At 38.5% G+C, this 72,089-nt stretch overlaps 2 protein-coding genes across 3 annotated transcripts in view; one reads left to right on the top strand and one right to left on the bottom strand.

Annotated features, from left to right (window-relative positions):
- Window positions 1-3,807, bottom strand: part of LOC115210976 (RUN domain-containing protein 3B) — a 61,201-nt gene extending 57,394 nt beyond the window's left edge. Inside the window, exon 1 of one of the 2 annotated variants that reach the window (XM_029779808.2) lies at window positions 3,475-3,807. In XM_029779808.2, the coding sequence (XP_029635668.1) occupies window positions 3,475-3,560 (86 nt within the window). In that variant the 5' untranslated portion in view covers window positions 3,561-3,807. The remainder of the gene's footprint in view (window positions 1-3,474) is intronic. The other variant, XM_029779807.2, reaches the window with a different exon arrangement.
- Window positions 3,808-38,790: 34,983 nt separating this feature from the next.
- Window positions 38,791-67,887, top strand: LOC115210804 (speckle-type POZ protein). The gene is made up of 10 exons (XM_029779545.2): window positions 38,791-38,935; window positions 43,210-43,409; window positions 49,508-49,629; window positions 50,774-50,925; window positions 51,553-51,680; window positions 52,173-52,350; window positions 52,714-52,769; window positions 58,324-58,446; window positions 64,650-64,792; window positions 66,778-67,887. The coding sequence occupies exons 2-10, from the start codon at window positions 43,332-43,334 to the stop codon at window positions 66,920-66,922; spliced, it is 1,125 nt and encodes a 374-aa protein (XP_029635405.1). The 5' UTR covers window positions 38,791-38,935; window positions 43,210-43,331; the 3' UTR covers window positions 66,923-67,887.
- The last annotated feature ends 4,202 nt before the right edge of the window (window positions 67,888-72,089 follow it).

The following is a 72,089-nucleotide window of genomic DNA, read 5'->3' as shown; positions in this document are numbered from 1 at the left end:
CTGCCTACGTTAACACAAGTGGAGGCGCAATGGCCCAGTGGTTAGGGCAGCGGACTCGCGGTCATAGGGTCGCGGTTTCGATTCCCAGACCGGGCGTTGTGAGTGTTTATTGAGCGAAAACACCTAAAAGCTCCACGAGGCTCCGGCAGGGGATGGTGGTGATCCCAGCTGTACTCTTTCACCACAACTCTCTCTCACTCGTACTTCCTGTTTCTGTTGTACCTGTATTTCAAGGGGCCGACCTTGTCACTCTCTGTGTCACGCTGAATATCCCCGAGAACTACGTTAAGGGTACACGTGTCTGTGGAGTGCTCAGCTACTTGCACGTTAATTTTGCGAGTAGACTGTTCCGTTGATTCGGATCAACCGGAACCCTCATCGTCGTAACCGACGGAGTGCAAAGAGAGACGTTAACACAAGCATTCTTGATTAAAACTAAATGCCAACATAGTTTTCGGACACTGGGCATCTAAGATTACATTATCTAATGTGCCCTTTCTTTTTTAAAGACCGTAGTTTGACTTGGAAGATATTTGGGTACTGTTGCTAGCAGGTCGACTTATCACGTAGAGGTTCTATGCGTTGGATTTTGGTTTTTTTATCAAGAATGCTCTTGTTTTAAAAGATACACAACAATCTCTCTTGTGTTGGTGTGACAATAAAATGCACCCAACACGTTTTGTAAAGTGGTGGGCATATGAAAAACATCCAGCCATAGAAACTCTGTCAAAAATGGAAAGCACGAGTATGATAGGGTCATCAACTCATCTAGGAGGGCAAAAACTCTGAATAAAAATTCTTCAGTCCACAAAAGGCATTAAAAGTGGGAGGTAAAATGATGACAATGAATGCATTAGGCATTTTATTGCATGATGAAAGGCAATAAAATGCAATTAGTGTTATCCCATTGCAGAAAGCTAAATGGAATGCCCAGGCACATATTCAGTTTAAAAGGTTACGAATATTCTTAAAACGATTTCTTATTATTTTAATTCTTAAACAAAAATGATTGGCGATCTTTCGTCTCTAGTAGACCTTTCCGTCGATTTCCGTAAAAAACATTTTTTTTTTTTACATATGGGCTTGCGGGAACTTTTGAAAGAGACTAAGAGAAAGCGATTGTATGACGAGGGAAGTTCTTTTGAAGTTACCGTGCATGGGAAGCATTGATGTACATGTGTGTGTGTGTTTGATGGGGTGTGGGAGACAGACAGTATGTTGTGTAAGTGAAGTGCTTCTGTTAGTGTGTGTGAAGAGACAGAGTAATGTGTGAAAGAAAGGGATAACTGAAATTTTTTACTCGGTGTATGTGTATATGTATGTATATTACTTCAAAAGTTCCCGCAAGCTGATATGTAAAAAAACAAAAATTTTTTACGGAAATCGACGGAAAGGTCTACTAGAGACGAAAGATCGCCCAAAAATGATATATTTTCTGCTGAATAATGACATATTTTTATTAAAAAAAGCAAGCAACGAAAAGAAAAGAAAAGACATCTCAACAGATGCGTTGAGCAGATAGGTGCGTTGAGTTACGTCCCTTTACGCCCACGGAGTGAAAATTAAAGAACTAAAAAAAGAAAAAAGAGACCCACACTGTAATCGGTCGCCCCTAAAAAAAATCCCTGCAGAGAAAAAACGTCGACCGTGGCCCAAGCAGAAGGAAAGAAAACAAGTCGCGAAACAAATACCGGCTTAGTTTTTTTTTTTCTGTTAGTCTTAGAGAAAAATTATATTTACTATTTCAAAATCTTTTATATAATATCTGCTATATATACAATAGAGACACTCATTCATTACTGCATAGAAAATATATTGCACATATGTTCGAAATTTAAAGAAAAAACAAAACTTTTCAAATGGAACTTTAAAAGAAAAAAAGAGAGAGAAAGAAAAAGAACGTACTTCGAGTATTCAAAATATTTTATTAAATAAATAAGAAGGAAACATGTGATGGCTTTCGAGAATTTTCTGCGAATAATGGTAATTCCGGAATTTGCAACGAAGTGAAATTTGCAGATATTAATGTATATATTTTTTAAATGGGAGAAATTAAAGATTATGAGAGAATATATGCCAATTTCTAGTATTTCATGAGATTTTAAAGAACAGATTTCATTTTCTTATGTGTGTGTGTGTGTGTGTGTGTGTGTATCGCTTCTCGGCTTTTTTTTTTTTTTTTGCTTAGATCAACATGTAGTGTATATAAATTAAGAACATTTATCCCCGATGACAAAATAAATACATTTTTAACAGTCGGTAACTGGGGATGTTTAAGAAAGAAACAAAATCTCAAGTCAGCTTCCTCTAAAACGTTGCGAATAACCTGATTTATTGGAGTTCGATGAGATCTTTGATGATGACTTGTAAATAACATGTCACGAGGTGTCGGGCTTACGATGTTTCAAAAGAGAAAAAAGAACTAACCTAACCTGTTTTATACACAATAATATAAAATATAGCGAATATTTAGATGTCTGTTTTTGTTGCATTTCGCTGTGAATATTGATAAAGCATTCTTATAAACACGAGTCGAATTTTGCCGGACATAAGCAACATATATACGTGTGTGTGTATGTATGTGTGCAGGTCGACTTTGCCGTTCATCCTTTCGGGGTCGATAAATTAAATACCAGTTACGCACTGGGGTCGATGTAATCGACTTAATACCTATGTCTGTCCATGTTTGTCCCCTCTGTGTTTAGTAAAGAAATAGGTATTTCGTCTGTCGCTACGTTCTGAGTTCAAAATCCGCCGAGGTCGACTTTGCCTTTTATCCTTTCGGGGTCGATAAAGTAAGTACCAGTTACGCACTGGGGTCGATGTAATCGACTTAATACCTATGTCTGTCCTTGTTTGTTCCCTCTATGTTTAGCCCCTTGTGGGTAGTAAAGAAATAGGTATTTTTTTAAACATCAAATTACAATAGTTTTCGATATTCAAATCAGATCATATTTCAGCGAAGTTATTCATATAAACAGATCTTTCGATCTTGATAACACTGAGTAATTAATATTAAACAAAAACAAAAACGTAAGAAACAGTTATTTTCAAAATAGCATCAAACAAGGAACTTATTTAAACCAATTCTAAGTGTTATTCTAATATAATATAATAAACAGTTATGCCTGTATGCAGAACATTCACAAACACGATGACACGAAACATAGGGGAGAGGTTTGTTTTTGTAAGAAAGGTGTCGTGTCTAATTAATCAATTAAACGAATTAATGATGGTTATAAGGAGGGGAAAAAAAGTCTATTCCTTATCTAAACATGCAATTTATAATTATAATGGTAAGTATGTTAGGTTACTAAGAAGAAAACAAGACCTGTCATTTGTTAATTAAATTCTAAAATTCGTTACACGGCGATCCAATTAAGAATAGATGAAACCAGGTGATTCGATTTGTATGTGTGTGATGTGTGATGTGTATCTTATGTTTCTATGTTTCTAGTTCAACGGATATCTTACCTGCAGATATTCACAAGGTTTTTCCGTTGTACAGTCCATTGCCTGATAGCCAGTGCTTTTCGGCGAGATGACGCTGCGATATCCATGTTAGCAGCTCTCAGCTTCCCTTAAAAACGTACAAGTCCTGCTTATAATTGCGCAGGTGATTTTTACAAAACCACCCCAACAACCAGCCGCCGACTAATTGTGTTCACTACACAGTTGTCGTCATGCATTGATTAAATACAAGAAACTGTAAAATATTATCTATGATAATATATTCAGACGTCCTTATCTTTGTCTTACTCTTGTATCGGTAGTGATGCGGGGGAAGAGAGAGAGACAGAGAGAGAGAGAGAGTAAGAAAGGGTGGGAGTGAGAGAATGAATGATTGCAAAGAAAGAGTGTGTCTACAGCGGAGGGGGAGGCGGGTAGAATTGAGGGGGAAGAGTAAGAGTAATAGAGAAAGTAGAAATGGTATTAAACTCAATGAAGAAATTCTTTTATTACGTAAAATGATATTTAATAAATTCTGGATTTATTTTTTAGACATAGATTTACTGTTATTCATTGGAATTTTAATGTATCATTTATATTTTCTTCCGGAAAGTGAGTGTATTGTTTTTTTTTTTTGTTTTTTTTCCGATTACTGTAACAAAAAAAATAATTTCAAATTGTCATACTAATGAACCAGCTATCTTATACATATTTATTATCATCATCATCTTCATCAGCAACATCGTCGTCGTCGTCGTCGTCATCATCATATTGTCATCACCAGCTCTACTGCCATCATCATAATCTTCGTGAGATAGCAAGGGAGTCTATTCGTGGCCGTTTGACCTACAAGAAATAGCAGCCAAATAACTTTCAAATCAATCTCAGCTGCTGTTTTAAATAAAGGACACAGTAGATAATGTAAATCTTCATAAACAAGAAAATAAGATGATCATGGACAGAATGGTTTTTTAAATTTTTATTGTAGGTTTTTCTTGATCGAGGTTAACCAGGGACTAAAACAGTAACGATACTATCATTATATCCATCCGTATATTATTCCTACTCAACATTATTACAACTGTCATCGTCGTTTTCTTTACCGCTGTCATCATCATCACCATCATCATCTTCATCATCATCATCATCATCATAATTATCATCAATTAACCTCTTTCTCACTTCTGTCATTTCGTCATCACCACTACCTCCGCCGCAGCCACCACCAACAGTAACATTAATACCGCCTACATTCTTGTCATCAATGCTGCCATCGTAATTCACAATTTAAAATGTTTTAACCAAAAATTGAATGAAATACCAACAAGTAAATATTTTGAATCATATTTTTTTTTAATTCATGAAAATGTGTGTTCTATTGTTGTTGTTGTTGCTGCTGCTGGTGGTAAGGCTGCTGCCATCACAAGATGTACTTGTGAGGAAACCATTAAAAATCAATATTCTGACGAAATATCGATTAGCATAAATCTATAAAAGGCAAAATAGATCTTTAGCAGCGTTTTCAAATTTTGGGGTTACGATCCATAAATTGTTTCGGGTGGTGAAAGGTATATTCTTGGATTCGTGGGCGAAATTTTGTATATAAAATACACATTATTGTGGTTTTATTCAATCCTTGTTGCTGGATGGCACAAGACTATACATTTGCAAGAGATGGGTATAGTGGAATGAATAACTAGTGCTCATTTTCTCACAGACACCCTCAAGGTAGAAGAGTTGAAAGGTAAAGTCTACTACAGCTAAAATTTAAGGTTAAAAGATAGGTGTGGGTGTGTAAAGTACAATGGTGTAAGAACATATCGTTCGACATTCTACTGCTTTTGTACTTCAAATAATGATGTTTTATATAAGCATTAAAGCCTTCAGATTTTGTTTAAGGAGGAGAAATTCGAAAAATATGAATTACGCTTTATTAAAATTTTCGGTGTTATTTTTTTTTAAGCAATAACGGTGTACGCGAAAATTTTCAAATAGAATGGAAACCAGGTCAAAGACTCGGTTTATGAAAACTGATTGTCGCACCAAAGCAGCTGCCACAAACTTTATATATTGATTTTTTTTTGTATGTGTTAGGGTGGGCGGTGTAGGCATGAAGCCAATTTTTATTTAGGATACACTTGATGAAATCGTACTCAGTATATATTTTTGTACTTATTTTCATCGACCTGAAGGAAATAAAAGTCAAAATCGTTTCTAGTGGGAGGTTTAAACCACTCGTGGGCAACCCGCGGCCCACGGGCATCAAGCGGCTCGTGGGACTTTCTGAATGGCACACCTAACGAAACATTACCTTCATTTTTCTTTTAATAGTGCGGCCCTCCTGATCATGAGCCATGTTTCATGCGGCCCACTTCTTGTAAAAGGTTTGCCCACACTCGATTTAAACTTAGAATTTATAGGCACAAAACTATAATAATTTAAACTGGTATATTGCCTTTTCATCGTCTTTGAAGATTTGGTCAATGTCATTGCTTAGAGAACTGCGCCGATGGGTTTGTATCGCGTTACCATTGCTACTTATAGAACGGCAATCACAATAGGCAGCAAGAGAACCTGTGGCAGCCCGTGTATAGGCACTGCGGAACTGCACCCCTCCATTTCCACTCGATATTATCGATAACTTTCAATATAATGAGTCCTTTTATTTCTAATTCTTTCTTTATACTTGTACATTATATGATACTTAAGCTTAATATCAGTAGCCATCCCTTAGTTTATGAAAAAATACAAAAATCCTTGAATAGAACTGTGCGCTTCACAGTTCCAGCGACGCAGTATTTGGCTGTTATGCGCTTCACGCTAGGGAAAGAGAGCACTGCGTGAACGACAGTGCCGGTGAAAGGTAGTGTTTCTTTTTGACCCCGCGTGTGTTGTGCTTAAAAACATGTTTATATTCTTGAATGTGATAAGGGGTAGAATTAGATTATTATCTTGCTTCCAGCTTCTGTGTTGCTGCCAGGATTTGAAAAATAAGGCTGGTTTCCGCCCCGCTTATTTTGTGATTTAGAGGTGGTTGGGGTGAAAAATAAGGGGAAATTCGCAGCGAAGTTCCGTGAACAAATTAAACACACCACTAGGCAGTGGCTAAAACGCTTACCGATCAAGTTTATGTATAAATATTCTTTTGATATGTTTTTTTTTTTTCCTTTTACACAATATTAAAACAACGGCTAAACATTTTCAGAAGCAACACTCCCACTAATTTTATTTATGAGAACTGCATAATTGACGAGTATTTCAATAATTTACTAAACTGAGTGAAAACTCTTCTCGTGGGTTAAGTTTAATAAGGGATAGGCTTTCATCATCATCATTGTTCGACCGTGGTCGAGACTTTCATAGTCTTTTCAAATGGCTAATAATGTGTGCGCGCACCACTACTACACACATTGGAAAGCATTGTACAACCAAGTACTAAAGAAGATCTTTCCTCCTCCATGAAACAAAGCTGTTCCCGCTGGACGTCAACCCAGTATTTCTAAGCTACGGACCGAGTGATTTATTGTAAGGTTATCTCCCTAGATAGATTGCCTTCACTACGGCTAAGGAGCCCTTTCTACCCCACATAGGCTTTGTCATGTACACTTACTAGATTAGATACACCGCAAAAAGGCAATGTTTTCAAATACCTCTGTAACGTGAAAGGATCTATCATCGAAGCACTGGCAGGGTGTCGAGATCCTTTCTAGTCACATACAAAAATTCTTGTAGAAAACAAACAGACGAAACTCAGGTTAAGGTGAACAGACAACTTGGTTATTGATTCATGGTTGTACGTTGTCTGATGGGGGAATAGACAGCCTCTGATGTATTGCTGGTGTTGGTCGTTGAGGTTGGTTGAAGTTGGTTGAAGCTGGTGTGTGGCTGTCAGAGCCAGGAAAACCGTGACCGATCGCAGTGCTGTCTTGGCCGAAGAGAGAGATTTGAGGTTCGCGGGCTCGAGAGATGTTCCCGCACATGCGCATGGGGAAGACTTCCGGTGGCCACCCGGAAGTAGTCCCATTCTGCGCATGCGCGCCGAACCCTACACTGTAGCATCACTACACCTCCTTACAGCTTCATGGGTACAGAATGTTTAGACTTAAAAGGGAATATTGGCCTGAAATTTTCATCGTTGAGAAAAACGAAAAAAATGTGGTGATCGTTATTTTCCCAGGGGATTTAACGATCTAAGTATTAACATAAACAAGGGAGTGAACGATATAGGTATTAGCATGAGAAGGATCAGATTAAGGTCAAATGATGCCTTAAGCGCAGCCCAACAATGGTACCATCTCGATCCTTCTATTGTCTAACTGGCAAGGCATTAAGATATAATAAATACAGAATGTAAAATAGATTTAAAATTGTTCTCTTCCTGGCCACTGTCCATGTCAGATCCCAATCATTACCTGTTCTTAATTTTTTTTTTGTTTGCAGTCGACAATTTAAGTAAATGATCTACTTAAACTAAAGAAAAATACAAATTGTCAATAACAATAATAATGATGATGATGATCATAATAATAGGTGTAAGCGTAGGCGTGGCTGTGTGGTAAGTAGCTTGCTTACAAACCACATGGTTGCGGGTTCAGTCCCACTGCGTTTCACCTTGGGCAAGTGTCTTCTACTATAGCCTCGAGCTGACCAAAGCCTTGTGAGTGGATTTGGTAGACGGAAACTGAAAGAAGCCCGTCGTATATATGTATATATATGTATGTAAATATTTGTGTGTCTGTGTTTGTCCCCCAACGTCGGTTGACAACCGATGCTGGTGTGTTTACGTCCCCGTCAATTAGCGATTCGGCAAAAGAGACCGATAGAATAAGTACTAGGCTTACAAAGAATGAGTCCTGGGGGTCGATTTGCTCGACTAAAGGCGGTGCTCCAGTATGGCTACAGCCACATGACTGAATCAAGTAAAATAATAATAATAATAATAATAATAATAATAATAATGATGATGATTTGTTTACCTTTGGAGCATAAAATAAGGGTGACATTACAAAGACAGTTTACAATCTGTGTGGGGTTTATATATAATATGGGGGGAAAGAAGAGAGATGAGATAAAAGTATACATAGTATACGAAACATGAGAACACATCTATTATGTAGTCCTCCTCTTAAAGAAGAACTTCCAACTAGAGCCAATCAAAGAACTCCACAGATCCAAGATCACCTTGACTACCAAGGACACAAGCCGTCACCGAACTGTAGTTCTCCAATCTATAGGTACATGCTTAGAGTAGGTCCATTGATTCTAACCACTTTTGCCATAGCTACCCACCATCTGACAAATTCACTGGAAGCACTTCCTAAAGGGGTAATAAGAACTTGACCGAAGAGGAAAGTATCTGTTCTCATTCCTTTCAGCTTCGTTTACCACACAACTTCTTTCACCAAAGCTATTAGACAGTAAAACCGGATGCTCTGCCTTGTTAAAGGTGGGTCGTAGGGCGAATCTCGTGACGAATTCGGACAGTAGTTATATTTATCCTATATGCAACAACAGCTGTTCTCCATAACTCTGTAGCGTACGCTTGAGGGAAATTCCCCTCTCTCTCTCTGTTAAATATACATAAATACGGACGTAGTAGATAACAGCTAGCCTTCGGCTGCCCTTTTGGACCCTGTTGTATCCACAACTCTGTTTGGTTGGTATTGGCGCAACTTGTCTCTTGCTCTATTGCGCGCCAATATGCAACCCGACCAATCGCAGCCTTCTGAATAGGTCACGTGAGACAGTCTCTTCTAAACCTCCGGTGAACCGACTGCACCCAATGAAGCTCTAGCTTCACATCAAGTCGAGGTCTTTCGGTTTCAGACCTTTTATGGTCTAGCCACTGACCACACAGGACACAGCCAGTTCCAGCGACAACACAACAGCAGCCACACGGAGACCTATCAACTTCGTCCAGCAGCATTCAGGACCTCCATCTCTGTCGCCACCATTCGTCCTAACATCAACATCATCTCTCTACGAAAGACCTCGACTCGATATGAAGCTAGAGTTTTATAGGGTGCAGTTGGCTCACCGGAGATTTAGAAGAGACAGTCTCACGTGACTTTATCAGAAGGCTGCGATTGGTTGGGTTGCATATTGGCGCGCAATAGAGCAAGAGACAAGTTGCACCAATACCGACCAATCAGAGTAGTGGACACAACCGGGTTCAAAAGGGCGGACGAAGGCTAGGTGTTATCTACTACCTCCGTATTTATGTATATATAACAGAGAGAGGGGGGAGGAATTTCCATCTCAATTTCTAGGCACCTAATTTTTTTTGTGGGTAGGTGGATGGGTTTGTTGCAGAACCGCGACGCTATTAAAGAGATGAGCTACAAAAAATATATATATTTTACAAAAGGAAAATACAGATTCGCCACCTAGAAAAATCTGAAGTAGCGGTAAGTTAGCCTGCATCCAAATTGGGTTGCTTTTAGGATTGCTACCAGTAGCGACGATCAATTACAACGAAGGCTTTCGACAGATTTAAATTGACTAGCTGGCAATCCGGTTTCTGTAGTCTTTTCGCGCCGAGAAGGACACGTTCAAGTTCTAGTATCCGGGTCCCTCTCTATTAGTTCTAAGTCGGTTGCGTAGATCACAAATCTCTCACTACTCTCCCAAAAATGGGGACATTGTATAGTTGACACTTGTTACATTAGCTTGCAGTGCCAGGTTTAAAATTTCATCATCAAAACTCAACCAACACTGTTATGAGTCAACGAAAGAAATATCAGCAAAATCTCCCTCGAATTACACCCAACCATCAAAAAAGACTGGTCACAACTGTAACGCTTTTGATCATTGGAATTGAGCTGAAGTTAATTAAAAGCACTACAAATGGAAATGAATTTCTAGGAATGAATGTCAGAACTGATTCATGATTTGTGATAACCACTTCAAGTCACTTATGCTATTTATATCCTTTTCTACTCTAGACATAAGTCCCGAAATTTTAGGGGAGAGGGGCAAGTCGATTAGATCGACTCCAGCACGCAACTGCTACTTAATTGCTACTCAGAACGTAACGGCAGACGAAATACCTGTTTCTTTACTATCCACAAGGGGCTAAACAGAGAGGACAAACAAGGACAGACAAACGGATTAAGTCGATTATATCGATCCCAGTGCGTAACTGGTACTTAATTTATCGACCCCGAAAGGATGAAAGGCAAAGTCGACCTCGACGGAATTTGAACTCAGAACGTAGCGCCAGACGAAATACCTATTTCTTTACTACCCACAAGGGGCTAAACACAGAGAGGACAAACGGATTAAGTCGATTATATCGACCCAAGTGCGTAACAGGTACTTAATTTATCGACTCCGAAAGGATGAAAGGCAAAGTCGTCCTCAGAACGTAACGGCAGACGAAATACCGCTAAGCATTTCGTCCCGCGTGCTAACGTTTCTGCCAGCTCGCCGCCTCACTTATGCTATTTAATATCAGAAGAAACCATAAGTTATATCCGGAACAAAACATATAACAGTTAAAGATGTTAACACACATACATTCGATATCTAATAAAATTAAAATTCCCACCCAACAAACAACATTAAATTTGATTTTTATGTCCCACTTTCAGTCTGTTTTATTTTCCCGGTAGGATTTAAAAATAGATCCTCTGATATTTCAAGTAAGGAGACAATTATTCATTGAAGAGCCAGATGTTTCACTGAGAGAATTAATTAATCTAGTCATTCATAATTATTTGAATCAATGACAATAAAGTTCATGTCGACATAATGTCTTTGGCTAAGATAGTGTGTTATTAGCAGCTAAGCTGTCTTGGATACGGGAAGCTTTTCTTTCCTTAATAATGGTTGCTAATATAGGAACAAGGCCTGAAATGTCGGTGGAAGAGTTAGTTAATACTATCGATCGATATTTGACTGCTGCTTTATTTTGTCGACCTCCGAAGCAAAGCTGACCTCGGTAGGGTTTAAACGCTGGACGTAAAGAGCCGCAAGGAGTTTCTTTTTCCGACGCTAACGATTCGGTCAACTCACCATACTCATTCTTCCGTAATGATAATGGTTTCAAATTCTGGACCCAAGAGGTCGCCAAGCAGATCTGGTATAAACTATGGACAGACCATTCACATCGAGCGATTTGTCTCTTGCGCAACCACTCAATAACACTTGTATTTCAGGTGCTGATATTGGCCTTTCACAGTCCTTGCCTCTTCTGTTAAGAGCCGCCGAGGTCGTCTAGGTAGGCACTAAAGTCCATAATCGTCTCTAACCTATTGCTTACTCAGAAGAGTTGAGCAAAGTGCTGCTGGAACGCCGCCTACATCTGCTTGGAACTGAATAGAACGCGCCTATCCTGGTCCGTTGGAGTAAGGTGAGTACATCAACTCAAATGCTCAACTGGACCCCGAAAAGAAGAAAAGCAATGTCGACTTCGATAGGTCGATAGGCAGTTGAACTCAGAACGTAAGGAGCAGGAAGAAATGCTGCTAAGCATTTTGTCCAACGCGCTAACAATTTTACCGTCAACAGCTGTTAGAAAGCTAACGAAAAGCTCGAGAAAAACATCAATGTTTTAAACACATTGATCAACCTTAAAAGTTGGTGGAGTTAATCTTATCAACGCTTTTTTGGGGGGAGAGTTAAGATACATACATACATACATACATGCATACATACATACATACATACATACATACATACATACATACACGCACACACATATACCAAATTAAGCCGACAAATGTGAAACAAGGTGGAAAACTAGCACTCGAATTCCGGAGGTAGAGTTATATACTTTATTAATAAAACTTTAAAGACATCACAAAAACTGTTACTCAGAGTTTCACGTTGACAGTTTTGGTTGAGAATTTCCACCAAAACTGTCCGGCGAACCGGAACGTGAAACTCTGAGTAACAGTTTTTTTGCGATGCCTTTGCAACTGTATTAAAAAAGCATAGTATATATATATATATATAGTCAGTTCAAATAAACAACCAATTAAAGTAAACGAATGCAAGAGGATGTGCACAAGAAAGATATTAGCTTGACGTTTGGTGAAAACAGAGAGTTTGACGTTTCAAGCATTGCTCTTTATCGGAAAGGAGAAAAGGAAAAGTCCAAAGAAGGAAAAGAAATCGCCAACATCACATGAGTAGTTACATTGCTATATAATGTAGTTTGAGTTTATACCAGCTCATGGTTTACGGAAGCTATATTTCTGTTGAAATATTAGAAAAAGAATTTCTAAGCTGCGAATTAAGATTTTTGCCTTATTTTTAAAGACTCTAAAGAGGTATGATGACATCTCATAACTTGGTGTCTGGTGACAACGAAAAAGCTAGCAACTATGATTCGTGTGGAAGAAATTTAAATCATGTATGAAAGTGTTAAAAGTAAGTTTATGATCAGCAGCGGATTTGGAAAGGATTTTAGTGTATAAATGTGTACTACCCACCAAAATCTTAACCTTGGCTTTCGTCGCTTCACTCTAGTTTTTAATGAAATAACAAATGATATGTAATACATGATAATGGGAAGAACATATCGTAATGGTAGATCGAGTAAAACAGAAGAAATTGTCTGTAAGCTGACGACTCGTTGAGTGGTGATGGAAGCACTCCGTCGGTTACGACGATGAGGATTCTGGTTGATCCGAATCAACGGAACAGCCTGCTCGTGAAATTAACGTGTAAGTGGCTGAGCACTCCACAGACACGTGTACCCTTAACGTAGTTTTCGGGGATATTCAGCGTGACACAGAGAGTGACAAGGCTGGCCCCTTGAAATACAGGTACAACAGAAACATGAAGTAAGAGTGAGAGAAAGTTGTGGTGAAAGAGTACAGCAGGGATCACCACCATCCCCTGCCGGAGCCTCGTGGGGCTTTTAAGTGTTTTCGCTCAATAAACACTCACAACGCCTGGTCTGGGAATCGAAACCGCGATCCTATGACCGCGAGTCCGCTGCCCTAACCACTGGGTCATTGCGCCTCCACTCGTTGAGTAACTATAGAAGTTAAAAAACTTGGATGAATAAGCTTGGCTCAAAAGACCCAGTCAACATGTCAGGACAAACGAGGAAATACAAAATGGGTATTGAAAGCTACCTAACTGCTAGAACACTGAGGGTTTCAGGTGAATTTGATGCAACTGACATAAACACCCACGAACTGAAACTCATAAACTGATCACAGCTTGTTGGTGTTGCGTGGTGCCTGATGAAGTAAACTTATGGCGCGATCCATTTTACTAGTTACACCACATCTCTACCTGCTGGGGACCATAAGGGATATTCCAACAGTAATGAATCATAACGGGGCAATGAGATGGTCAGGATATAATGCACTGCCCAGTCTATTCCCACACGCCTTTAGATTCTGTTTATGGCCAAGGTCGGAGGAGAAAAATGAACACGGCACCCCAGCATTTATTGTTGGTAGTGTACATTCCGGCCCAGTGTTTGGAGCCAGTGTGGCTATTGACGTTGCGTGTATCTCTATATATGTTTGTGTTTGTCGTGCATGTGACGGGGAGAGATCCTGCTTTTAAGATGTTCTTGCTTTCTGGAGCGTGGTATATGAGACTGGGTATTTGGGGATGGTTTTCCGTGAAGTGACAAGCAACGTAGGGGCTGAAGCTTGCTAAAATAACAAACTGCGCTTCTCGTATGTCCAGGTGGTATTTCACTTTTAGTATTTTGTTTCGTTGTATTGACAGTGTGCAGGTATGGTCTACATTTTGTGTCCTTTATAAGTTTATTGAAATTTATTACGGAACCAGGTAGTCGTGGCTTAGTCTGTGATGGATCTTAATATATTGTTCATACTTAATTTTGGTGGCCAAATGGGGTGTCTGTGCCATGGTTATGCTAAGTATCTTTCTGCACCGTTTATCTGTCCGTCTCTCTCTTCCCCCTCTCTATCGCTCTGTATGTGTGTGTGTGTGTGCGTGTGTGTGTGCGTGTGTGTGTGTGTATTTTCTAGCTATGTATTCTGCGCGAATGTTGTGATGGTGTATATAACCACAAGTATTTTTGTCTTCTGTGTGAGTGGTATGTTTATGCTGTTGAGTGTAATGACTCTTGCTAGTAATAAGAAACATGGGTTTGGTGGGTGCTTCTTTAAGTCTGTTGCCGTGGAGTCAGATTTCTTGGTGAATTAAACAAATAGATTTCAAGTAGTTGCGCTGCGCATTTGCGTATGAGGTTTCTATATATCTCCTGGGTGTATGGGATGGTTGTGTGGATGGAAGCACTCCGTCGGTTACGACGACGAAAAGGGTCTCAGCTGATACGATCAACGGAACAGCCTGCTCGTGAAATTAACGTGTAAGTGGCTGAGCACTCCACAGACACGTGTACCCTTAACGTAGTTCTCGGGGATATTCAGCGTGACACAGAGAGTGACAAGGCCGGCCCTTTGAAATACAGGTACAACAGAAACAGGAAGTAAGAGTGAGAGAAAGTTGTGGTGAAAGAGCACAGCAGGGATCACCACCATCCCCTGCCGGAGCCTCGTGGAGCTTTAGGTGTTTTCGCTCAATAAACACTCACAACGCCCGGTCCGGGAATCGAAACCGCGATCATATGACCGCGAGTCCGCTGCCCTAACCACTGGGCCATTGCGCCTCCACGGATGGTTGTATACGTATAGATTAAAAACAGTGGATGAGAAAAAGGTTCCTTGTAGTACTCCATTCAAAAAACTATGAGTTTTGGGCGATTTGTCCTAGAGTACTACATAGGCTTCGCAGCTTAACAGAATCTAAGGGCGTTTGCTGACCAGCGTTTTGAGTTGTTTCCTAAAGTAATGGTTAGTATGTTTTCTATGAGTTGGTAGCGGGGAATGGAGTCGAAAGCTTTGTTGATATTAGTGTTCACTAGAATCTTATTACATTATTTACAATTGACGGATATTTGTCCTCATCTTATTTGTTGTTAACACAACGTTTCGGCTGATATACCCTCCAGCCTTCATCAGGTGTCTTGTGGAAATTTCGAACCTGGGTTTTCATTCCTAAGGTATTTTTGGTTGTTGTTGTTGTTATTATTATTATTATTATTATTCAGGTTACTGCCTGGAATTGAATTCGGAATCTTGGGGTTATTTGCCTGCGCTCTTAACCACTACGCCATATGCCCAAGGGCATATGGCGTAGTGGTTAAGAGCGCGGGCTACTAACCCCAGAATTCCGAGTTCGATTCCAGGCAGTGACTTGAATAATAATAATAATGATAATAATAATAATAATAACAACAACAAGAATAACCAAAAATACCTTAGGAATGAGAACCCAGGTTCGAAATTTCCCCAAGACACCTGATGAAGGCTGGAGGGTATATCAGCCGAAACGTTGTGTTAACAACAAATAAGATGAGGACAAATATCCGTCAAATGTAAATAATGCAAATAATTCCTCATCTCTTAAATATAGAACAGAATCTTATTATTTCTTTATTTTTTCTGCCATGTATTTTCTGGGGCAGATTTGTGAGCAGTGGTAGATGAGTGTTGTAGTCTAAATCCATGCCGGGGAATGTGCGTAGGTTTCTGATGTCAGCTTCGTCTTTCTAGGATTTTTGAGGATGTGCATACAAGGATAATGGGTCTGAGTTGTGTTAATTCCTTTGGGCTTTAGAATTATTATAATTTAGTCCAGCTTCCAGATTCTGGGAATTTGACAGTGTTGGTATGCGCAACAGCTCTTACATACATACATACATACATACATACATACATACATACATACATACATACATACATACAAACATACATACATACATACATACATACATACATACATACATACATACATACATGCATACATACATACATACATACATACATACATACATACATACATACATACATACATACATACACACATACATACATATCATCATGGCTTGGCTTCACTGACGAAGATTAGGAAGGCTGTTGTCTACGTCGTCTGCACGCTCGTTCATGGCTGATAAGGCCGCTGTGGGATAGACATATCCGATTGCAGTGATGACAGACGTATGGTTCTTCGGGGTGTGCTGATGCAACAGTATTGTTTTTTCTTGGTCTCTGACGTTTGTTTTCAAGAGAGGCACTACGAGAGATCTCAAAGGAGGAAACAACGTCGCTGACAGTATGGCGCCAAGCGACGGGGTCAACTGTTAGGGTGGACCACACACGATAATCAATGTCACAAATGCTAAGGGACTACTTCAGGCAGTCCTTGTAACGCTTCCTTGGTGCCCCCTGTTGTGGTAGCCGGTGGTGTGCTCACCGTATATGATGATCCGAAGAGCTGGCAGAAACGTTAGCACGCCAGGCGAAATACTTAGCGGTATTTCGTCTGCCGCTACATTCTGAGTTCAAATTCCGCCGAAGTCGACTTTGCATTTCATCCTTTCGGGGTCGATAAATTAAGTACCAGTTACGCACTGGGGTAGATATAATCGACTTAATCCGTTTGTCTGTCCTTGTTTGTCCCCTCTGTGTTTAGCCCCTTGTGGGTAGTAAAGAAAGAGGTATTTCGTCTGCCGTTACGTTCTGAGTTCAAATTCCGCCGAGGTCGACTTTGCCTTTCATCTTCTCGGGGTCGATAAATTAAGTACCAGTTACGCACTGGGGTAGATGTAATCGATTTAATCCGTTTGTCTGTCCTTGTTTGTTCTCTCTGTGTTTAGCCCCTTGTGGGTAATAAAGAAATACGTATATGGTGATCCTAGGTAGGCGGTGGTCTGTCATCCTGTCGACGTGCATTGCTCAACGCAGTCGTCTCTTAAGTAAAATGGCTTCTTGGCTGGTGACTTTTGCTCACTTGAGGATCTCAGTGTTGGTTTTGTAGTCGTTGCAGTGAATGTTGAGGATGGTATGGAGACAGCGTTGGTGAAAACGTTCAAGGAGTTTGAGATGATAGCGATTTGGGACCCAGGACTCAGAACCATATAGAAGCGTCGTGAGAGCGACGGCCCTGTAGACACTGACTTTTGTGCTGAACTTAAGATGCTTGTTGTTCCACACGCGCTTGTACAGTCTACCAAATGTTTTGTTTGCCTTTGCAAGTCTGTTGTCAATTTCTTTGTCGATACTCGCATTTGATGAGCTGATACATCCAAGTTAAGTGAAGTGCTGTACCGACTTCAGTTCCGTTTTGGCAATGGTGATGTGGGTGCGCTGTAAGTCTTTTTCAAGCTTACTTCCAGCCCGAAGAGCTGGGCGGTCTCTACAAAGCAGGATGTGATGCACTACAGAGCTCTTTCTGTGTGCACGACAAATGCGGCATCATTTGCAAAGGGGAGGTCCTGGATCAATTGCTCAAGAATCTTGGTGTGGGCCTGTAGGTGCTGGAGCTTGAAAAGACTGCCATCCAGACGGTACTTGATGAAAACGCCGTCTCCAGCGTCGAGGTCTGCAGTGGCCTGCTTGAGCATCATACTGATGAAGATGCCGAAGAGAGTTGGTGCCAGGATACAGCCCTACTTCACGCCGTTATTGATGGGAATAACTCCGATATGTTACTGTTCAGGCGGACTTGTCCTTGTTGGTCTTCGTGAAGCTGTTGGGTCTCATAGCTGCTGACAGTAAATTTCATTTCTCCATTTAACCATTGTCTTTAGTAGCTGCCTTGCTTGTAATCACGATTCCAGCGTTCTGCTCCCTTACTGGTGGCAGCTGTCTCTGACGCGAATTGTCATTCACTAACATTGAGTTATCACGAGCCGACTGAGCTGTTACCAAGTGACTAACTGATTTTTGCCTGGGGGTTCTTGCTTTTATAACTATCCAGAAGGACAGTTTTGTCGTACACCTGTTGTTACATGCAAGACGGAACCGGCTTACCTGTTGAATCCAGCGTGAAGATCACCCCACCAATTTCTTTCGGCCAGGAAAGGCAGGCTGATCACCCACCGCTTTCCTTCATCCGGAGGAAAGGGGCAATTTCTTTTCTTTTTTTTTTCTTTTGTCGAAAGAGGTTTTCTCCTCTAAAGAGGTTGTGGTGGACGCAGTTAAATGAACTAGGGATAAGTTACACTTGGAGGTGAAAGTGAGGGCGGTGAGGGAGATGCAACTGTCCTATAAATTTGCTGAAACGGAGTATGACAAAATGGACTCCACGTGACTTGTCTTAAATGGTATGCGGGTATGCATAGTCATTCAAAGATGAATGACTGCAAAATGAACGGCTGCAAAGATGAATGGCTGAATTTAAGGACTAACTTTACCAAAATAAAAATATAAATGAAAGCTACCTACAGTAAATGCTGAATCATTACTCTCAGATATGCAAATAAATCCATGCTAATGAAACCTGATATTTCTGTCAAACTTAAAAACTGTTTTAATATGGGTAAATCTAAGTCTATCTATCTATCTATCTATCTATCTATCTATCTATCTATCTATCTATCTATCTATCTATCTATCTATCTATCTATCTATCTATCTGTCTGTCTGTCTGTCTGTCTGTCTGTCTGTCTATCTATCTGTCTGCGTTGATGGATCAACAAAAGTAGTAGATTTAAATCGACCATCTATCTATCTATCTATCTATCTATCTATCTATCTCTGACTGACGGATGTGATGTCGTTTCGGCTCCGAAGGTAATCATTTATTTTGACTATTTAAAAGTGTATATTGACAAACATTTTTTGCTTAAAAGTTGTACAACAACATCCACTGTAAACCTTTGATAAATATCAACACAAAATTTTGCCCCTTGTGGGCAAAACTTAAAAGAAAAAATTCTCATAGCCTTCGTGGTTTCATTTAGCCATTTTATTTCCAAAATGGCCACTGGCCACCACGAGGCTAAGTTGCAAGTGAAGCGTGACGCAGAAACAGAAAAACAGGATGCCCTGTTAGCATACGCCGAACCTGACAACTCCACCACCACCAACAGCAACAAATACAAAACAAAGGTCGCAAGGCCAAGCACCGTCAACACCATCAGTGAGTCCACCACCACCACCAACACCATGGCAGAATCTGCTACTAAAACTGCTATCCCTACTAAAGATATCGCCACCAATAACATCACCATCACCGTCACCAAAGACCGTGCTGTCAATGCTACTAATACTACCAACACCACCGCCGTCACCAAGAACGACAATAACAACAACAACAACGACGACGACAACAACAATTCCCTTCAACCACTGCTCACTCCATCACCAACAAGTGAAAAAATAACGACGACAAGCAAACGAAATGTCGAATTTTGCCCTAGTGCAGGACTAAAGTACGCAGGCAATTTTCCACCCCTTCCTACTTGCACGATCGAACCTAACACACCAATTTTACAAACTGCAGCCAACAACAACATCACCACAAGCAACAACAATAACAAAACAACAACAAATTTCGCTGAGGCGATTAAAGAAAAAAAAACAACAATATACTTTACGGCTCAACAATTACAGGACACGAACATCAAAATAACAGAATCAGAAGGTATCGTAAAAATTAACATACCAGAAGATATTTTGGAAAATGAAAAAAGACGAACAATCATTTATAAAATAGTTAACAAAAAAACAAAAATCCCAGAGAAGGCCAACACAGGCAAAATAGAGAAGTGCTTGAAACCCATCTGGGATCACAAAGAATATGTAACCTGGTGGAACAAATTTGCCCACATACAAGTCGTTTTCTACACCGAAGAGTTAGCTAGACATTTCTCAACGCTAACTCTTCACTCAGATGAACTCCAACTTACACCAAGCTATCGGGGACAGAAAGTGACTAAGATCACTCTAAACAATGTCCCCAAAATAGCCAATAGTCTATGGCTTGTAAAGGCTTTATGCGTAAAAATGGCGAATTATACTATTTTGGAAACCACAGTCACAGAGCATAAAAACTGGGTGGGAAAGAAAATAGAATTTCTTCTACATATACATCATGAAGATATAAAAAAAATACCCACCCAGATATGTGTATCAGACGACCACAAGTTATATGTGGTCGTCGATGGCAGAAGACCACGTTGTTACATATGCGGCAGTGAGCAACATCTCAAAAAAGACTGCAAATCTGCCGCAAGAAAACAACAGCAACAACAACAGCAGCCGGAAACAAAAACAAATAAACAAGGTTTACTACCCACACCACTTTTTGCAGGAACAAACCTCACCAAACAAACAACAACACCAACTGCAGCACCAAGAACAGAAGCAGCATCACCAACAACAACAACCAAGAATATACCAACTCCCAAACCAAGGACATCTGCCAAAAAGACACCCAGCATAAATGAAGAAACAATTACAACTCCAAATCCCCACAAAATTGACACCCTAAACAACACAACAATACCCACAATCACTCAAACACAAAATACCCAAACCCCACATCCAAAACCGCATACACCACAACCAAACGCTCACCAACCAACACCAACAACAAAACCAACACAGTCGACAATAGACCCCAATACTTTCCCTCTTCCAGACTCCGATTCGTCTGATCTGTCATTAGACGAAGAAGACACGGAAGATTGGCAAATAGCCACAGGGGGGAGAAGAAAAAGGGGAAAAAAAAGAAAAGAAAAAATAACAAACAAAGCGGGAAGATACACCACTCCCGAAACAAAAACATCCACAGAAAACACACACATCAACACAAACACACCATCATCAAACCCCCCAAAAATGTTGACAGCCATAAACACAAACAACCACGACCTAATGGAACACATTAGGTCAAACACTAACATTACTGAAAACGACATAAAAACAAGTAACCACCCACACACAACACCACCACAACACATTAAAATAATACACGTGACACAGAACACATACAGCACCCTGAAATCTCTTTACCCTGATGCAGTAGGGAGATTTCAAAAGTACTCATCAAAAAAACTGTACAAAAGCCTCATAGAAGAAGACCGTGAGGTGAAAGACAAAGAACTTTCGAAAGACAAGTAACCTTTTCTCTCTCCTTTTCCTTTTTTGCACTTTTATCGGAACATGCTCAGAATAGGTAGTATAAATGTACGTGGCTTGGGGTCGCCTTGGAAACAAGGCTACCTGTTAAATGACATCAAGTCACTAAATCTGAATATCATAGCCATCAGTGAGACCAGACTCCACAGCTTGCGGGCACTCCAGCACATTTTCGGTACACATTTCAACATTTATTTTTCTCCGTGTCTACCGAGAATGGGCGGAGGTGGCACCGCGGTGCTTATCCGGAAGAGTCTGGATCTCAAAGTAAGAGCAAATTTCCTAGACCCGGAGGGTAGGCTGGTCGTTTTGGATGTCGATGGCAGCAATGAGTGTGCTTTTCGACTGATAGCAGTTTATGCTCCGTCCTTAACAGGCCGACCAGATTTCTTTCGACGTCTAGAGTCTTTCATGGGAACGTCTCGTCCTTTACTTTTAGTGGGGGATTGGAATGCCACCCTGGACACGCATCTAGACTACGTGGGCAGAGATAGCAATAGAAGGGGATGCAAATGCCTCAAAGACCTGCTCAGACGTTTCCAACTGTCTGACAGGTACCGACTGGACCACCCGAATGTGCCAATGTGGACATGGAGTAACCGCATCGGGTCGTCCAGATCATACTTAGATAGAGTATTCTGTAGGACAATAGATAAAAATAGTGTAGGTTGTCCACAATTTCATATAGTCAGTTACACAGATCACAAGTTTGTGACTTGTACACTTGACTTAGATAAGACACATAGGCAGGGTCCTGGTTACTGGAAACTGAACGCGTCTTTTACAGCACGACAGGTTTACAGGGACCGGATCAGCACATTAGTTAAGAGAGCTTTAACGGGTACCATCATCAACAACAGATGGTGGTATGCCCTAAAAAAAGCGATTAAAGCAGAATCAGTCAGATACAGTAGAGCCCTAGCATTAGACCGAAATAGAGTAGAGGGAGAATTAGTTAAGGTTTTAGAAGAGGCACTTAGAACTGGCATCGCGTCCAACGTACTGGCGGCGAGATTGGCCCTCGACCAACACCTCAACGCCAAACACGAGGGATGCGTTGTCAGAGCTAGGATGCGTGCTCTGAGGAACGAAGGAGTTGGAGCCGCCCAAGAGGCCCGAGTGGTGGAGACGCAACGAGGCAACAGAGCCACCATCAAGTCTCTTATAGATGAACAGGGGCGCGAATTGCTCGAGCCTAAAAGGATGTGTGGGGTTTTTCAACAACACTTCACCCAACTGTTTGGGACAAGTGGTGAGTCAGAAAGCAGAGTGGACTTTAGTGCCTACCTGCATGCCTTGCCACGACTCTCAGCAAGGGAGGTGGAGTCTTGTGAAAAGCCTATCACAGCTGCGGACGTACAGGATGCGATGGTAGGCTGCGCGAGAGACAAGTCACCAGGCTTGGATGGTCTGCCCTACGAATTTTATTTTCATATGCCAGACTTGTTTGGAGGCGTCTTGGCAGCTGTCTACTGCAACTGGCAGCAGAACGGGAGTATTCCTGCTTTTGTAAAGCGAGGAGCAGTGGCACTGATCAAGAAAGACCCAAACAAGGGGGACGTCATAGATAATTTCAGGCCCATCACTCTGCTCAACGCAGATTTGAAAATTTTGGCCAAGGTGTTAGCCGAGAGGTTGGCGCTTGTCATCAAGAAACTAATCGACAAGGCGCAAACATGCGCCGTGCCGGGTAGAAGTATTCATGACAACCTCCATCTGATGCGCTACATCATAGACAGGGTAGTTAAAAATCCTGGCATGGGTGGGGCGCTGATCAATTTGGATCAATCAAAAGCCTTCGATAGGGTAGACCATCACTACTTGGAGGCTGTCCTCAAAGCGGCTGGTTTCGGTCCAGTTTTCCGCGGTTGGATCGCTGCCTTATACAGCGGCATCCGCTCAGTAGTTCGCGTAAATGGTCATCTATCCAGACCTTTTAACATCATGCGTTCGGTTCGTCAGGGATGCCCCCTCTCATCGCTGCTGTATGTACTGACTCTTGAGCCACTACTGCGGAAACTGGCGACGCTGAGGGGCATCCCACGAGAGCTGGGATGCGGGAGGAGCGTGTCTGCATACGCGGATGACGTCACCGTCATAGTGTCGAGCTACGAGCACATCGAGCTGGTCGGCGAGACACTGAAAGAATACGAAGCGGTAACGGGAGCAAAAATTAACCGGGAAAAGTCAGTGGGCTTGCGGCTCGGCACCTGGAGAAGCAAGCCCATGCCGTCCAACAGCGTCTCCATCGTGGGACGCTGGACGGACGGACCGGTTAAATTGCTCGGGGTCTGGTTCGGTCCGGACCTCCAAATGGAGAAGAACTGGGGCGAGATAACGACTAGGGTGGCTACTCTCACCCAGAAATGGACTGAGAGAAAGCTATCCCTAAAAGGTCGGGCGGAGGTGGCGAACGCGTACATCGCATCCGTCATCGAGTACCGTCTGACCGTCGTGCCTTGTCCCGACCCTACCATCACCAAACTGGAACGCATACTCTTCCGCTTCTTGTGGAAGGGAAACGTTCCGATGGTTAGGCGATCCATTTGCTGCCAACACCCGCTAAATGGAGGGCTGGGCATGCCGTGGTTGATGATGCGCAGACATGCGCTGAGACTGCGACATCTCCGGCGCTTCATAGACAACGGTGAACAGGGGTGGTCGCCTTTTGTGCGGCGCGCTTTCCCGCAGCTCGTCTCCTTGGACGAACTACAGTCATGGATCAAGCAGAGACCGAGGCTAGGCGAATGGCACCGTGAGTGTCGCGTTGCTCTCAAGCAACTCTGCCGTCCGGGATCGAACTTGTGCGACTCCATCACAACAAAGGCATTCTATAGAGGATTAGTGGAGGGGAGGTGCGACGACGAACTCGGGCAGAGTCTGGGCGTCGACGAGGAACACCTGACCCGCCTGTTCAGGACAACTTTCGGGCCGGGACCTATGAACAATCACCAAAGATCCCTGGCCTGGCAGTGCTATCGAGAAGCATTACCTGTTCGGGATAAGCTCTACAGACACGGTTCCAGACACACTGGACCGACTTGCCCGAGATGCGGTCAGAGCGACGAAACCGTTCTGCACGCACTCGTGCAATGTCCAACCATTTCCGACCTGTGGGCTTATGCCGAACGGCTGCTGTCACGTGTGGGACGAATCCGCCCATCGGCCGAGTCTATCGTGAAAATTGCTCCGCCCCCTTCCCTCAACCGGGAAGGCAAGGCAGTTTTCATCGTACTGGTGGCCATGGTGAAAGAATGTGTGTGGTGGACTCGAGCGAAAGGATTAGAGACAAACACTTACCTCTCTGGCCAATCGCTCATCAACTTTTTCAAGTACCACTTGAAAAGGAAGGTGAGAATGGAGAGGGAAGTTTTGTCTCGCGAAAGATTCAAAAAAAGATGGGTGAATGTTGCAAAGATGGTGCGTGCTAGTAACGAAACCATTTTGAGCATGATCCTGTAGATCGTAAAAAAGAAAAAAAGAGAGCATTTTTGACCTCATGTGTTTATTTCCTCCCTGACTGGGGTTCCCGTGGTCTTTTCTGTAGGCTTTTCTTCCCACGGATGAACCCAATCTTGTTATATCAATGTTTACACCATTATTTCTGTGATACACGATTTTCTTTTTTTTCCTTTTTTTTCCTCCTCTCGATCCCTTTTGATCGCAATCTTACATTTTTTATTTTTTCCACCCTCGAAAAGAAAAGCTCTGCATTTGTATTTGTCCCCTCTGTATTCAGCCCTGTGTGGCTAATAAAAGAAAGTTATCTATCTATCTATCTATCTCTATCTATCTATCTATATCTATCTATCTATCTATCTATCTATCTATCTATCTATCTATCTATATATCTATCTATCTATCTATCTATCTATATCTATCTATCTATCTATCTATCTATCTATCTATCTATCTATCTATCTATCTATCTATCTATCTATCTATCTATCTATCTATCTATCTATCTATCTATCTATATCTATCTATCTATCTATCTATCTATCTATCATCTATCTATCTATCTATATCTATCTATCTATCTATCTATCTATATCTATCTATCTATCTATCTATCTATCTATATCTATCTATCTATCTATCTATCTATCTATCTATTATCTATCTATCTATCTATCTATCTATCTATATCTATCTATCTATCTATCTATCATCTATCTATCTATCTATCTATATCTATCTATATCTATCTATCTATCTATCTATCTATATCTATCTATCTATCTATCTATCTATCTATCTATCTATCTATCTATCTATCTATCTATCTACTATCTATCTATCTATCTATCTATCTATCTACTATCTATCTATCTATCATCTATCTATCTATCTATCTATCTATCTATCTATCTATCTATCTATCTATCTATCTATCTATATCTATCTATCTATCTATCTATCTATATCTATCTATCTATCTATCTATCTATATATCTATCTATCTATCTATCTAATCTATCTATCTATCTATCTATCTATCTATCTATCTATCTATCTCTATCTATCTATCTATATCTATCTATCTATCTATCTATCTATCTATCTATCTATCTATCTATCTATCTATCTATCTATCTATCTATCTATCTATCCGAATTTATAATATTAAATAATATATAAAGATATATATTTTTATATGAATAAATATATTCTTTCATTCTTTCCGGCAAAAACGGTTTTGTTGGTTACGTCGAGCTCAGTACTTAACCTTAAGCCTGGTACCACTGGACCAATATATATACGGATACAAAGACCTCACCCATATACTCTGCTTTTCTTTTTAAGAAATACTTGATGGACAACTGTATTCGTTCGCAATGCTTCAGCATTGAAATTCTGCATTTCGCTGAAGCATGAACTCAAATCTGGCGCAGCGATTAGAACCGAGGTTCTTGTTGATAAAAGGTAACCCATCGTATTTTCTCTTGAAACCTTCAGCCTGATTCATACTCCAGCAATCTTGAAGGGCACTTCTTTTCCCTTTCACACTTTTAGGAGATTTATCAGATGTTAAGGTTGAGGTTCGATTTTGAATCCATTCTTGTTTCAAAAAGCTATCACGTTTCATCTGGTGGAGGCGCAATGGCCCAGTGGTTAGGGCAGCGGTCTCGCGGTCATAGGATCGCGGTTTCGATTCCCAGACCGGGCGTTGTGAGTGTTTATTGGGCGAAAACACCTAAAGCTCCACGAGGCTCCGGCAGGGGATGGTGGTGATACCTGCTGTACTCTTTCACCACAACTTTCTCTCACTCTTACTTCCTGTTTCTGTTGTACCTTGTATTTCAAAGGGCCGGCCTTGTCACTCTCTGTGTCACGCTGAATATCCCCGAGAACTACGTTAAGGGTACACGTGTCTGTGGAGTGCTCAGCCACTTACACGTTAATTTCACGAGCAGGCTGTTCCGTTGATTCGGATCAACCGGAACCCTCGTCGTCGTAACCGACGGAGTGCTTCCACACGTTTCATCTTGATTTTCCTCGGCTGTAATCGCTGCACAAAATTTGAACTTGATGTTTCTGAGAAATAGACAATTCCCAATACTGATCCATTGCGAACAAATAAAGTTATCCAGCTGACATTTCTTGGAGAAAATTTTTTTTTCATCAAAAGCACACATTCTTGAATTTTTTCTCAGAAGGTTTATCATATGTTACTGGTGGTTTCATTATTGGTCCGAGCTGGAAATAAACATTGTGAACAAAGTCACATCAGCCCTTATTGGTAAATTTTGAATGAACATTCATTTCATAATTAACCAACAAAAGAAAGAGACATAGTGATATAATTCCACGTAAAATTCGTTCTTACCTTCTTTTGTTGGTTCTCAAGCGATGACGAGCGAAATACCAAGCATTAAATTAATAGAATGGCCATTTATTGCAACGGTTATTCGCAAAATACACTAACGTTAAAGTATGCATCAAAAAGCAATCCAATATCATATTTTTCAGCATTACAAATCGAATTTTTCAGACCAAAATTTACAGGTAATAAAAGTTCCACTCGGGGTGTTCCGCTCCGGATGGCACTTTTAAAGGGGCGGCACTTTTGGGTAGGCTGTAGGCAATATGTGTTTTTTGTGGGATCCGAGAGCGGCAAACGGAAGAGCCGCTCCGGGCGGCACACACTCTAGCTACGTACGTGTTTGAGACCCAAAAATTACGTATGAAATACGGCAGAATTTAGAAAGATTTTGACGATATTTGAATGTTTACACTCGTTACACTACATGCTTCCACTATATAATACATATGCTAGAAAATACGGTCATGTTTTAGGGAATTTCTAGGTAAAATATGCATGAGATCAAGTGGAAATATAAATATTGATAATCATCAAAAAATACCTATTTCTTTATTACCCACAAGGGGCTAAACATAGAAGGGACAAACAAGGACAGACAAACGGATTAAGTCGATTACATCGACCTCAGTGCGTAACTGGTACTTATTTAATCCACCCCGAAAGGATGAAAGGCAAAGTCGACCTCGGCGGAATTTGAACCCACAACGTAGACGAAATACGGCTACGCATTTCGCCCGGCGTGCAAACGTTTCTGCCAGCTCGCCACCTTTGAATCATCAAGAAATATAGACAAAGCCAAATATGAAGAAGTTACAGAAAATACAGTCAAAGAATTGAAAAATAAAGTTTTTTTTTTTTTTTTTAACCCCTGGAAAATCACGCGTGTTGTGAAAAGATAGCGGTATTTGAATGGGGGTTTTTTTCCGGCAAAATGCTAAAATACTGACAAGGAAATTCAGAGATTATTTTAGAGATTTTAAGGTAAAATGTGCATGTGACAAAATGCAGTTCAGTTTTGAAAAAGGTCAAAAAAACCCTGTTCACACTCTGATTCTGCGACTTCACCGGTTCAAATTAGTGCGGTTGTTATTTTTTAGTTGACTTTAGTTCCTTCCTTGAGGAACAGAAGTCAGTTACCTGAGATTCTCTCTCTCTCTCTCTTTGTGTGTGTGTATGTGTGTGTGTGTGTGTGTGTGTGCAGAGATAACAGAGGGGTGCTTCAACGTGAGATCGTGTTTGTTTATGTGTGCATCATCCTGTCAGTGCCCAACGACCGGGTATTCCATAGCCTCTATAAATGCTTGTTACTTGTCCCTCCCCAAGTCAATTTTCAATGTTTTCTTTCCTCCTCGAAGCTGTGTCTAACTCACACCCGCACTCGCATCTTCCTCCTACTCCTGCAATATAGGCCGCTTAGTATGAGAGATATGCAGGGTGATCCGAAAGTAAATTTACAGCTATCACGTAGGCACTTTAAATTTCTTTTAAAACATTTTATTACATTTGAATTTCTATCTTACAAACTTAAAAGGGAGCTTGAGAAAATTATCTAAATTAGCATAGAATAACGGTTTCATGTTTTTTTTTATAATTAAGATCTAAACTGATAATATAGGAATGCGAAAGAGATAGTTGAACAACCGTAAACCTACTTTTGGGCCACCGTGTGTAAGATATATGGTTATATTGCTCAATGCGCTCCTTTTCAAAACGTCCTATGAAAGTGACGTGAGGTATTGAACAAAACTGAGCTCAGGAAAATTGAAATCTATATTTATAAAGCTGAAGTTGTCTGTGTTTGTGTGGCAGGTTTGGTAGCCTTCAACTAACACTATCTCCTCCGAAACCCTCCGGCGCAAGTTGACCAAAATTGAGAGTATGATAGAAGAAGGCTTGTCTTCATTCCGTAGAAGACCAAAATTGAGAGTATGATAGAAGAAGGCTTGTCTTCATTCCGTAGAAGACAAAATTCAAATCCAACCATGTTAAGACCAAAAATTATTTACATCAAAAAGGTGCTTTTCTTTCTATGAAAATCCCTATTTTTTACGACTTTTTTACTGCTGTGTCGTCGTTTTTCGGTGTATTTCAACCAGAAAAATGTTCACTTCAAGAGAATAACAAGCTACATAATGCAAACTTTTTACTTTTCAAAAATTCCAATTCTAAAGGGTCAAAAAGAACTTTTTTGTGATGCCATTGGTTTTGAGCGAACGACGGATTTTCCTGTACTTTTTCTTAATGAATACTGTTGCAGTGTTAACTTCTGAATAGATTTTCAGTGCAGTTGGAAACTTGAGCTTCATTTTGCTTTAAATCTACGGGTAATTTTTTTCTCCGTGATGTTAATAGAAGGAATATTAACCAATAATACCAACAAATGAATTCGGCATTACACATTTGCAGCCCATTCAGAGCAAACTCAAGCATCGCCACACTATACTTTTATTCATAGATTGAAACTTATGTCAAAAGTTTGTTAACGCGACATCAAAGTCTGCCGTTTTAAGCGCAACTAAAAAGCAAACCCGAGCAACGCTGGGCTATACTGCTAGTAAATTAATACATTACTAAAAACAAATCTTCAAAACTGTCAATTAACAACAGAACGTTTTCCTTTGCAAAGCGCTAAAGAAACACTTTCCAAAATATCTAAAATGATACGGCGCTACATGTTTGACTACATGTAGTCGTCATTATTTCACTTTTATCATAAACTAGCAGTAACGCCCGGCGTTGCTCGGGTTTGTAAGGGAAATAACTATATAAGCATTTTTAGACAGTTATGGCCAAAAAATAGCAAAAAATGCATTAAAAATGGGAAAAAAATGATGGTTAATTTTTTTTTAAATCGTTGACTCATCGTAGACATTTTTAGAGAGTTACTTCCCTTATATAATAGCGAAAAAATGCATTAAAATGGAAAAAAATGATGGTAAATTTTTTTTTAAATCGTAGACTCATCGTAGACGCGCGCTAATACCCAGAAGGGCTCGATATGAATCACAACTATAAGATACCCGGTTTTGGTTAAACTGCACCGCAAAATGTGGGAGTAGTTAGGGATCTAAATCGTAGGAGACAGACACTCAACTTGACTTTGATATATAAAGATGATACTGATGACAGTCCTTCGTGTTCGAAGATCACGAGAAAGAGCGGGAAGCCTTCAGGTGGCTGTGTAAACCTCTCCTTCAACGACAGGTTCTGGGGCACTTGGGGCAGATATGTAGGCTTTTGTTCAGATAGGGGTCATGACGATAACTCTCTCCTTCTTAAGTGTTTTTCATCCGCTGCAGTTGCTCTTGCCTCCTCAAAGTTGTTTGCAGCAATGTGGATGCAGACTCCCCCTCCGCCTCACTCTGTGCTGCGATTCCCCCGCATCCTGTGAGGTCTATCCTTGCCTGGGTGAACTGGTGCGTCAGCTTGTCTTTGAAACACTTTCTGGAGTGTACGCTGTCTCTTTTGTCTCGACTGAGCTCGCTGCAGGATACGACCTTCGGTATTCTGGATTTGTTCATGCGTGAAATGTGATCATCTCGTCTGTGCTGTTTGAACAGCAGTATGACTTCAATGTTCGGGATGTTAGCCGGCTGGAAAATTTCGTTCTTGATGATGCGCTTCTTCTATGAGATGTCCATGCTGGAGCGAAGGCATTTCTGTTGGAAGCGATCTGGCAGCTCGATCTGCTTCCTGTACAGTACTCAAAGCTTCCGATACACAAAGGAAAATAGTGATGACAACTGCCTTGTAGACTTTGATCTTGGTGAATAGGTGCAGTGCACGGTTCTATAACACACGCTCCTGCACACGTCCAAAGGTGGTGTTGGCTTTGAGAATGTTGTTGTCAACATCCGGAGGCGCAATGGCCTAGTGGTTAGGGCAGCGGACTCGCGGTCGTAGGATCGCGGTTTCGATTCCCAGACCGGGCGTTGTGAGTGTTTATTGAGCGAAAACACCTAAAGCTTCACGAGGCTCCTGCAGGGGGTTGTGGTGATCCCTGCTGTACTCTTTCACCACAACTTTCTCTCACTCTTACTTCCTGTTTCTGTTGTACCTGTATTTCAAAGGGCCGGCCTTGTCACTCTCTGTGTCACGCTGAATATCCCCGAGAACTACGTTAAGGGTACACGTGTCTGTAGAGTGCTCAGCCACTTGCACGTTAATTCCACGAGCAAGCTGTTCCGTTGATCGTATCAGCTGAGACCCTCATCGTCGTAACCGACGGAGTGCTCCCCCCATCCGTGATAATTTGCGCTGGTCGGTATGTGGCTCATGACAGTTTCTGGAACGGCACTTCAGTTTTCCTCAGACTGATGGAGAGGCCATATGTAAGTCGTACTATTAATATATTCTACTGTTAAATTTACACCTAAGAAATGCTGTACGAAACAGTTATCAATTTCTCGTAGAAACTAAACAATCTATTCTGAGATATGCAAAACAATCGAAACACCTAAAGCTACGTACGTGCTATGTAACACTAAAAGATAACCAAATATCAATTTTGAGGTGGACAGAGATCACTCGCTATTTAAGATGTTATTTTGTAACGTTTTAATTCATTTTTCTTAACTCAAATTTCTTTAATTTGTTACGTTCGTTTCAAAGCGAACATATTTAGCAATATTATCACATAAGCGCGCACATTCGTGTCAATTCCGAAGCATAACTGAATCCGCTGGTCTGAACTATGTACAGATGCTGTATAAACTGTTTGCTAGTTACGCGACGCAGACAACCCGCAACTACGGCGAAATGCATATCTGTCGCTGTCGTGATCACATCCAGGCGATTTCATTTGTTTAACTCTAAAGTATATTATGTTCTAGTGTTTAGACAACACACATACATTACTCTTTACTCTCTTTTACTCTTTACTCTTTTACTTGTTTCAGTCATTTGACTGCGGCCATGCTGGAGCACCGCCTTTAATCGGGGACTTATTCTTTGTAAGCCCAGTACTTATTCTATCGGTCTCTTTTGCCGAACCACTAACTAACTAGGACATAAACACACCAGCATCGGTTGTCAAGCAATGCTAGAGGGACAAACACAGACACACAAACATATACATACACATACATACATATATACGACAGGCTTCTTTCAGTTTCCGTCTACCAAATCCACTCACAATGCTTTAGTCGGCCCGGGGCTATAGTAGAAGACACTTGACCAAGATGCCACGCAGTGGGACTGAACCCGGAACCATGTGGCTGGTTAGCAAGCTACTTACCACACAGCCACTCCTGCGCCTATTAAGTATGTTTTATTGATTAAGTTTTTATTATAGATCCGCTTCTATTGCATAATTCTAATTTATTCTGCTTATGCGGTGGCCATTGCAAACGACAGAGATAACGAATTAGATTTCCCGTCAGAACATTTTATGAACAGTAAATATGAACTAATTATCCATTGCCCATAAAATGTTTTTACGAGAAATCTTTATGTTACAATACAACTATATAAGTGCAGCTATATGTATATTTACATATAAAGGCGGCGAGCTGGCAGAACCGTTAGCACGCAGGGCGACATGCTTAGCGGTATTTCGTCTGCCGTTACGTTCTGAGTTCAAATTCCGCCGAGGTAGACTTTGCCTTTCATCCTTTTGGGGTCGATAAATAAAGTACCAGTTCCGCACTGGAGTCGATGTAATCGACTTAATCCGTTTGTCTGTCATTGTTTGTCCCCTCTATATTTAGCCCCTTGTGGATAGTAAAGAAATATATATGTATATTTACAACACTGAAAGCGCTCATCCAGTGATCGCACAAACAGACCATCAGCTTTCCTAATATTACCGTTGGTCAACTTAGTCTTTCCACTCAGCTGTCGAAGTGTGCGATAGAGATTCAGTACTCGTGTTTGGACGCAGCTTCCTCGAGATCGGTTGCCATCCTATTCCAGTATTCTTCCCTTTCCGCTTTCATCCCCCAACGGACTTCTTGATTTAATTGCCGGTATTCGTCGAAGTCGACCAGCTTCACTTTTTTGTGTATGTATACCAGGTCGAGGTACTCGTCTGAAACCCAGGGTTGCGTCATGCATTGATTAAGCGGCACGGAGGCTTAGCACAATAAAAAATGGTCTCTGAAATTTTAAGTTCCTCATCGTCCACATTGTCGGATCCAGCCAGTGAGGCGAAGGGGTTGGTCAGGGCGACCTGGAAGTAACACTGCCGGGCGGCATCGTTCAGCTGATTCCAATTCAATCTGGTCACTTTCAGCAATTTCCGCTTCGCCTGTTGGAGCTTAAGGCAAATCCGGGCACGAACGAGGTAATGGTCAAAGCTGCAATCGGGACCTCTCATAGCGCAGATATCCCGGATTGATGATCGGAGCCGAGCATTGATAAGCACATAGTCCAGGATCGCTGAGTCATTTCCAGACAGATTTCCCATGTGAACTGGTGTTTCTGAGGAGGTCGGAAGTGAGCGTTCCAAACAACCAGATTGCTGGTTGTGGCGAATGAAGGCGGGACCCATTATCAATGATCTTTCCATGTCCGAACATGTGTATGGTAGTTTCTCAGCCAGATCTATCCAAGCCAACATGGTCGTTGAGGTTGCCAGTGAGGATGGTCCTTTCCCTTTGTGAAATTGAGTTCAGCATATGTTGTAGCTGATCGTAGAAGTCATCCTTAGCGAGGTCTGAGCTGGCCTCAGTCGGAGAACAGGCAGAGATGATGTGCGTTTTGATCGTTTGTCATCGCTAGAATAGTAGCCCTCAATTCTGTACCGAGGGTAGGCGGGTCGATGATCATTGTTCCCGATCCAGTAAGTTGCAGTTCAGATAATGCCGCGATCGATACGTCACTCATGTAAGTTCCCGGGAGATGATCTCTTTCTATTCGACGTGGTATCCAGTTCGAATATTCCAGACATTCGGCGTGAAAAGATATTTGTTTGGCAGGGCCGAGCAACCACCTTCGGCAGGGCCGGGCAACCACCTTCGGTAGGGCTACCACCACCCTCCTCCTTTTGCAGTTGGGCTTGGGACCGTCCTTGGTGGAGTCAACGCCAAACCGTTCAATGTAAGAATGTGTCTGCACTTATCGTCGAATCTTAATGCAATTATTAGATGATATGAATGCTTCATTCTTCGGTATTGTTTCATTGGAGACAAGTCGCCATCACAAGTAGATACTTACACTGGGAACTATATTTAAAACAATCAATGTACTTATTTTTCAGCCCCAGTTCACTCCTGACTGATGAGAGCTATAATCTAAAGCATTCCATTCATAGCCATCTTGCGGTTAGGACTGCATCATCCAAGGGATTATTTGGCTGCTATTTCTAGCAGGTTGAGCTACCACGCAGAGGCTCTGATTGCTATTTCTACAACTTATTAGATCAGTGCTTTTCAACCTTTTTGCTGGAGCGGAACCCCAAGGAAACATTCCACTGGCTCGAGGAACCCCTGTGCAATAATTTAATAGTCTTATGCACACATATCTGCACAGGAGAATTAAAAATTACTGCCGATTTTAGCAGTTTTGTAACTTCTTGCGGAACCCATGGACTGTACTGGCGGAACCCTAAGGTTCCGCGGAACACTGGTTGAAAACCACTGTATTAGATCAATTGGAAGTCATCAGATGCTCCATTGACTTACAATGTTTCTTGTGGTGATTAAACTTAGACGAGGATCACCTTTCTCTAATCTATCAACATAGTCGGATCTGAACTGAACTGGTAGGAGGTGTAAACCAACTACAAGGAAATGACGGTAAGAACATTAAGTTTTCTGTTATCTGTAGCGTTAAATTTTAAAGTTCATATCGGTTAAATGACTTAGTTTGTGGTTCCATTGCTGCATATCACTATCTCTCGTTGTACACTTCATTTGCGTGCAAAACATTTTAACATCGCCTCTATCCTATCTCTCTGAGTGAAAGAACCTGTTTAATCGAGAATGTAAAAAAGGAGAAAGCAAAGTCTTCAGTGTGAGTATGTGGTTTGTGGGGTCGACCGCGTCATCCGCTTCATTTTTTGTTAATCACTCATTCTCATTTAATTGTATATATTTTAATTGTTTGTTTATTCATATGTTTCGTCTCATTCGATACCCTGACCCCAACGTTTGTTTCGTCCCCTCTTTTTCTCAACCTTATGGTGAATAAAGAAATACTCTCTCCTGTTGTCTCTCTCTCTCTCTCCTATTGTCTCTCTCTCTCTCTCCTATTGTCTCTCTCTCTCTCCTATTGTCTCTCTCTCTCTCTCTCTCTCTCTCCTGTTGTCTCTCTCTCTCTCTCTCTCTCATTCTGGGTCTTTTATATCTTGTTACTTCCCTCTTTCTTTAATGCCTTATCCCACTACTTTCCTGATCTTTTTGCCTTATATTAGCTATCCTGTCGTTTCTGTTTTGTCACATCCTTTCGTACATTTTAAATTTCGTAATTGATTTTTATTATTCGCGTTGGCGTATATTATATTTAATCTCAAACCTTATAGTTCTTTATGTGTCCATACACAATACTTCCCCAATTTCTCATTCCTCAAGAATCTCAGTTTAATAATTACTTCTACTTCTTTTATTCTATGTTCAATTTCTTCAATTTTTCTTTAATTCTTTTCTTTCGTATTAATAGCTCTGCTATTTTACTGTCTCTCTGATCATGTAGACTTTTATCTTGTCTACTCATTCATCGATCCAATTGTCTTCTTTTTCGTCGTTCACCTCTCCCATAAAATTATTTTCCCTTCTGAATTAACTCATACATACACAAACTTCTTTTTAATTATAAATCGTACACATAGGTGCAGGAGTGGCTGTGTGGTAAGTAGCTGGCTAACCAGCCACATGGTTCTGGGTTCAGTCCCACTGCGTGGCATCTTGGGCAAGTGTCTTCTGCTATAGCCCCGGGCCGACCAATGCCTTGTGAGTGGATTTGGTAGACGGAAACTGAAAGAAGCCAGTCGTGTATATATATATATATATGTGTGTATGTATGTATGTGTGTGTATATATGTTTGTGTGTCTGTGTTTGTCCCTCTAGCATTGCTTGACAACCGATGCTGGTGTGTTTATGTCCTAGTTAGTTAGCGGTTCGGCAAAAGAGACCGATAGAATGAAGTACTGGACTTACAAAAGAACAAGTCCCGGGGTCGAGTTGCTCGATTAAAGGTGGTGCTCCAGCATGGCCGCAGTCAAATGACTGAAACAAGTAAAAGAGTTTTGTAGGAGTAAAGCTATATTCTCGCTTCACTATTCATTCCATAGTATGGAGCTCCTTTTCGTTATTCATACACAATTAACATTGTTCGATATTGCGCGACATCTAATAATTCCACTTCGTTTTTCGTGGCGTTTGTCCATGTTTCTGAATTTACCAGTATTGATCGTTGTCCTGTTGTTTCTACCAATAATTATTTCTTTATTGCCCACAGGGGGATAAACATAGAGGGGGGCAAACAAGGACGACAGACAAACGGATTAAGTCGATTATATCGACCCCAGTGTGTAACTGGTACTTATTTAATCGACCCCGAAAGGATGAAAGGCAAAGTCGACCTCGGTGGAATTTGAACTCAGAACGTAACGCAGACGAAATACCGCTAGGTATTTCGCCCGGCGTGCTAACGTTTCTGCCCTCGCCATCTCCTAGAAGCTGGTCTGCGTCTCCTATGAATTGCAACTCTCTTCTTTACTTCTATTGCCGTGTATTTTATTTTTATTTATTCTTTCTTTTATTTTTCGATATTATTTCCTACTCACAAACGCGCAATCAGACACAAGCATCACACGCACCACCACCCATAGCTTGAGTATTTGTATTAGTTTGTCATTTCCGTTCTCTTTTTCAGAGGTGACAGGATATAACCCTTTGGCCAGTGATGCACCATTATCAGTTTGACCAACTGTGGTTCTCACAATATAGTTGCAATCATATAGGGGAAAGTGGACCTTCGCTTTGTACTGTTTTACTTCAGATCAGACCTATCATCAAAGACATCCTAGTTATGACCCTCCTAGCTTTCGGACAATTTATCTCGGACTACTTAAACCAATTTGAATGTTATTGGAAATAGGTATTATTTGCAGAAGGCGGCGAGCTAGCAGAAATGTTAGCACGCCGGGCGAAATGTCTAGCGGCATTTCGTCTGCCGTTACGTTCTGAATTCAAACTCCGCCGAGGTTGACTTTGCCTTTCACCCTTTCGGGGTCGATAAATTAAGTACCAGTTACGTACTGGGTCGGTGTAATCAACTTAATCCATTTGTCTGTCCTTGTTTGTCCCCTGTGTTTAGCCCCTTGTGGGTAGTAAAGAAATAGGTATTTCGTCTGTCTTTATGTTCTGAGTTCAAATTCCGCCGAGGTCGACTTTGCCTTACATCCTTTCGGGGTCGATTAAATAAGTACCAGTTACGCACTGGGGTCGATATAATCGACTTAATCCGTTTGTCTGTTCTTGTTTATCCTCTTTGTGTTTAGCCCCTTGTGGGTAGTAAAGAAATAGGTATTATTTGTAGAAGGTTTTGCTGCTATTTCTAATAGTTCCAAAGACCGTAAAAGCTCCCTCATTGGCTTGCTTCTCAAAGTAAAACTTGAAGGATAACGCTGAACTTACAACACCATTTAAAAGTAAATGAACCTGCCTCTTTACTTATTTAGCAACGACTGCAAGAAATGTTTGGCTCAAATAAAAAAAGGCAACAGATCACAATAATAATAATAGGTAAATAAAATTAGGTATACAAATATATGCCCGTTACTTAGAAACGTTGACTGAGCGAGTTTTTAAACCGCGATTTTTTTTTGTTTTGCTTCATCAACGATTTGTATAGGATAAAAATAAAACAAGGAAATACAAAATAATTGGACAACTTATTTATTATTGATTTCAAATTTAAAAAGTATTTTTATTGTTTATTTGCTTCTAATATGTAAAAATTGGTTCCTTTTCCCGTCAATAGTAAAAAAAAAAAAGTGTATTAAAATATAAACAAACAATATTTCAAGGGAGATAATCGATGCTCGACATTTATTAGTTACATGTTCTTGAATGGTGCCCAGAGGAACCCTTTGACAAGTTTCGTTAAATGTCTTGTTGCCGAAGCCTGCAACAGCTGCTGTGAGGAACGAACTCGTGACTCGCAAGTTCCAGTACCAAATTTTCCCAGCCGCAGCGCTCTCTCTCTCTCTGTCTCTGTGTTATGCTCAACTCCAGAATATCTCTGTGACAGTTGCTATGGCGACACTTCTGGTTGGGTAGACCCAACTAAATTATAAACGAATAATACCCACCCCTGCCTCGGAGTTTTATGCATAATTTTGACACTATTGTCAAAGATACATCTCATAACAACTCGTGGTTACACTTGTTTCCCCATTATAATTTTTATTTACGCCTAAATAAGCCAATTTGCATACAGCTGACTTAATTCTACAACAGAGAGACAAATAAATCAGCTGATATCTTAGTATCTTTACTCTTAGATATTTTAAATATTCAGAAATTATAGCATTTATCTTGGAAAAAAAATTGGAATAATTTTAAAAGAAGAAATAATGAATTATTATAATGAAAAAAGGCGATTATTAATAATAATGAAAAAACAGAAAAGAGCAAAGCTAGACTTTATTCGAAAACCTCTTGTCTTTCCGTCGGTGAGGGATTGCTGTTACATGACAGTCGAAAGGAAACGTACAGAGCGACATCTGAACGACGCATGCGCATAGTTACTAGTTAAATTAATGGACGCCAGTGTTCCGAACAGGTTAGAATTTTTTTATCTTTTATGGCCAAGACGGAATTTTATGCCGAGAATATACCGTTTCGTTGAGATTTCAACGTTCGAAATTCACACGTCTGTTGTTCGTTATCTCCCTGTTGAAATTTTAATTTCGATTTATCATTTAAAGACGTTTCTTTGGAGGTTTTTTTCCCTCTTTTGTTGTCGCCTTTCTGTGTTAGAAATCCTGTATATATCATCATTACGTGTGTGTCTCCACCGAATTCTCTCCAAAAACACCAATTCCCTCTCATTATACGCCACTATCATGTATGAAATACCATCCACAATTCACAATTACGGAATATTTACCCATTTTTCTCTCAAATCTGAAAAGCAGAGAACTTACATTAACTCTTTTCACTCTTAATTTCTCTTCCCTGCTTTAAGTGTTTCTAATCGTCTTCACTGCTTTGCTTCCTATTCGCCTTTTTTTTTTTTTTATTATATATGCCTTGTGTAGATTTATAATAATACACACTCTCCTCACATATATCGTTGTATATAACATATATATGTTGTTGGTTTACTCAGCTGAGTTTAATACTGTATACCACGCTGTAACAAACACACACACACACACACACACGTGTGTGTATGTGTGCTTGTATATATATATATATATATATGTGTGCTTATATATATATATATATATATATATATATATATATATAGGTACGTATTATATTTATATATATATGTGTGTATTATATATATATATATATAGGTACGTACTATATTTATATATATATGTGTGTATATGTGCTTATATATATATATATATAGGTACGTATTATATATATATATATATATATAGGTACGTATTATATATATATATATATATATATATATATAGGTACGTATTATATATATATGTGTGCTTATATATATATATGTGTGTGTGTGTGTGTGCTTATATATATATATGTGTGTGTGTGTGTGTGCTTATATATATATATATATGTGTGTATATGTGCTTATATATATATATATATAGGTACGTATTATATATATATGTGTATGTGTGCTTATATATATATATATATATATATGTGTGTGTGTGTATATGTGTTACCCATACATATATACCTTATACACCTTATAGCCACATTCTAATATGTTAATGTTTGTTGATGTTTTTATCTCCGATGCAGTACCACCTATTACGCCTATACGGCATATTTCACATTGGTATTTAATGATTTTTAAAAAAAATAATCCTTTTTGCAATTTATATTTAGCTTAAAGGTATTGTTTTTTTGCGCCATATTAATTGAGTTATATTTTTCTCTCTCTATTTTTTTAATTCCATATTCACAGTTACTAATTGTCATATCTACGAGTAGAAAATTACAGCCTTGTAGTAATTTAGATATCTCTCTTTAATATACGTTTGAAATGACTATTATTATTATTATTCGGTGTTCTGTTTGTTTTCTCTCTCTCTCTCTCTCTTTTTTTTTTTGTGACTATTTATGATGGGTCTTGAGGAAATATTTCTTGACTAATTTCCTATGTTAATTAAACGATTTTATCTAATTTCAAAGCTTATAATAATAATAATAATAATAAACTTGATGTTCCTCAGAAAACGCTATTTCACTAAAGAAGTCAATCTCTCTTTACACTCAACATCTTTCAGAAAAAGACTTTTACGTACAATAGACAAAAAAAAATAAGGCTTTTTTTTACTCATCACTTGATTTACTCTCACTCGTTTAAGAAGCACAAAATTTATTTTATTAATTTATAGGTTTATTTTGTGGCACATTTCCAGAATTTACTTTTGGTTTAGTCATAACTTAGTGAGTGATCTATAGATTTGGTATATTTGATAACCGAAAAGATATGCCGTTCATTGTTAAATGAATGAAATCTAGTCTGTGGTAGACAAAAACGAATTCTCGGCATCTAGTGTAGTGGCTTGAAGCAAGGGGACTTCTAGTAATTCCTCTCTTTATCGCCTTCCTTTATATATATATATATATGTATATAATATGTGAGTGTATATATATATATATACACACACAATTTTATATGTGATCACTCAGTCGCACTCTAATTTTTTCAAGGCACTCATAAATACCATTGATTTTATTCATGGGTTGTAAATCCTTTTTTATTGTAGCTATCGCATTGACTGTGTATAGTTTTACTTGGTCAGTCGACTCAGGCTTCTTAATATCGAGTCTCTTTTCTGTGGGGATCCACTAAGCAAGCTGTATCTTCAGAGAAACATAATTAGGTTATTTAACAGATGTTTCCTCTTTTTTTCCCCTTTCTGTGTCTACACATTTATCTGCAATAATACATCATTAATTTGGTGTTAGATTATTCTGATTTAAAAACCCGTATAGATAGATCTTCGGTCAACGTTATTATCATTCTTTACTAAGTTATCTTTTACCTATCCAAACATATTGGTTAATTCATGTTAATTTCCTCGGTGCAAGTGTTTTAGTCTTTTTTTTTTGTTGTCTTCTCAACGGTATCGAAACATTTAACCCTTGAATATCACCAACGATCTGAGATCGATTTTGTGTACGAGTATATGTATAAACTATACTTTTAAAGTAGTTCATTGCTCGGTTAAACCCTCTAAGATAATTCTCCATAGAAAGAGATATTTCAGGTTTTAACATGTATTTCTGTTTATAAAGTTTGGGCTAAATCTTTTCGATGAAAAAAATTTTGAAATCGAAGACACATTTTAACATATGGATTCAATCACCTATTCGTTCATTCCCCATGTACATCGAATTAGATTGGATTAATCAATGAAGGAGAGAGTAAGAGTTAATTATATGGAATGAAGCTTAAATTTAATTCCGAGGTAGTGCTAAAATATGGACTAGAAGATAGCTTATCGAGCTATCCGGCTTATTTCTTTGTTCGTATCTGAATGAAGGTTTATTCAAAAACACGGAGTTAACTTAGTTTTGTTGTATTAACTCTCATTTTAGTACAGTTTGGGGGTATTGTTGCTATGCAGGTACTGTACTAGACCCCCTCCTTTTACTATTAATATTTTGGTCATTCATTATTTCCTGTGTATCGAGCTTTTAGATTCCTTTGCTTCATTCAACACAACCGATTTTCGGTAACTTTTGAGACATGCACATACTAACTGAGCAATTATTTATTAACGTCTATATATTTTTTCTAGTGTGTCGTTTTACACTATAGATCAAGTTGTTTTGCAATTAGTAATTCTAAAACATTTCTTCTGCAGTTATTCCATTAAAGGTTCATGATTACATTAACGAAGAAAACAGAGTCAACTTGGAATTTTTTTAAAAATGCTCTCTCTGTTGATTACAACAGAACCGTACTCTCATCTGAACACGAGATAGGAAACTTTTTCCAATCCTATTTACATCTAGTTTTCCGAATGGTTCGGTCCTCCCTCCCCTCATCGGGATCGAAACAGCATAGAATGAATCATCATAACTCATTTGGAAATCGGTTACCTTTATTAACTAGCTTTTTTATATTTTATTTAGTTCATTTGGGGCCCCTTACTTACTGCTTTATCGTTTTGTTTGATGCGACTTTTGTAAAATGGGTCTTTTATACCTATTATTAAATATATCTTCATATAGCATCTATTTGAATCTGTGACTAGCGTTAATTTTATTCACTCAGTTTTCTTTGCATTAACAAAATTCTATAGATATTAAATCCTCAAAAGATTTGGGTTTTTTAAAAAATTGTTTTAGGAAATTTCTCATTCTTTTGTATTTGGTATATATAAACTGAAATGCTAACTTTTATTCTCATTACCAAAACTACCGTATTCTTTATTATAAACGATACAGCAATTTATATTTTTCAAAGTGATTTTTAATTTCTTTAAATATATTAGATGAAATTCTATTTAAAATTTTTCTTTCACTGTATATTGACTGGCCATAGATTCTTAGAATTTAGCTCCTGAAAGTGGATTTTTTTCCTATTTTTGACACTGATGAATATATGAAAATATCAAAACATTAGAAAAAAAAAAAAACTATGAATTAATCAGTTAATTAAATTATATCAATTTTTTTAAAATTCAGTTACTGTATATTACTGGTGATTACTAGACACCATATCTCTACCTTCAAGTGCCAATTTTCCAGTCCTAAATAATGATTTCCCAGTATACTAAAAATTGTTGCTGAAACTTTGGTACTTAAGTTAAATGGTAACTAACAATAGTGTTTTCCATTTTCCCATCATTTTCCAAGAGCTATGAAGTGTTTCTTTTGTATTTTCAGTTCAAAATTAGCGGACATATTGATTTAATTTCTGTGTGGTTCCCTACCAATCTCTCAAGCTGTCGTCCCCGCCATCATCACAAGCACTGGACCAAGATCCTACTGCCAGTGACCACACCAGGATGGCAGTCTCCCGGGTGCCGACACCTCCACCACCGGAGATGTCATGCCCTGTGGCAGAAAATTGGTGTTATACACAGGTACCTTTTTATTCCTTTTATTCATAGACACATGCAATTTCACTATTTCAGAAATAAGGTTATGGTATTAGAAAGTAAGAGATGAAATAGAATACAGTTACTCTTTTTACTTGTTTCAGTCATTTGACTGCGGCCATGCTGGAGCACCGCCTTTAATCGAGCAACTCGACCCCAGGACTTATTCTTTTGTAAGCCCAGTACTAATTCTATCGGTCTCTTTTGCCGAACCGCTAAGTGATGGGGACATAAACACACCAGCATCAGTTGTCAAGCAATGCTAGGGGGACAAACACAGACACACACACGCATATATATATATATATATATATATATATATATATATATACATATATACGACGGGCTTCTTTCAGTTTCCGTCTATCAAATCCACTCACAAGGCTTTGGTCGGCCCGAGGCTATAGTAGAAAACACTTGCCCAAGGTGCCATGCAGTGGGACTGAACCCGGAACCATGTGGTTAGTAAACAAGCTACGTACCACAGAGTTATGTTATTTTTATTAATCAATTTAACAGCTTGTATGTATCCATCTTGCTTTTCATTGCTATATAATATAGCTTATATTAAAGGGTTCATGCTAGAACTGTTTTAATCATAAATTGGATATATTTTACATTTCTGTGCATAAAATGTATTTGCTATATGTGCATTCAATCCAGTGTATGCATACTGCTGGTTCATATAATTAAAACAGGTGGCTCAGTTACCATGAAGACCTAATCTGTGTCTATTGCTGTGATTACACTTCAAGTAAATGAAGGGACTGGTCATCATTTGTTCCCCAAAACAGGAGGTAAAGCTACATAGTTTAGAGAGATGCAATAAATTTTAAAAATTAATTACTCTTTTACTTGTTTCAGTCATTTGACTGTCCATGCTGGAGCACTGCCTTTTAGTTGAGCAAATCGACTCCAGGACTTATTCTTTGTAAGCCTAGTACTTATTCTATCGGTCTCTTTTTCCGAACTGCTAAGTTACGGGGACGTAAACACACCAGCATTGGAGGACAATCACAAACACACACACATATACGATGGGCTTCTTTCAGTTTCCGTCTACCAAATCCACTCACAAGGCTTTGGTTGGCCCGAGGCTATAGTAGAAGATACTTGCCCAAGGTGCCACGCAGTGGGACTGAACCTGGAACTATGTGGATATTTTCTTTTATAAATCTGGTTTCTTGAACTCAGATCTCCCATAAAAGTATCTGAAATGTAACAATGATAGGCTTTTATAAGCATCAAACACAGAAAAATATTTGGTAAGCATTATGGTTTTGATTGAATGTCACGATTCAAAAGAAATAATTGGATTTTGGCACAGGCAGGCTGTGTGTAATTAAGAAATTCATTTAGCATTTACATGGTTTTGGCTGTCATACTGCACAGAACTTTGGACATATTCTTCTACATGATTGAGCTAACAAAAGATTTTTGAGTGAAATTTGATTCACAAAAAGCATGCAGAACTGTGCCAAATATACATTGCCAGACAGATTGTACAAATTAATGTGTTGAAGAAAAATACCCACAGTATTTAGTTTGATACATTTTTGCAAAGGTTGACTTGCTTTGCATTCTTTACAAATCAGTAAACACTGGACAAAATACGGGGTTTAATATAAGTTACTAAATATTTCGAAGTCAGTTCCCTGATATGGTCACTGTCCAATGATAGAAGTTAGTACAAGAATGGTTTGGTTCTTATTAGATACTAGCAGCATAGCCCGGCGTTGCCCGGGTATGTAAGAGCCCCTAGTAGGCAACGACTAATCCCAATCTAGTTCTTTCCCTCTAGGGAACGAAGGCGCATGTGTAGGTTGCAATGTCTTCTGTGTATACGATGTTCCTAGCTGTCCCTTTGGGCGAAAACGCGATTTCCCAAAATGGCATGATTTTATCGATTTTTTTCTGATGGTAAGGTATTGCATGGAAAACTAACGTCAGAATTTAGTTCCTTAGGGTAACATTAAGCTTCACCATGAGTTTGGTGAAAATCGATAGCAAGTTGCGAAAACTACAACAGAAAATGTGTTGCATATAAAAAGCTGAGATTCTCGACCCCATGTCGAGTTTATCGATTTTTTTTCAAAATTTTCGCTGCGTTAGTTTTGAATTATGACATTGGGCTATGTGTGTGTTTAGTTTCATCAGAATCGGTTGAAAGCCGTGGTCAGGGTGAGGGTACAACCTGACAGACACACAGACAGACAAACTGCCGTTTATATAGAGAGAGATAGTATGACAAGAGAAACTGTTAGCTTTGTTGTAAGAAGTAACAGTAAGGTTTTTATTCTACACTAACGACGTCATTTAATAACTAATGATACAGCGCAACTTCTGGTTTAATTAAGAGAAAGAACTTTCAACCACATAACACAGAATCATATTCTGTGTCTTTTCAGAAAAAAATAAACTGTGAGAATTGCAAGATAAGTTGCAGATTAAATCATTCCAGTGGCTTGACTGTTCACTTTGAATGGCGATGTTCATGAAATGTAGTAATAAACCTTGGTAAAATAATTTCACTTCTGCCACTGAAAGAATCTCCCTCCGATAAATATTATATTTGGAATGAAAAATGTCAGTTGGGAGTATTATTGAGATTAGGATCAAGTCAATCAAGCTCCAGTTCAACTGTTTTCTCTGGAGATTTTGGTTATCATGACAAATCACTATTGGAGAATGTCTACTGCTCTGTTAGTGATCGGAAGAAAAGCAAACTTGTCCTTACGTTTCAAGTAGTTCTATTGAATGATCACATTTGCAGGTGCAGACATTTTGTTGCAAGTTCAAAACGGTATAAATTATCCAAGGAAGTTGAGAATAATTACTAGAGAATGTCTAAAGACAAGAGAAAAATTAATCGTGGGAATTCTCATTGACAGACAGTGAAAGCAGAGATTGTGTAGAATGATGATTCCAAGAAAGCTTTCTTAATTAGATTCTGGGAAATACCATGATTTTACTATTCCCATATTGTCTTATTAATTCTCTCACACTGGCCATTACCTGTAGTTCTACTTTGTACAATTCTGTGGTCATTTAGGAAATTTCTCACTTTCATTGATATGAATTGAACTTCTTCTTTATCATTGTGGTCAGTGCTGATATTTCCAGCTGGAGAAAATAGCTCTTTCAGACATCAAACACTAGTTTGAGGGGTGATATCTATACAAGTAAATACAAAGGGGTTATGCGAATACTTATCTGTTGCCAACAAGTACCAGTTGTTTAGGTCCCGTAAAATCCAGTGAAATGCAATCCATAGTCCGAGTAGCCTTTATTAGGTGTTAATCTGTCAGTTTATTAAACTTAGATTTTAGTCCAGAACATATTTTAGTTGCCACAACAGAATTCACATATGTTCTCTGTTGGATTTGAAAAAATCTAAGCAAGATGTTTTTACCTTTACTTTACATTACATAGTTTTCTTATACTTAGGTGAGGTAATTTATCATGAATTTGTTAAAGTTTATAGTCTGATCGCACAGACATCAGAATGCACACATTTTCCCCTCATAAATCAAAATTGTCAAAACTACTTGAAATTTCTCATTCTCCAGTTTAATATTTTGTTCCTTTTACATTTATGGGATATATCAAATAATTGGATACTTTGTTGATCTGTATTCAGAATGAAGTATTTTCATAGGAGGTAGTACTAACATTTTTGTAAGCCCTCATCAATTATAAAAGCTTCTTTCTGAATAAGAAGGCTACAAAAATTCAATCTTGGGAAGGGTACAAATGAAAATGGTTGACTTTGCTCAAATATGAAAATTGTGCTACAGAAGTCACTGACAAGACATTGTTTGTAATTTTATTTTTTGTTATTACAACACGAATTCTTCACAGTGAGTGACCGAGTTCTATGATGCTCTCAATGTCAGCCAAAGTTAGCATTGAGCATTGATTAATGGTTAATTACAACAATGAAATGCACCAGACAAAAATAAATTCAATAAGCAAAAGAAGTTGAAGAAACTAATTTGTTGGAGATAATTTTACCTGGTTTATATTGATATTCCAAGTCATCATCATCATTTAGCACCTGCTTTCCATACTGGCATTGGTTACATGGTTTGACTGGAACAGGTAAACCTGTACCAGGTTCCAGTTTAATTTGGCTTGGTTCTACAACTGGGTACTCTTCCTAATGCCAACCACTCCTAAGTGTTTAATTTAATTGAAAACTAGAGAAAATGAGGCCTTCTATATTGCACATATGGCATTTTTAGATGGAAATCGTCTGTGGCCATTCCTATATATCCAAGAAGAACAGAAAAATATAACTGAAATAGGTTCCTGTTCAGTGATCTTCTCTGTATCAGTTGTGTGTTCACAAAGATATTTTAATTGTGAACATAGGCGCAGGAGTGGCTGTGTGGTAAGTAGCTTGCTAACCAACCACATGGTTCCGGGTTCAGTCCCACTGCGTGGCATCTTGGGCAAGTGTCTTCTGCTATAGCCCCGGGCCAACCAATGCCTTGTGAGTGGATTTGGTAGACAGAAACTGAAAGAAGCCTGTCGTATATATGTATATATATATATAAGTGTGTGTGTCTGTGTTTGTCCCCCTAGCATTGCTTGACAACTGATGCTGGTGTGTTTACGTCCCCGTCACTTAGCAGTTTGGCAAAAAGAGACCGATAGAATAAGTACTGGGCTTACAAAGAATAAGTCCCGGGGTCGATTTGCTCGACTAAAGGCGGTGCTCTAGCATGGCCGCAGTCAAATGACTGAAACAAGTAAAAGAGTATTGACATTCTTTAGTGCTAAGTTCTAGACTGTGGTTTAAGAAACTGTTGTTTTCAGATTTAGCATTTGTTCTTGAAAAGTCTTGAATCTTGCTCCTAAAATAATAGCCTTCATTATTGAGGGTTTTTTTTTTTTTTTAAATATAGTTCTCGTGATATTTCCTTAGAGTTAAATTCTTTAACCATAAATTTGAAGGCTTAAAGAGATTGATCCAGGGATTTATATTACAAGTGATAAGCTGAAGTCTCAGAAAAACCCTGGTCACTTGTTTAATGTGGATGTTCTTTCAAGCAATTTATTTCGTTCTTATTATTGTCACAGTCAGTGATAAATTTAACTACTTTGTGAAATATGTTGTTTATGACAGCAACACTTTCCTTTTGCATTGTTATACTAGACATTTAGCATCTATAGTTTCATGTTCTAATACAAACCACTCCAGTACTAAGTTCTCTTAGACATACATATAATGTAGCACTTTATGCCTTTAAAAGTCAATGAAAGTAGAAATGAGTCCTACAAACTGCATTGTGTAGATATCTTTTTTTCAGTATGGCTGATGTAGCTAGTCATTTTAATTTTATCAATGTAAGACCACATTGGCTTTAACATTTAGCAATATTAATTATGCTTAATTAGTATTGAAAATGTTTTTGGAATTGAATGAATTTTTCAGTATTACTACTGCTAGCCTTTGTCGAATCCATTTAAGATTGTACCCCTCACAGCTATCTATACTCCTTGTTTACCAACCCTTTGAACCTATGAAGTAAGCTTTTACATGATTGCTCATCCTGCTAGAAATAAGTAAATCTCCCTTAAATTACAACCTACCTTAATAGAAGAAAGGGAACATTGGATAATACACTTCTGGATATACTGTATCTGAAAAAAGCTTAGGGACATCATGTCTGGGGTAGTTTTTTTTATTTTTATATGAGTTAGTCAGAAAAAGAAGGGCAGCATTCATGACGGTTTTCATCATTTCTGAGACTGGTGAAAGGAAGTTATCCTTGCATTATCCAAAGTCCAGGAGGTAGAATTGAACTAGATGACATTTTAAGTCTATAGGTTTTCTGGATCAATGCTAACCAGGTACTAAACAACTTCGTTTTTTTTTTTTTTTTGTAGTGGTAGAGGATGTTATATTTATGAAACTGGTCGCCATTGTATTGTATGTTAATCAAAAATTTTAGAGAGTATTACTAGTATGTTCTTTGTCAATACTTTTATCATTGTTTGTATTGTTTCATTTGAAGAAATATTAAAATCTAACTTTTTAAATATTTTTCCTTTTTTTTTCTTCAAATTCTTTACAGGTGAAAGTAGTAAAGTTTTCCTACATTTGGACCATAAATAATTTTAGTTTTTGTCGAGAAGAAATGGGTGAAGTATTGAAAAGCTCAACCTTTTCTGCGGGAGCTAATGACAAATTGAAATGGTATGTTGATTTCAAACCATTTTTTATCAGTTCATAATATAATTGTTCAATAATGACATTCATCATCATCATCATCGTTTAACGTCTGTTTTCCATGCATGGGTAGGATGGTTGAGAGGAGCTGGCCAGGTAGAAGACTACTCCAGGCTACTGTGTTTGTTTTGGCAAGGTTTTTATAGCCAGATGCCCTTCCTTCTGTCAACCCTCACCTGTTTCCAAGCAAGGGAATATTTCTCAGAGATGGACATGCTTTCACAGAAGACTGGAAATTAATGACATTGCTTGTGTGATGAGGGCACTCATTTACAACTATTGCACAGTCAAGACAAGGAAACAGCCACACATACATGCACATGACAAGCTTCTTTCAGTTTCCACTTAACATATCTACTCACAGGGCTTTAGTTGGCCTTCAGCTATTGCTAAAAACGCATGCTCAGGCTGCTAGGTAGTAGATCTGAACCTGGAGCTTTTGTAAATTACATTTCTATCTTAAAACTGTTGGACAGTATTTTACATTAAGCACCATATGAGTGTGATCGTTGACAGTGGCTAACCGGCTTCCATGCCACTGGCACATAAAAGGCACCATATGAGCGTGATCGTTACCAGCGTCGCCTTACTGGCACTTGTGCTCGTGCTAGTAGGGTGCCAAGAGCACCATCCGAGCGTGATCGTTGCCAGAGCGGCTAACTGGCTTCCGTGCCAGTGGCACGTAAATGGGCACCATTCGAGCGTGATCGTTACCAGTGCCGCCTTACTGGCACCGGTGGCATGTGTAAAAAGATTCGAGGGAGGTCATTGCCAGTACCGCCTGACTGGCCCCCATGCTGGTGGCACGTAAAAAGCACCCACTACACTCTCGGAGTGTTTGGCATTAGGAAGGGCATCCAGCTGTAGAAACTCTGCCAGGTCAAGACTGGAGCCTGGTGCAGTCATCTAGTTTGCCAGCCCTCAGTCAAAATCGTCCAATTCATGCTAGCATGGAAAGTGGACGTTAAACGATGATGATCTAGCAAGAAATGTTCGTTGTTTGTAAATGCTTACTTATTTCTTAGTCAAAAGGAAATTATAAGATTTTAAACTGTTGCTGATATTATTCCTTCTTCAATTGACTGAAAATATAATTTTCAATATTTTTCAGGTGTTTACGGGTCAACCCTAAAGGACTTGATGAAGAAAGTAAAGATTACCTTTCTTTATATTTATTATTAGTTTCTTGCAACAAAAGTGAAGTTAGGGCTAAATTTAAATTCTCTATTTTAAATGCCAAACGAGAAGAAACTAAAGCAATGGGTAAGTGCTCTTCCTCTGTTTGTAAGATTATCTTGGTTTTGACTTCAAAGGGATGTTGTTTTAAACATAATTCTCATAATATTTGATGATGTTTGTTCTTGCTACTATTTTGAACTATTATTATTCTCTGTCTCTAGGGGTGAAAATTTAACCTATTTTCTCCATAGTTTGTGTTTTTCTTTTATATTGCAATTGACATTTGCTGCTTTAACCCTTTAGTGTTTAAACCGGCCATATCCGGCCCAAATATTCCACATGTTTTATATTCAAACTGGCCAGATCCAGCTTCTCACACCTAACCTACAATGCCATTCTAAAAATAAACAATCACATCATTGAAACCTCAAAGCTATAAGATAATGCATGATTAATTCAAAACAATTTGAGTGAAAAAGTATTACATTTAACAGAGTAATCTGAACACAAAAGGGTTAAAACTGATAATAGTTGCTTTGATGAACATTTCAGTCTTCACATTTATATTCCAACATTTATATAGATTTATAAAGATTTAAATTCTATCTTTGAAAAACCGTTATGGATGAAAATAAAAGATGCATATACATAACAGAGGCTTTAACTTTGTAACACTAAATTCATAATGTTTTATTGTTTGTCTTATTGCAGAAAGCCAAAGGGCATATAGATTTGTGCAGGGAAAAGATTGGGGATTTAAAAAATTCATTAGACGAGATTTTTTAATGGATGAAGCCAACGGGCTTTTACCTGATGACAAGTTGACAATATTTTGTGAGGTAACTATTTTAAAATAAATTTGTTTTAAATTAATTTTCAATTAAAATGTTCAAGCATAGTTTTAATTGTTTAATAGAAATGACAGTCTAATTTTTTTTTTATTTCAGTACAGTTTTAAATTAGTTTCTTTGAAATACCTTCCTACTAATCTGTTCAAGTTTTCTTTAAATAGTTTCTTGGCCTTAATTTATGAGCTTAAATGTTTCTTGGTTTTTATCTGCAAAGTCTTTTAAGTTAAGTTTAAATTAGAGAATTGAAATTTTAGTGTAAAATTATTTTTTTTACATGCCAAAAAATTTGTTTAGTGTTATATAATAATGATTATTCATGAGCACGTATGTACTTGGACATCATTTGAGTTACAAAATATGTTAGATTATGAATTTTTTTCTATATAAAGTTGATTGCTAGCAATTTAAGAAAGAGCAAATTTATTTTTTAAATTTACACTTTTTTTTTTGTTAACTATTAACTTGTATTTTGCTTTTTAGGTGAGTGTAGTTGGGGATACAGTAAATGTTTCTGGACAAAGTAATTGTACACCTGTTAAGGTGCCTGAATGTCGACTCAGTGATGACTTAGGTGGTTTATTTGAACGGTCTTCTTTTAGTGATGTTACGTTATGTGTTGGCGGTCGAGAGTTTCAAGCACACAAAGCTATTTTGGCTGGTAAGAATTGCTTTTCTGAAGTTATTACTGTTGAACTTTATCATCATTTTGGGGTTGATTAAATAATTACTTGTCACAAATTGGGCCAATTCAATTTTACTCTATTCATTTCAAGCAGTGTAAGAGGTTCTTTTTTTTCTGTAATGATTAAGGGTTTTTAATTTGGTGCTTCATTTGGTTGCATTTGCTGTGATAGATTATTTTGAAATTTGAATGCTGCAAGATATACTCTAATGATTTAGCATTTTAAATTGAGCCTTTTCTGCATTTGTCAAATGTCATATCTTTATGTTTACTTTTTGAATACATCAACACAATGTGAAACAGTTCTAATATGAACAATTTAATGTATTTCTTTTTCAGCCCGCTCCCCTGTATTTAATGCAATGTTTGAGCATGAAATGGAAGAAAGAAAACAGGTAAATGTGAAAATAGACATCTTTTATAAAATGCCTTCTAAAATTTATATTTTTAAAAATTATTTTTGATACCTAATTTGCCAAAACAATGGCTGTGAAGTTAAGGCACCCCTGTTATTGATCACATGGCCTTAGTTGAGATCTCTACTGTCAATGTGGTGTGTATCTGAAAAAGATATCTGACTCTGATAGCTCCAGTTTACTTACCTACCTGCAAATCCCTCACAAAAAAAAGTCTCATGTCATGTTCAAGTGGCTATTGGTAGGTAGAGTATGTAGTCAAAAGAATCATCATCATCATCATCGTTTAGCATCCGCTTTCCATGCTAGCATGGGTTGGACGTTTCAACTGGGGTCTGGGAAGCCAGAAGGCTGCACCAGGCCCAGTTTGATCTGGCAATGTTTCTACGGCTGGATGCCCTTCCTAACGCCAACCACTCCGTGAGTGTAGTGGGTGCTTTTTACGTGCCACCAGCACAGGTGACAGACGAGTTTGGCAAACAGCCACGATCGGATGGTGCTTTTTACGTGCCACCGGCACGAGGCCAGTCGGGGCGGCGCTGGCAACGGCCACGTTCGGATGGTTCTCTTACGTGCCACCGGCACTGGTAACTCAGCTGCAATTTCCATTGATCGATTTTGATTCTGATTCTCTAACATATAGACTATTTTCCCCATGCAAACATGGGGAAAGTAGGTGTTGATTGGTTTATACCCTTCATTTGTGATCCGTTGAATTACATCTACAAGTTTTGTTGCTTTGATGCAATTAGTTTCAAGTACTGTGCAAAAACAAATTAAATTTACTATTACTCCAAATACTTATTAATAATATTGTTGGCGTTAGGAAGGGCATCCAGCTGTAGAAACACCACCAGATCTGACTGGCCTGGTGCAGCCCTCAGGCTTCCCAGACCCCAGTCAAACCGTCCAACCCATGCTAGCATGGAAAGTGGACGTTAAACGATGATGATGATGATTGCAGGCATTTGTCTGATTTTGCGAGGACTATTTCATTGCTCAATTAAAAGTGGGTTTCTAGTTTTGACTTAGCTATTAAAAGTAAACACTTTCCTAGTTTCCAAAATTCCTTGTTGCATTGGACACCAATATGACTTTGGTAAGATCAGATCTACTGGAAACTTATTCTCCAAGATTACTCACTAGTCATTTCTTCCTCTTGACAATTTTTAACACCGTATTGCTGCATGTGGTATCAGCAATGCAGTCAACAGTGCCAGGCACTGCATGCTTATGAGCTCCATCTTTCTCTCATACCATGTCTAATAGAACTTTCCCAGATGCATTCTATCAATGCTTGTGTCCTGTTGTCTTCAGCAACACTCTTTTCTCTGTTGGTGATGTCATCCTTCATTTCTTCCTGCTCTTTTTTTGCATATAAGCTTCATCTTCATGACTAGAGATATCCAAAATAATTATCTCAATCTTATTTCTTTTGATGTTGCTGCACCTCTTATGCATCCATAGCTTACACTGAGTACATCTTATGGAGTTTCTACCTACACCTTTCCTACAGATCGAGCAAGGCCACCTACCTTAGAGTGTGTGTGATGAGTTTGCCTTCCTGCTTACTATAACTTTGGTCTTTGCTACATTTACTCTAAGGCCTTTTGATTCTAAACCTAGCTTCCACACCCGAAATTTCTTTTCTAGTTCCAGTAGTGATTCTGCTATGAAGGCCAGGTCATCAGCATTGAGGAGCTCCCAGGGGCAACCCATCTTGAATACATGTATTATTGCCTGGCGGACTATGATGAATAAAAGGGGACTGAGGGCTGGACCTTGGTGGACTCCTACTTCTATCTGGAATTCTTCACTATACTCATTGCCAATCCTAACCTTACTCTGTATAGGGCCTGTACAGCCCTTATTAACCATTCGTCAATCTCCAGTTTCTGCATTGCCCACCAGATAAGAAATCAGGGGACACTGTCAAAGGCTTTCTCCAAGTCCACGAAAGCTAAGTAGAAGGGGTTTATCTTTAGCTAGGTATTTCTCCTGCAGTTGTCGAACCAGGAATATGGCATCAGTGGTGCTTCTACCGAGAACAAAACCGAACTGCATCTCATCTAAGCAGACTCTCTCCCTAATGAGATGGACTATGACCCTCTCTGTGACCTTCATCACCTGATCCAACAGTTTAATACCCCTGTAGTTATTTCTATCTAGAGCATTACCTTTACCCTTGTAGCAGTTGACTATGGTGCTGCTACGCGAGTCATTGGGTATGACTCCATTATGAACTACTTGGTTTACAATGCAGATGACCAGGCCATAGCCAACACCACCAGATGTTTTAAGCATCTCAGCAGTGATCAAATTCGTTTGTCTCAGTTTACTTCATTGTCTTAGATTGTTATATAGTAAATGCATCTCATCACAAATGTTGCTCTTCTTCTTCATTTGGTTTTTTTTTTTTTTATTATGACTTATTCTAATGCAGGAATTATATACACAACTGCTACATAAACTCCACACATTCAACTGCATTTGGGAACCCTTTATCCACATTTCTTTTATATGGAAAGATATCATTAGTCAGTGAGGAAGCTTCTGCTTGGTCATACAATCTGGAACAAATAGCCAAATCTCTCGTACCATATTGTATCATCCGAAAAATTGTAAACCTCATAGGCTTGTCCTTTCCAGATGCTGGTGCCACCTAAAATGCACTTATGCTGGTGCTGCATATGAGGTCTGATCAATAAGTATCCGGACTGTTGCTATAGTAACCAAGCTAAAGCATAAAGAGTGAAGCAGCTTGGCACAGACTGACCTTGGATTCTGCTGTGCATGTGCACTAAGTTTTAATGTTCTAGCTCACTTTCGCTGTTTACATCAGTGTTTGGAAGGAACATGTGTAGTGATCGCTTTGACCATGACAGAGAAAGTTGCCATGGAGATACCTGCTCAGAGGCCAAACAAAGTTGCAGAAAGTATATGGAGAAGAGTATGTGAGCCACATGAAAGTGTGTGTAGAGGCTGCACCAGGCCCCAATCTGATCTGGCAGTGTTCCTACACCTGGATGCCCTTCCTAATGCCAACCACTCCGAGAGTGTAGTGGGTGCTTTTTACGTGCCACCTGTACAAGGGGCCAGAGGAGCTGGCATCGACCATGATTGGATGGTGCTTTTTACGTGCCACCAGCATGGACGCCAGTCAAGGCAGCACTGGCATTGGCCATGTTCAGATGGTGCTTTTTACGTGCCACCTGCACAGGTATCACAACTACAATTTCTATTTGAGTTTATTTTGATATTGCTGACATTGATGTACTTGACTTGACTTGGCATTGGCCATGTTCGGGTGGTGCTTTTTATGTATTACCGGCACACTACTACATAGCCTTGTTATTATGGCAACAGTCTGGATACTTATTGATCAGATCACATGTATGTACCCAACACACTCTGTAAAGTGGTTGGCCGTAGGAAGGGCATCCAGCTGTAGAAACCATGCCATAACAGACAATTGGAGTCTGGACAGCTCCCCTGCTGGCCAGTTCCCTGTCAAACCATCCAACCCATGCGAGCATGGAAAACGGATGTTAAACTATGATAATGATGGTCTAGAATGCTTTGATTTGGTCTGCTTGATCAAGATTAACTTAGGGTTAACAACAAAAATAAGTTGCTCATATTACTTTTTGTTTCAACATATCTAACAAATATAGATTGCTTATTAGGTATCAATTATATCTTTTCATTAGCTTTCACTTCTCTTCCATTTTTCTCATTACAACTGATTGTTAATTTCAAGTTGACACTAGATTTTCTAATAGCCATGCAACAGCACTAGGTGGTCTGCTTTGCTTCTTCTGCTAGTCTGTTTTTCCTATTTTATATTACATTTATGTTAGTCTTTTGGTAGCATTTTGTATCTAACTGCTTTTTGAAAAATATTTGATTAAGACTGTGAAAATAACTGGGCTGTACATTTTTTGCAATCATTGGTTGGTTTCTGTAGGCTGTGACAATAGCATCAAGTATATTTATTACATCTTATCGTTTTTAAATTGCATATTTGATCCATTTGATACCAACCTGCATGAGATTGTCTGGTATTGTGATATAAAAACTTTTTGTTTGAAGTGTTCATTAATATTTAAATTGAAACCTCTCAAAAAATAATTTTATGAAGAACCTTTTGTTATGTTCCAAACACTGGCTTAAAGTTAATACTTGAAATCCCTTAAAATGTTTGGATATTTTCAAAATTGAATGTTGTATGCAGTGTATTTTAATAGAAATATGGTCATAAAGTGTAAACCCATGGCTAGTTTTGCTTATGAGTGCTCATTTGATTCTATTTCATTAAATTTTTTCTCATTTCATATTTGCATTAATTGCATATTATTTCATCATGTAAGTCATGAGATGTTTTGCAGAAGTCTTAACTTTCCTCTGTCTTTAAGAGCCTTGTATATAAGAATCTTTTCAAACACTGATGTATTTCAAACATTTGGCTGATATTTCAAATTTGAAATGAAAGGAAAACAAAAATAGGGTTGTTTTCTAACAATTTGGTCTAAAATATAGCGTTTCTTCTTAATGCTGTAATTTATGATTTAACTTGGTTCATGGTTCAAATTTTCAATATAGTCTACATTTTCAAAGGAGTCAATGAGAAAAATCAAAGTTATGGTTTAGAAATATTTGTTGTAGTCTAAAAAAGTAAGTGCAAAAAGTACTTAAATGTTATGATCATTAAAATCTAGCAAGTAATAAGAAAACGGTTTTGCTAAGTGCTTAGTGAAGTGTACATTTTAACACAACTGATAAGATGCATAAGTGTTATATTTCAGAAAGTGGTGAAAGGTTCTTTTAATTATAGCAAAGCTTTTTTATGAGTATTACATGCTTGCTTTTGTTTAGTAGCTAAAACATGCTGAAAATATAAGGGTATCAAGATGTACTCTTATTCCTGTTGTAGAACTGAGGTAAATTAAAAAAAAAAGTATAGGGAATTGAAGTATAAGAATTCTAGAGAGGAAGTACAAGGAAGTTGAAACTGGATTAACAAGTCTTTTGAGTTCATATATTCCTTTATTTTTTTACTTGTTTCAGTCACTGGAGCACTGCCTTGAAGGGTTTAGTTGAACAATCACCTTCCCCTAGCCTGGTGCATTTGACTTTCTCTCCTTTATGAAACTGCTAAATTATAGGAATGTAAACAAACCAACACCAGTTGTCAAGGGGTGGTGGGGGACAAACACGGGTGTGTGTGTGTATATATATATATATATATACACACACACACACACACACACACACAGAAAGTGTGAGGCTTCCACACAGTTTCTATCCACCAGCTTCATTCAAAAGGATTTGCTGACCTAGGGTCAGGAGACACTTGCCAGAGGTGCTACTTAATGAAAAGTTTTTAAAGAAGCCAGAGTAATTAAAATGAAGGAAAGCATTTTAGGTAGTTTATTTTGTAGATATGACCCTATAAGACTGAAGAAAGAGAGATAAAGATATTTTCTTTTTACAGTTTACTCTAAACATTCCATGTATTTTTATTCTGTTTCAGAACCGTGTGGAAATAACAGATGTAGACCATGAAGTAATGCGAGAAATGTTACGCTTTATTTACACTGGTAAAGCACCAAACTTAGAGAAAATGGCAGATGATCTTTTAGCAGCAGCAGATAAAGTGAGTTTTTTTTCATATTTTAGAAATTTGTTTTCATGTCAACTCTTGTCAAATTGACCCATGATCAATGTCGTTCTGACTATAACAATGCACTCATCATTTCAGACATAGTTTATCATGAGACTACACTATCCAATATATTTCTTTTTCATCATCATCATCGTTTAACGTCCGTTCTCCATGCTAGCATGGGTTGGACGGTTCGACCAGGGATCTGGGAAGCCAGAAGGCTGCACTAGGCTCCAGTCTGATCTGGCAGTGTTTCTACAGCTGGATGCCCTTCCTAACACCAACCACTCCATATTTCTTAAATATGGTAGTATGATTTTAGAAAGATTTGGCTGCTATTACTAGCAGGTCAATCGATTATGTAGAAGCTACATCATTGGCTTATAGGAATTCAAATTCTTAAAAGCAGTTGATTCTTCTTGTTTGAGTTATGCTGTCTGGGGACTGGCATGTGAAAGAATAGCCCCAACATTTCCTCTGTGTTGTAAAAGACAAGGAGAAGAGGTTGAAGCAGGATTTGTTCTTTGACCTTGTAAAACCATCATCAGTAACAACTACCAAATAGATCCCATATGTTGGAAGGTTGTCATGTGAGTAGTGCAAAGGTCGTCCATCAGGAGTAGGAAACTACACCACTAAATGGTGGACACAGTCACAAACTGTTATAGTGCTTGCACTCATATTACTACTACTACTATACTACTACTGCATAGCTGACTGAATGATTCAGGATTTTAATCAAATTCCAGTTATTGGTAGCTCTGTTTTACATGCATTGAAGTATTTCATAGATGTAACCCTGACAGAGCATCATAGGTTGTCCAGTCCCAAGTGACTCAGTTTTTCTCTACCTTTAAAATATCAACTGACTACTTACACATAATTGCATGTGTACACACACACATGCACAAATACACACAGACTGTCACAGACAATGCCCTTCTGATAAGCTGTATTCAAAATGAAAAGTTTCAAAACCCATTTTCTGGGTGCTAATTTTACACATCTAATCACCCAGATACTGACACAAATGAAAATTAGTTAATGCCAAAAGCTGCTTTAATACAAGCAGCATACATATTTACTAAAGTATTTGTTGTAACACACATCCCATTAAATCTCAACACATTTGATAGTGTATTCAGAAATTTTATACAAATTGTCTAAAAGTGTAAAGAACAAAGTAACCATGAATCTGTCCCACAAACAGTAAACTTGTTTGGCTCCCTGCATCATACTTTAACCTCTCATCACCTTGATTAAAGTGTCCACTCTTTCTCATTCAAAGGGGCTATTAAGTTTTGGAAATTTTCAAAGTGAACTTGTTAGTACTGGCTCCGCAAAAAAAAAAAAACTCTGTAAAGTGGCCTGCTTTAGAAATGCAAGATGTATCCTCTGACCCATTAGACCCTTTCATAATATATAGTCTATGGAAAGTAGATGTAAAAAGATACCTCTGTCACACATCTAAAAGTGTGATTCTGCATATTCTGGACTGCATTGCTCAAAAAAAATTGCTGTTCAGTCATTGCTCAACACTGAGCTGTGCTATTGTTTTTCCATGTTTACTGTTTTCCTTATTAACATACCGATTTAGACAATTTCTGATTCTCTTGACAGCGTGTCTTATGAGAAAGACTGAAAGGGCATAGTTTGTCTGGTGATAAGTAGAACTTAATCACTGTTTTTTCTTGAACAACTTGAGATGTCAATAATATAATTCCTACTAGGTTTTCCTGTTTTCATAGCCAAAAAAACAGCCTTTGGTACTATACCTTCTTTGGGTATTGCAAATAAAATGTGAACTACCAAATTAACTTTCAACTGTTTGGCATGGCGTAAAAAGCAGCATATAAGATTTGATAAATGAACCTTTTACTAGCACAGAATGCAGATAAACATGCATTTTGAATTAGGTATGGATCGATCCAGAGCCTCGTGGTTATGAAGCAAGCATAACAATTCAGCCATATTCACATGCGTGCATGCTGACACCTCTCTTGTGTCAAGGCATATTCATGCCATTGATGAATCATGGCTTGTCCCTCTTCCATTTATTTCTTTCCCTTGCAACATCACCCAGGTCTTTCTCACTTTGCACGTTCATTCTCTACCTTCCTCTTCCTCTCATCAACTCAGTCTCCACCATCCATTTGTTAGCACCGATCAGATATAACACTTCGGTAGTCTTTTTTTTTTGACTTCCATTCCAATTCCCTTTGCACAAAAAATGCTCCTCATATCCATAAAAGCCTTCTTTGCTAATCCAATTCTGCACTTGATGTCCTTACCTGACCTTCCATCTGATGTTATCCAACTTCCCAGATATATGAAACTGTCCTTCTGTTCTATCCCAGTTCCATTCACCATCAGGCGACATTCGGGGGTACCTGTGCTTTCTTGGTACAGACCATTGAGAAGATTTTCTGGCAGTTAGTCAATCCAAGCTTTCCGCTCTCCTCAGTCACGATGTCAATCAATCCCTGAAGCTGCTCTTCTGTGTCCACAAACAAAGCCGTATCATCTGCATACTTCAGATTGTTATAATTCCTTTCCCCCAGTTGTAGCCCTGCAATTGTCTTGATCTTGCTTAGAGCTTTCTCACTATTCAGGTTAAATAAATCAGGTGACAAAATACAACCCAGCTGGACGCCTTTCTGAATATCAATCCATTCACGCAATTTTCCATGCACTCTGATGGCTGCTTTCTGGTCCCAATACAAATTTCGAATCATTCTTATATCTTTCCCATCAATCTCGAGTTCTTCCAACATTCTCACCAACTCTTCTTCATCCTTGACATAGTCAAACGCCTTCACGTAGTCAATGAAACAGATGTACAAGTCTTTTTGTTTCTCTATACCAGTGGTTTTCAACCAGGGTTCCGCCAGTACAATCTAGGGGTTCTGCAAGAAGTTACAAAACTGCTAAAATCGGCAGTAATTTTTAATTCTCCTGTGCAGATATGTATGTATAAGACTATTAAATTATTGCACAGAGGTTCCTCGAGCCAGTGGAATGTTTCCTTGGGGTTTCGCTCCAGCAAAAATGTTGAAAAGCACTGCTCTATACACTTTTCTACCAACGTCCTCAAACACATATCACTCAAGGGAGGTAACTTCCTAAAAAAAATGTATACTAAGTGGCGTCTCAGCACATCTGCAGGCCAATGGTTGAAACCATTTAATACAGTGTGTGTATTCCTCCGAGAGGGATATGATGTCCTACATACACATGAAAGTCATGTGGAGCTTAATCAAACTATTATATTGTTATATTTGGGGATTGTCATTTCCCTTTTTGTTTATTTTGCCAATAAATACATGCCCTATTTATTTGATCTTCACTGCAGATCAAATAAATAGTGCATGTGTTTATTGGCAAAAAAAAAAACAAAAGAAAACCTTCCTTAATATAACAATATGTTTCAATACACAATTTCACACCAAGTATTATGTAAAAGAAACACACACACACACATATACAAACAAGGGGAATGAGGTGGGCAGGTCCTTCTATTACCTTATCTTACAATTATTTTATTTGAATTCAATTTCATGAATAATATCATCATCATCATCGTTTAGCGTCCGCTTTCCATGCTAGCATGAGTTGGACGGTTCAACTGGGGTCTGGGAAGCCAGAAGGCTGCACCAGGCCCAGTTTGATCTGGCAATGTTTCTACAGCTGGATGCCCTTCCTAACGCCAACCACTCCATGAGTGTAGTGGGTGCTTTTTACGTGCCACCGGCAGAGGTGCCAGACGAGTCTGGCAAACGGCCACGATCGGATGGTGCTTTTTATGTGCCACCAGCACAGGGGCCAGGCGAGGCTGGCACCGGCCACGAACAGATGGTGCTTTTTTACGTGCCACTGGCACGAGGCCAGTTGGAGCGGCGTTGGCAACGGCCACGAATGGATGGCGTGGCCGTTGCCAGCGCCATGCAACTATTCATGAGGTGTTATTGAAATTTAACTCTTCAGCATTATGTATAAAAGTTATTTGCTGTAGTTACTAATCAATAATTTTTACCTGTATCAAATTGGGCATGGTTACATTTGCATATTACAAGCTAAACAAAGCAGACCCTGGTTTGAATTAATTGGTCAAGAACAAGGGTTCTCAACCCTTTTTTTTACTTTTATCTTTGGACCCCTTTGACTGCTACTTTATTCTGGTAGATAGCTATAGCCATTCGATGTTTAAGAACTAGTTAATTATACATACTTCTTTCAAAATTCCTATTGTGTTTTTCACGCATTAACTTGTGTAAGTTGAACCATGTAAAATGTTAGAGAAAGAAACCTAGCATTTTCTTGCAGTGCATACCAGTACATGTATCTAAAACAAAATGATTTTAAGAGCCCTTAAAATACCTATTTCTTTATTACCCACAAGGGGCTAAACACAGGGGACAAACAAGGACAGACATAGGTATTAAGTCGATTACATCGACCCTAGTGCGTAACTGGTACTTAATTTATCGACCCCGAAAGGATGAAAGGCAAAGTTGACCTCGGCGGAATTTGAACTCACAACGTAACGCAGACGAAATACCGCTAAGCATTTCACCCGGCGTGCTAACGTTTCTGCCAGCTCGCCGCCTTAAAATACCATTGTGGGTCCCCAGTTATTTTGTTGCATGGACCCCAAAAAGTCTTATATAGATCTTGGTTGAGAAACCACTGGTCAAGAAGAATGATGAATTAAAAAAAAAATGAAAAGTATACAAAAAAAAACACGGATTTGTTTATGGACAAAATAATAAGTTGTAGGTTAATGATTTCTCAGTCGTGCATAGAATATTCTTTTATAAAAAATAAATGTAGATATACTGGGACTTCAGCAGGCATTTTCATAAAGATACCAAAATTTAAAAGTTCATAGTTCAAAAAAAATTCCTTCAAATCAAATGAGATGTACTCCTGAGGGTTAACACCTGAATGAAATTACACACACACATACACAAATTGTAAGTGCAGTATGGTCAAATGATTAAGAAATTTGCTTTGTACCCATAAGGTCTTAGGTTCAACTCTGCAAGGCGTCTTGAACATATTGCTGGCTTTTTGTATTCAAAGCCAATGTTTTACATCTGCATGAGTTGTCTGTTCTTTGTTTACATCTTATTTAAACATATTTTATTTCCACAATAATTTAATTCCTCTTCCCAATAATCCTCTGTCATATTAGCTTTTCTTTTTATTGGCATTTCAGTGCAACACAGTATGTAAGTATATTGAAAGCTTATTTGGGCCAATTTGATAAATTAATTGTTTTAAACTTTTCATAATGCATTACATAGCCTGAAACTTTCATTCCTCTCTATAACTACTTTTCAAAAGCCTTATTCAGGAATTTAAGATATTTAACAAAATTATATTATATTAAATCAGTTAAACTTAGAGGACATTTCTTTGTTCTCCATCAAATTTATCAAATATAAAAGCTGTATTACAGAATAAGCTGACATTCAAAATATTGTTGAGAAAAGAAAATTGAATGCCAGACACTCAGTGGCCATCCAGGTTTCCTATCTTGGTCCGTATCTCATTTTCTTAGTAAATCTCTCTTTTGTCATAGTGTGTGGTTGTTTCTTAGTATAATATTACTTTAGAACACTCTAACTGTCCACATTCTGTGTTTTATTAAGTTTTCAATTTTTAAAAGTAGAGCTCATCAAGCACATTCGATTATAATTTCTGATGCTATTTATATGGCAAGGGATTTTTCCCTTTTTAATTTGGTAGCAAAGAAAAAGTACTATTTCATGAAAGACCCTTGTAACAAAGAAAGTTACAGTGGCATTTCATGTTTACTTTTCCATGCTGACATGTGTCAAATAGTTTTTCTGAGGGTTTCTTTTACAGCTGGTTGCCCTTCCTGTCAACAACTCTTAATACCTGTTTTAGAACCAGCACTAATTAGATTAATAAATAAACCAAGTATTAAATATTGAAGATAATTGTAGAAACTGTCATCGTCCATAAATAATGATTGCTTTGATGAAAGCTGAATGTCTGGTTTGGTAATTCTCTTGAGCTGACACCTGTCTGTAATTGTCTAACAAAAATATCCACAGGTTTACCTGGGTTTTTGGAACCTACTTTTTTAAAAATCCTTGTTTTTAATGTTCATGTTTTAAGAATTTCTCATCAGAAGTACGCTTTCTGTTTTTTTTTTTTTTTTCTAGTATGCTCTTGAGCGATTGAAAGTAATGTGTGAAGAAGCACTTTGTTCCAGCCTCACCATTGATAGTGTCTGTGAGATACTAGTCTTAGCAGATTTACACAGTGCTGACCAGCTCAAGACACATGCCATAGATTTTATAAATAGGTGTGTAAGAAGTTTAATTATTTTCTGAATTTTTTCTTTGTTGGTATTTGTGAATGTGGTCTCTAAAATTAATGAAATTTGATTTTAACTCTGTTGTTTACCTGGCACACACAATCATATTCTCATAACCATTTTCAGGATAGTCTTATTTCAATTGTTAGAATTGAACTATATTTTCACTTCAGTCAAATGCACTGAAAATTTCTCTGTTCCTACTCAGATTCTCAGCACAGTTTTCAGGATTACTTTTTCCACTGAGAAATGGGCCTAAAGTGTGTACTAAACAAAAATTTTCATGTATGTTAGTTGAAGTGAGTGCAGGTATTGAGGATTTTTTTGATGGGGTGGGTTGGTGGGGGAGTGGAAATATTAAAACTCTATAATATTTTTAAAAATGCTATCCATGGCGGTGCCCCAGCATGGCCACAGCTCGTGAGCTGAAACTGGATAAAAAAAAATAATTTTTTTTTAAGTCTTAAAAGTCTTAAATGTTTTAAATGTCTTAAAAGTATGGAAAATTAAACTCTGGAAGATGAATGATTAAAACTATCAGTATCTCTTTATTAAAGTTTAAAGAACCATAAACATCTAAATTGATAATCTCTAGATGGTACAAGCATGGCTGTATGGTAAGAAACTTGCTTCCCTTACGTGGCCATGGATTCAGTCTGACTGTGGTAACTTGGTAAGTGCCTTCTATTAGAGCCTGGGTGATGACCCTAAGCTTTGTGAGTGAATTTGGTAGACAAAACTGAAAGAAGCTCATTGGGTGTGTGTGGTCCAGGGCAGCTTTGATTTAGATGAGCTAAAGGCTTTTAAGTCATGATCTCATTTGTTTTATGCCACAGTGTATATTGGAATATATTATTTAGTGTATCCTTTCTTATTAAGATGGTAGAATGTTTGAGGTAGGTTTGGCTGCTATTTTTAGCAGGTCAACTGATCAGTAAAGAAGTCTCTTTAATGGTTCAAGTCCAACCCATGCCACCCTGGAAGATGGATATTAAATTATGACTGATGACAATGATCAGTCCCTTTAAATTAACGACAGAATAATGGTAGAGATTCTGAAGAAAACGCTGAATAGGGTCAACATAGAGCTGTGCCTATAGAGGACATGTCTGCAGACAGTCTGGAAACAAGTGTAAAGCAATTTCTAGTTATTTATGATAGTATGACAATTGGATTTAATAACCTTGATGGTGTTGATATTCTTTTCAGTACTTTTTCTGATGTAAGGTAACAAGTGGATGAAAAGTTAAGTATATTTGAAATGGTGTTGTGTGACTCTTTTTAAGTGTAAACTTCTGCAATCATCATCATCATTTAACGTCCGTTTTCCATGCTAGCATGGGTTGGACGGTTCACCTGGGGTCTGTGAAGCCAGAAGGCTGCACCAGGCCTAGTCTGATCTGGCAGTGTTTCTATGGCTGGATGCCCTTCCTAACGCCAACCACTCCGTGAGTGTAGTGGGTGCTTTTTATGTGCCACCGACACGGGTGCCAGACGAGGCTGGCGAACGGCCACGCTTGGATAGTGTTTTTTACGTGCCACCGGCACGGAGGCCAGGCGAGGCTGGCCCGGCTACGATCGGATGGTGTTTGTTACGTGCCACCAGCACGGAGGCCAGTCGATGTGGTACTGGCTACGGCCACGTTCGGATGGGTTTCTTATGTGCCACCGGCACTGGTACCACAAAACTACAAATTCCATTGATGTTCATCGATTTTGATTTGATTCTTTGATTTTCACTTGCCTCAACAGGTCTTCACAAGTAGAGTTATGTGAAGACCTGTTGAGGCAAGTGAAAAGAATTATTAAGAATATAAGAATTATTTTTAAATAGTTCTTTTTTTTTTTTTCAACCGTTGTGTTTATGTTTCATGTATTTTGTCTTTTATGGTTAAAGTATTTGATTGAACTTAGCAATGTGTATTTCATTGAATATATATATATACATGAATGTTTGTTGTTTATTTTTTTAGCCATGCTACAGATGTCATGGAGACAACTGGCTGGAAGACACTCATACAGAGTCACCCCCATTTAATTGCAGATGCTTTTCGGGCACTTGCAAGTCAACAGTCACCACCATTGGGTCCACCACGTAAAAGAGTGAAGCAGTCGTAAAATTCAGCTACATTAGATTCCTGCTCTTTCCTGCAGTTTATACTTCAACACTTACTCTTGACCTCATGGAAGCCATTGTTTGCTAAATCTTTTTCCCTGTTCATCACAATTTCTTCAGAATTATTGAGCATTTATTACTGCTGTCTCCAAAATGAAGTCATCTTATGATTTTATATTTTTGCTGCTACTTCATGGCCACCACTGTCTTATCAAAAATAACTGCCTTATTTTTAAAAGTCTGCAGCATTTCATCTTAAAATTTGTCAAATTGGATATCATGCAGTACAAAATAGGATTGTGATGTAACAGTTTGAATAAAAGCGCAGTTTTATGGTGAAAATGGATGAAAATCTGAGGAGTATCCTATGGAAAAAGATGTGTCAACCTCACCAACCCAGTGTGAGTTGTCATTTTCATGGCCTCACTAAGTTTCTGCTCCTAGAAACGTTTTAAAGCACCAGATAGTCAAAGAGTAGAATTGGTATCTCTGATTTTTACAGAAGCGAGTACTCTTAACATTTCTACAAGAGTTTACTGGCTGTCGGAGGTCCTGTTTATATTGACTGTTGTTTCCACCAAGTCATTTATTTATTAAAAAAAAAAAAGAAATAAAAAATATATATAAATACATAGAGAAACACAGACAGACTGATATACACATACGTACACATGTACATACACCTGTTAAAAAACAAAAAAAAAACCCCCAAAAAAACAAAACAGCTCATGTCTGCCTTTTCCATCTTAACTTCAAAAGCTACACCTATTCAGTAGTTTCCGTACTGATTCCTTGTGAAAGCTAACCGGCAAAATGTCTTACCTTGTTGGAAAAGTTTGGCATGATAGCAGAACCATTACATTCTAGTGATATTTATGTAAGTAGTTCAATGAATGTTATGAAAGGAACATATTGTTTTCATAATTCATTTTTGATTATTGAATAAACATTCCTTGGTGGTACTATATTTCCTATATGTTCCTTTGTAATGCTAAAAATTCCTTAGTGAAAGTAGTTTTTACTTGCTCCGATCGGAGTGAGTAAGCACAACAATGCAAACCAGAAATATATTGTTGCCTTTTCATTTTGTAAAATGTAAATACATAGGATGTGAATCTGCTTCTGCATAAACGTGTGCATGCCTCTTTGTGTGTGTGTGTGTATTGATAGATGCATGAGTGTGTATGTATCGATGCATGAGAATGTGTATATGTAAAAAAATATACACATACATGCACATATTTGAATAATATATTTGTTTGTTCACTTAAATTCTTATCTCTCCATGCTACCATTGTGTTAGACAAAGAGGTATTTGAGGCAGGATTTTTACGACCATGTTCTCTTCCTGTCATTGTTTTTGAAGTATGAAACTTTTTTTTTTTTTTTTACCCATAGGAATTTGACAAACATAGACAATCTCTTGATGGGAAATCTCAACATGTTACTGGTAGTAACTCATCATAATTTGTAAACGTTCATACAAATGCACACACACACACACAAAAAGTGTCAGAGTGGGGTTACAGTAGAAGACATTTTCTCAAGTTGCTATGTTTTGATATTGAAAGCACATAGATGAGAAGTGAGTTTCTTAACTATGTAGCAATTTCTGCCTTTTAGTGTGTGTGTGTATGTATGTATCTACCTATCTATCTATCTGTCTCTATCTACCAATGTGTCTATATGTAAATATATATATATATATCTATCTGTCTCTCTCTCTCTCTGTGCTGTGTATATGTATACAATTTAACTTCCATGTTTACTCAGTGCAGATGAAAGCACATTGGGGAAGAGTTTCTACAGCCAGAGGCTCTGACAGCAGCCTCAACATGTTTCCAAGTGAGGTCACAATCTTGTATAATGAACAACAGCCTAGACATGCTTTTGCAGTGGAATGCAAGCAAAGGACATTGTATGAACAGTGAGTCAATCAGCAAATGTGTGAAGATAGACGAGAGAGGAACTCACTTTCTCTTTCTCATGCACACACACACACACACACACACACACACACCACACACACACACACACACACACACACAACGATCTAGTTTCTGTGTACCTTATTCACTCACGAGGCTTTGGTTGACCCGGTGTTGTACAAGATGATACTTGCCGAAGGTGATATGCGGTGGGCAAGTATCATCTACTACAGCTCCATTCTGATCAAACATATATACATACGTACGTATGTATGTATGTGTGCGTGCGTGTATATGAAGTATATATACACGTGTATGTTAACGAAGTATAAATATATCCATATGTATACATATATCCATTTGTGTGTGTATATTATATATATGTATACATGTGTATATTTATCCATAGTTATGTATGCACATACACACAAAATTATGATCACTAATTATATATACGTGTTTGCATGTGTGGGTATATATATACATACTCACTTTTAGGTGCAGGCATGGTTATATGGTTAAGTTTGTTTCTCAGCAGCATGTCTTCAGGTTCTGTCCCACTTCATGGCACCTTGGGCAAACGCATTCTAATAGAGCTGCAGGCCAACCAATGCTTTATGAAGGAATTCGTTAGACGGATACTCAAAAAAAACTCCGTTTTGTGTGTATGTCTGTTTATGAATGTTTATAACTTACGCTGAGCTTCAGTTAAGTGACGTCACTGTTTGTGGGTGGGTTGTACGCAATCACATTTGTTGATGTTTCCTGTCGACAGATCGTCTGATAGCTTTAAGATCTGGAATACCTCAAGTTAAAAATCCTTTACTTAAAAAAACAAAACAAAAACAGGTAAATGTTAGCCACAGGAAGAGCATCTAGCTGTAAAAATATGGTCTCAATTACCTCACGTCTGAACTATGGCTGGTATGGAGTGACAGGCATCAGAAGCTGAACGTTCGCGTGCATCCGTATTTGGAACTCAACTGTAGAAGCATCAAGAACTATGTAATGTAAATAAGATTTTCGAATTCAGCTATAAATAACGGCTTATAAATCATTAAGTTAAAATTCCCTTCCAATGGAAAAAAAAAAAAGAAAAGAAAAAAAGGGCGGAAAGCTGATTGCATGGCTCGAGCCATGCATTTTCCCATCCAACAGGATTCACCAGCAGCTTCATCATTTACTGTCCACTTTTCCGCGACTGCATGGGTCGGACGGAATTTGTTGAAGCAGTTTTGTTGCAGCCGGATGCCCTTCCTGTCGCCAATCGTCACTTGTTATTTATTGCTGGATTCGCTTCGGGACACATCATTATTAATAAAGACTCATTTACATATGTGTGTGTATGTATATCTGTATATAGTAATGTAAATATACATGTGTGTACATATATACAGTTTATTTATTTATTGTTTTAAACAATGCATTCCTACTACGTTAATCTGGGACAAAATATCAGGAAGTGTTCGATAAATAGCCAAGTTAAAATATTTAAAGTTGGGACAATTATATATGAAGGAAGTAAACACAAATAGGGTTTAAAATTTACGACAGCTGTTTCGATAGAATTTTAATGCATTTATAAGATTACATCACATTATATAATCCACCATCATCGTTGTCTTCTATAGATGCATTGTAAAAATTCTACTGAAATTTTAAACGCCATTTCTGTTTAATTTTTATACCTGCGCTACACCAAGGACTTAAGGGTAGGACTTATGGTTTAAATTAGATTTTGTAGTTGCATTACTACAGTAATCCTACCAACATTTGATTTCTTCAATGTTTACCTCACTGTGAGCTCTGTTTCTAGCGTCCTTGATCGTACGATCTCACCAACTTTCGATTTCGGATAGAGCAAGCTATCTCTTTCGGGTTACCAACATCATGTTACGATGAATAGGAAGGCTATAGAGTTTGCAGAGATGCTGTAGCTTGTAGCCGCCTCCATATTCACGCGTAATAAACATAGGTACAATTTCTTGTGGGTGAGTAGAGTAGGCAGTATGTTTATTAATAACTAGCAGTATCGCCCGGCGTTGCTCGGGTTTGTTTCGACCCTTTCGAATTGGAATTTTTGAAAAGTAAAAATTTTGCATTATGTAGCTTGTTATTTTCTTTAAGTGAACATTTTTCTGGTTGAAATACACCGAAAAATGGAGACACAGCAGTAAACAAATCGTAAAAAATAGTGATTTTCATAGAAAAAAGCACCTATTTGATGTAAATAATTTTTGGTGTTAACATGGTCCGATTTGAATTTTTTCTTCTACGGAAGGAAGAGGAAGCCTTCTTCTATCATACTCTCAATTTTGGTCAACTTGCGCTGCAGGGTCTCAGAGGAGATAGTGTTAGTTGAAGGCTACCAAACAACTTCAGCTTTATATATATAGAGAGATTGTAGTCATAGCATGTAGGATAACGAAGCTTAACCTAGCCATGGGTAACACGTCATTTTAATTCTGCATATACACTAAGTGGTAATGACATGAACAAAGGATTGTTTCTATGAGGTACTTTAGTTTAATTCGGTAACGTATGATCCAATCTCGTTGTCATAGCTGATGATTATAATGGATTAATGAGGAAACCATATCTATAGAAGCTGTTAGATATGAAGGCAAGGGAAATCCATTGAGCCATTAGGGATGGCCGCTGAGATGTAGATTTTAGGCCACTTGCATAATCATCAATAGGCGCAGGAGAGGCTGCTTGGTAAGTAACTTGTTTACCAACCACATGGTTCGGGGTTCAGTCCCACTGCGTGGCATCTTGGGCAAGTGTCTTCTACTATAGCCTCGGGCCGACCAAAGCCTTGTGAGTGGATTTGGTAGACGGAAACTGAAAGAATCCCGTCGTATATATGTATATATATATGTGTGTGTTTGTCCCCCTATCATTGCTTGACAACCGATGCTGGTGTGTTTATGTCCCCGTTACTTAGCGGTTCGGCAAAAGAGACCGATAGAATAAGTACTGGGGTCGAGTTGCTCAATTAAAGGCGGTGCTCCAGCATGGCCGCAGTCAAATGACTGAAACAAGTAAAAGAGTAAGAGTACAGGCAGAACAATTGTTAACTGCTATAAGGGGATGCTCTTGAAAAAATTAACCATTGACATCAGATTCGTAGTCTAGCTTATGAAAGTAACGGGAAAAATAGTCGAGAGAATTAGCTTTGGATACAATTTTCGTGTGTGATCTGATGGTGCCTTTGGTGCTCGTTTCAAACCAAGACAAC

This window comes from Octopus sinensis, linkage group LG4 (genome assembly GCF_006345805.1).
Source record: "Octopus sinensis linkage group LG4, ASM634580v1, whole genome shotgun sequence".
NCBI lineage: Eukaryota > Metazoa > Mollusca > Cephalopoda > Octopoda > Octopodidae > Octopus > Octopus sinensis.
The sequence above is the reverse complement of the archived record's forward strand: the minus strand, read 5'-3'. Positions and strand labels throughout refer to the sequence as shown.

Coding starts and splice junctions, on each gene's coding strand:
- LOC115210804 (XM_029779545.2), top strand. CDS start 43,332: ATGGCAGTCTCCCGGGTGCCGACACCTCCACCACCGGAGATGTCATGC. Junction 49,630..50,773: donor GCTAATGACAAATTGAAATG/GTATGTTGATTT, acceptor AATATTTTTCAG/GTGTTTACGGGTCAACCCTA. Junction 51,681..52,172: donor AGTTGACAATATTTTGTGAG/GTAACTATTTTA, acceptor TTTGCTTTTTAG/GTGAGTGTAGTTGGGGATAC.